General features: G+C 45.1%; 1 protein-coding gene across 1 annotated transcript; it reads left to right on the forward strand.

The window, feature by feature from the left end:
* Positions 1 to 10,527: 10,527 nt before the first annotated feature.
* On the forward strand, positions 10,528 to 32,459 carry C1QL4 (complement C1q like 4). Its single transcript, XM_055003322.1, has 2 exons — positions 10,528 to 11,175; positions 32,280 to 32,459. Exons 1-2 carry the CDS (start codon positions 10,618 to 10,620, stop codon positions 32,457 to 32,459), a joined length of 738 nt encoding a protein of 245 aa, XP_054859297.1. The 5' UTR covers positions 10,528 to 10,617.
* Positions 32,460 to 53,285: the final 20,826 nt, after the last annotated feature.

Genomic DNA, 53,285 nt, shown 5'->3' on the forward strand with positions numbered 1-53,285 from the left:
GATGGAGGAGGAGAGGAGTGTGCGTTGTGTGTGTGTGTGTGTGTGTGTGTGTGCATATGTTGCATGTTCACTATTCAAAAAGGCTTTTTACTCAAATGGGAGGGCTGTATTGTAGGGAAGATGATTCGCTAATGAATTAGGGACCACAGACTTCATCGCTATATTGCCTTACATATTATCTGCTGTTTTAAATAGGTACTCCTATACAGTGCTCCATGTGGTCTAATGCTAGAATTGATTATGTTCTGCTTAAGTATTTTTTCTACTCTGTACTGGATTCTTGCTAATACTATGTCTTTTAAACTTGTATCTATTTACCCTATGGCATTGTTTATGGAAATGTCCTTGATACTATATTGAAACGTACTTGATACTGATTGTACTAATCTCATACTAGGTAATCTGCCTTGAGTCTTAGTGAGAGAAGCGGACTATAAATGACATAAATCAATCAATCAATAAAATAAAATGCTGCACAGTGGAAGTTCCAGAAAATTGTTTATAACTCAGCAGGTAAAGCCATCAATTCATGGTCCAAGTACATAAGAAAGGGCCAGCCCTAGCTATTTCTGTACTGAAAATGAAGTGTAATCCGCCCTGAGCCTGCTAGTCGGGGAGGGTGGAATAGAAATCTAAAGTAAAATAAATAAATAAATAAATAAATACATACATACATACATACATACATACATACATACATACATAGAACCCACCACTGTTGTTTTTTAAGTGACACCTAGAAACACAGGTTGGATACAAGAGAACAGAATTTGAAATGTATTGTTGGAAGTGACTGCTTCATAGTACTGCAGAGCTGACCCTCCCATAAGCAACAGCCAATGTACATTTAGGAGAAGCCCTAATGGAGCTTTCATTCATGCAATGCCAGAACCGCTAACACTGAGTGACACCAGTGTTGCAGCTTAAACTGGCAACAGCCACAGTCTCCAGCTGGTGCAAAATGGAATTGTGGATGAGGGCATTTCTTTTAAAAAGGAACAGAGCTATAGTTTTGATAAAATTTTAGGTGGTTTAATTGCAACGTTTATGGTATGTATTACCCTGTTTTTAATGCACTGTTCTCTTATATGTGTGATCCAGTAACTTTTTACATTGTTTATTGTACATTTATGCTGTTTTGATTCCTTTTTTTAAAAAAATGTAATCCATCTTGAACATCAGACTACAAATAAATACGTATATCAAAATGGCATAGTGGTATTTTTGTGCAGCCAAAGATTTGGTGGCATGCCTTCACAAAGGCATTTTAACTGCCATGAGCAAACTTTCCCTGGCACAATTCAACATGCTTAATTTGGGATTGAGATATTTTGTCACAGGATTGCAACCAGCAGGACACAGGAGTCCCACCTGCTTGGATCCTGCCAAACTGTTACCAACTTGAAGCCCGTATGGTGTACCATCACAAATACACCTGACTATGGGCTCAGCGTTTAAGGTCTCATTTGTAACTGAAACCTAAAACTCATGATCCTAATAACATTCATTGCTTGCTATTTTGGCTGCTAATAAGCAACCTTGTAAAATATACAATTTGTCTAAAATCCTACTGGCTGAAATATCAAAATAATAAAATCATGAATTACAAATCACGAGTCATGAATTAAAGAACAACCTCTAGGAAAACTTGGCATTCTCATTGTCTATGGTGATGAGAACTCAAGAGTTGAACAGGGACTAACATAGGGGATATCATGAAGCAAGGAGAAGCAGGAAAGGCAAAAGAAACCTCTCATTCATAGACAGTTACTTTTACCACTAGCTCTTCAGCAAATAAATCATTATTTTGTTAATCTGCATGTCAGAATTTAACACAAAGTTGCCTGTTGTGGAGTTTGTGCTATTATTGCACCTAGTGGTGGTAACAACTGAAACCAAGCCAGACGAGTCATTCATCACACTTCAAAAGCCAAAAATCACACATGCATGTCCTGAAAACCACAGGGTGCCCCTCTGAACTGACCTGAGCTTGTGGTTGTGCGATTGCTGTACTGTATTTCCCGTTCATAGATCAACCCACTTTTGGAAGCTTTATAATGAAATAACTGTTTGGGAAAGTGAAGCGTGACATCCCACTGCCACCCAGAAACTCAAGGCCAATTCTCACAACCAAACTGACATGACTTTAATTTATATTTTATTCAAGTTTTTTTTTTAAAAATTAACAAACAAACAAGTGATAACAACAATCACTAAACACTTTCAACGTCACTGAATAGTAAATCCTATCTCCTTATCCAAAAATCTAAAGTATTTGGCCGCATATCTTAATATAGATAAATTACTCGATGCTTAATATTCTACATTTAACCATTTCCTTCAAAGGTAAGACAGCGTATAATAGTAGTTCATTTTTGAAGTTGTAGAATCCTTACAAGTTAAGTAGTCGAGAAATGGGAACTACTGCTCTAGAAGGTGTGACTTGTAATTTTGATTTTTTTTGTTGGGCAATTTGTTCTGATAGTTATTCCATTATAAAGTAATCCCAGAGGCGGGCATGCCAATTTAAAATGTTGTTTTGAACGTAAATTGTTTTAAAACACTGTTTTAAATTGTTTGTTAGTGGTTTAATGTTTGTAACCTTGGGGACCCTGTTTTGGGTGGAACGGTAAAAATATTTTAAATAAATAAAAATAAATAAAAGCAGCTTGGAAGTGGACTTTGACTCACCCACCAGTAACACATCTGTTGTTTATTATTTCTGTGCTGCTTTTTTGTACCTTTTAAAATATTTATATTGTACTGTTCGATATTGTTGTTTTTAAATCGTTAAATGCAAGTTTTATTGTAATGTTTTATGGAATGTAATCTGCCCTGAGCCTGCCGGTGTAGGGAGGGCGGAATAGAAATCGAAACAAATAAATAAATAAAAATAAATAATGCCTAAAGAGAAGATTCCAGTGAGCATACTAAGAGTGATGCATGGAGTGAGAATTATTAAAGGAACCTGCCTTATACAAAGTCAGATCACCGGCTCTCCTAACCCTGCACTGTCTACTCCCATGGCCAGTGGCTCTCCAAGGACTCGGCCAGTAATCTTTCCCAGTCCCAAAATGACCCTTTGTAATTGAAACCTCCAACACAATAAAATCCAACATGAAATGCACCCTTCTTTCCTGGATCAACACTGAAGATAATAACCAGGTTCTTGGGTCTAACCAGCTAATCTCCTTTTCCTGGACAGATGTTCCTCATTCCCAGCCCTTCACATGGAATCACACCCCCATCTCTTTATCATGGACAGGAGGAGGCCTCGCTCTGTGGCCAGGGGCTAGATGTGCAGAGGGAGAAGGTGGGTTGTTTTTATTTATTTTAAGAGATGAATGTACGTGAACAGTGGAGAACTTAAACTCACCGCTTCAGGCAAGAAGTGGGAAAATTGGTGGGCCATCCAAATTGATGCAGGGCAGCAGGAGAGGAACTTGCAGCATGCCCGGTAGTAATGCCCTGGGCACCAGTCAACAGGCACCAGTGATACTGGCAAAAGGACCATCCCCACGGAACACACCTTCAAGATTTGCACTGGGCTAGGGAGACAGTGGCTGAATCCACATTACCTCAGCGCGTCCCGGTGTTGCACTAAATGTTCGCTAAACACCCGGAAGTATAGCGCCTTTCAAGCGCGATTTCTGAATCGCGAGGTAATGGGGATTCAGCCAGTTTTCGCATTTGGCAGCCTTATTGCTGGAAAACACTAGCCAGTGGGTTGCTTACGGGGGCAATATTAAGATTCGAATCCAGTATCATCTTAAAGACCAGAAAGATTTTCAGGGTATAAGCTTTCAAGAGTCAAAGCTCCCTTCGTCAGATACCAGCTTTGATACCTGAAAATCTTGTCGGTCTTTTAAGTTGGTACTGGACTCGGATCTTGTTTTTCTACTGAAAACCACCATGGCTAGCCACCTGAAAGACCATGGTGTAGAACATCCAAGGAGAATGGCATCCATCTGAGAAGTCCCTAAGAGCATCTCCCATCAGTAAATCAGAATATTAAGGAAATGGGCAGAACTGGGGAGAGTCCGGCCAAGCAAGAAGCTATGCAAAGACCTGACTTTATTCTCAGCTTGCATTTACTGCGCGCCCCATAAGCCAAGGCTGAGCCATGATGCAGTAAATCTGCAAGGGTTGGTAAAGCAATGGCTTATCTTGTTGCAGGCCAATTTGCCAAACCCTGCATGGCCTTCTCAACGTTCCCAACTGCTTGCCTAAATTGGACCCCACATCTCTGCTTTGCTGGTGGTACATTTGGGCCTGCAGTTCTTCATGCAGTGTGGCCTCCTACTCTGTAAAACAGGAGTTAAGACCCCTCTGCCACGTGCCTGACAACCACTGAGTGCTGGATGTAGAGAGAGAAGCTGGTAACGGCAGGGCTTTTTTTCAGCAGGAACGCAGTGGAACGGAGTTCTGGAACCTCTTGAAAATGGTCACATGGCTGGTAGCCCCGCCCCAATCTCCAGACAGAGGGGAGTTTAGATTGCCCTCCATGCCGCTGAGCGGCGCGGAGGGTAATCTAAACTCCCCTCTGTCTGGAGATCAGGAGGCAGGGCCACCAGCCATGTGAACATTTTCATCGAGGGCGATTTAAACTTTAAAAAACTCCCCTCTTGTTCCAGCTGACCCAAAGTGATGTCATTGTGCGGTCCTGGAAGTGTGTGCGGACTTTGTGCATGCGCATATGGTACCAGGGGCACTACCTCCCACCAAGAGTTGCCCCCTGTGCTGGCAACCCACTGAGTTCCACCACCTCTTTTCCCAGAAAAAAAGTCCTGGGTAATGGTAACCTATGTTTATTTCCTTTTGCAGAAAACAGAAACACTCTCGGAAAAGTCACCCCTCCTGCCTGGATCTTTGGTCAAACAAAAGGATCCCTGCACACTGCTGAGCTGGGATTTGGCCTTTCCGGGGGCGGGGGGGGGCGGCCTCTGGATGCCTGCCACGTCCCAGGGATCCGCAGGCTCTCCCTGCTAATTAACTTGGGGTCCAGAGGGCCTTTTCCTCCCTTCTCTTCCTTCCCTCTAATTAATCCGCTGTTGCTGTTGATTAGGATCAGCCTGCAGTCAGAATGTTCTCGGGTTGCAGCTCCAGGGTGGCCCCTGGGCTCTGAAGGCCACCCGTCTAACAGGCCGGCCAAACAGCTCGCTTGTCCCTTCACTGCTTTTCAAGCACAGCACGCCAGGAAGGAGGGGAAGAGCAATCTTCTTTAGCCAAGGTGGAGCTGAAGATCAGAGAATCGATCCTGTGACAATCCCCTAGAATATATTCTGCTCAGTTGTTGTGCGGAGGGGGAGGGGAGGGGGAAAGTGTAATTTGCTGCACAAACATTGCCGGCTGTTTTTTTTTTTTAAAGAATTGCATTGATCCCGGTGCATAAAGCACCCATAAATCCATCTAATATCCTGGCTTGATTGATTATTGCCCTTTGAAAGGACTCTGTCCAGGCCTGCAAATTTTAAAACGATACGGGTGAATTACACATACAATTGCAAAGGTGGGTGAGCTGGGTCTGTTCTCTGGGAGCAACGACAGGACAGCGGCAGACAAACAGGAGCAAGGAACACAAACATACGCGCACATAACAGAGGAGCATCAGTGCACCAGCCCTCAGAGACCCCGAGACGCATCAGTGCAAGAACAATACATCCAGAAGAAGGCTGACAAAAGATGTGTGCCATGTAAGTGCAACAGTCTCAGGCACAAACAGAAACACACACCAGCACAGACAGACAATATCACAGAGGCATGCCTGTAACATGCACTCATAGCAGGCAGAAATGCAAAACAACAATACATACAGAAACCTTTTTATGCCGTATTCCAGAAAATTTACCTACATATCCCTTTCCCTAAAAAGTGTGAAACAGATACACACAAAATAGTAAAGAGTCCAGTAGCACCTTTAAGACTAACCCACTTTATTGTAGCATAAGCTTTCCAGAACCACAGCTCTCTTCGTCCATGCATCTGATGAAGAGAGCTGTGGTTCTCGCAAGCTTATGCTACAATAAAGGGGGTTAGTCTTAAAGGTGCTGCTGGACTCTCTACTATTTTGTGACTACAGACTAACACGGCTAAGTCCTCTGGATCTAGATACACACAAGTGCATGCACAAAACATGCATAAGAAAGGAAAATTCATCTATACATATGGCCATACATAGGAAGATTTTTGCATTTAGATACACACATAAATCACAAAGACAAAATTTAAATGTGGCATGCACAACTGGACTGACAGAAGTCCAGCATTGATAAGCCAATGTTCACGTTAAAAAAACCAACATCCATGGGCTAAGAATTCCCTTCACACATACCGGCACATGCAAAGTGTCAGCCAGATACAACTGTGCACAGACAGAAATAAGAGCATGTATAGAGAGGGGCCCTATAAAACACAAGCATACGTGCAGAAATAAATGTGAGGAAAGCTTATCAGGAACCATTCAACCCCACCCCCCAAAAACCAACTTGCTAAGGTCTGAACAATAATTTGAGAAGGTTAGTGAGACAGAACAGAGTCTTCTATTCTTCAGTTGTCTTTTTTTTTAATTGCCCAGAAAATGCAGATTTTAATCCCTTCTGGAGGATATTCGGGCTCCTGGGAACTCGAAGGACAAAAGCTATATTTTGCATACAGGAACAGAGATTCAACAGAGATTCTAAAATTCACTAAAAATTCTAGAAGAGCAGCCATAAATCAGACAGGCCAGCTCTTCCGCTAAGAAGAACGCAGGAGAGTAAGTGACAGATGTTCGGGGCAGGGGCATGTTGCTATTGAGATGTATTGGACTGTCAGGGTGAAAACGCAGAAAAAAAGACTTTGAAAACGATTCAGTTTTGTCATACACATAAGGCCAACTCAGTGTTTAAAAGTTGTGCACTGTGATAAGCTAACCCCAATATTCACACCGTACAAGAATGTAAACACACACACACACACACACACACACAAAGACTAACAGAGCAGAAAACACACACTACACAGACACAAAGAGATTAATATCTATGGCTTGGGCACTGCCAACTTGTTGTGTTAGATAGCTTCGGCCGTACAGCACGCTTCCTCTTGTGCTAGCGCTTTCCATTGCACAAGGACTCGTGGAAAGGCACTGATCTTGCACAGACAGAAGTGCTGGCACAAGAGGAAGAGCGCTGTGTGGCTAAGCCCGCCTTGTGTATATGGAACTCGTTCACGGGTTCCAAGGCTATACCGCTTATAAAAGCATATATATCTACTCATACACAGGTAAAAGCTAATGAACACCACAGCAGTGAAACTCTCACCAACACTGGCTTAAATTTATACAATCTAAATTGTATAAATTTAACCACTTTTCACAGTTGCTGCTGGCAGCTACAAATCTGAAGAGGGTCTTTTTTTTCCCCGCACAGGGATAGAATATCCTCAGTGCCAAGATACAAAATCAGACATCGAGAGACACAAGGAAACCTGTTAATACACATGCAGTGTGGCACAACTTCAATACGCAGTGCGTTTGTGTAGGGCATCTTTTGGAGAGTTGGTATATACATCCAAGATCTCCTAGACATACAGTGTGTATTTTAGCACTGGCTTCATGCCAACCGACATGGTAAATGAGGGGCTTTGCCCTAAGCAGTATGGCTAATTCACGGTGCAACCTTCAACAGGGTTACAGCCTTCTAAGCCCACTGACTTCAATGGACTTAGAAGGATGCCATTCATCTTAGAATAGCACTGCCAGTCCACACTAGCTCAGTGGCAATGTTGTGCACATCTAGGAACACACAAAGAGCACAGAGATCTTTGCATCCCATTTGAAGAGGTACCGCTGTTAAAATCCCACAGGTGCGTCAACCCAGCTCCCCCAGGTTCTCATTCAAGCTACTTAAGTCTCTTCCAGATGCAGTTTAAGTAAGAGGCAAAGACTTATTTTTTTTTTTGAAAATGCATCGTAGAACCAAGTGACTCATGTTCTAGAAAAGCATGCTATGAAATTCTTATTGATAGCAAACCCACTCATGAGAACAACAAAGGATCCTAGATACATAGCAGCAGCCTGTACTGACCATCAAAATCAGAACAGAACGGAATATAAACTTCACTCTTTACAACACAATCCTATACATGTTTACTCAGATGTAAGATTCATTGACCCATTTTATTAAATTGGGCTTACTTCCAGGTGAGTGTTCTTAGGACTATAGCCTCATTCACACCACCCTCACCCCCTTATATTTGTACACTGCCTCTTAGTAAAAGTGGATTTATTTAATTAAGAAATCGGCACATGTCTACAAGTCAGACACACCGATTTTTTACAGAGATTCAAATATATCCTGGATTATATCCATGCAAAACTATGTATTCATATACAAGTATATATTTATTAGTATGCTCAGAAATATATGCAAATACAGCTCTTTTAAAATAGACACAGGAAATGTCAGTCACATACATCTATTGGTTTATGTCAGTCTCTGAATGCACAGATCTGGCACAAAAAAATGCCCGTTTTTCTATCTAATTAGTGTGTTGCTACCTGCATAAATGCCTAACAAAGATAATGCACTTTATTGGGGAGTGTACGGATACAAATATGAACGGATGGATGGACAAGGTAAGCGCGTGCAGTGTTAACACCAAGCTCTGCATAATACATCCATAACGGTATAATGATATAAGTGCTCATTACAGCTCCATGTAGAACAGTAAAATGGATTTGGCTTTTTCAGCCGTACATCTTTTAAACATCCCCTTGCTAGGGAAGCCAGATCCCAAATCTCTTCCAGGGAACTGAGCGATTCCTCAGCATGAACGGAAACCTATTGTGTTTTCTCTACACAGGTGAGCGTGCATCTGTATAGTAGTTACAGGTCACTCACACAGGTAAACGTTTACATTCTTGTGTAAACCTGTGCACTCCCCACATCCACATATCACACGTGCTATAGATAAAACATGCATGCAGATATATGCAAACTCATCATCACATTTTCATACGCATTACAAAACGCCATCTTCTCTCCTTTTACATTTGCATGCCTGAATTACTTCTTCCCCCCCCCCATACATGTTTTAATCCTACCCACAAACGTTTTACACACAGAGAGAGACACACATGCCCTCTTTCTCTTCCATATGCAACTGCCAGCTGCCTTCACCCTCTTCACTGGTTTCCAACCTCCAAGTCCTAGATATTGCGCCCCCCTTCACACACACACACACCCTGCTCTCAAAAGACTGAGTCATTAAAGCATACGGCACCTCTCTCTGTACAGAATGTGAGTGTGTGTGTGTGTGTGTGTGAGAGAGAGAGAGAGAGAGATGGGAGTTTGGGGAGAGTGGGGAATAATTGATTAATTAATGAATGTGATGGCTTGCAGCCCCTCTAGGAGATTCCTTCTGGATCTGTCAGCTGTTAATCAATCTCCGCCGAGAGAGGCAAAGGAGGCACAAAGGTAAAGCACTTAATTGCGTGGGGGAAACGATACAACCCCAGCATATAAAACACATCCTTAAACATGACTGGGGACAGCTGGGATGCAGGCAGAGTGAGCATAGCCCTAAAGAAGGAAGGGGTGTGAGAAGTGTGTGTGTGTGGGGGGGGTGTTGGCACAGAATGCATCTGTCATTCCAAAGCGATGCAAGTGCCCACACGCGGCACAAGGAAGGCGTGTGCCTCTCTGAGTCTCCTTCTCCCCCACCCCCCACCCCTTGCAGAAAGGTGGCCGTGATGTGTGTCCACATGGGTTCCCCACCCAGCAGCACCTGAGGATGGAGGCCTCCAGCCCCCCACACTCCTGACCCTCCGTCCCTGGCTCATGCAAATGCAGGCAGAAACTCAAGCGGCTGCTATGGATGGGATGAGACACTTCCAGGCTCCAGGCAGATGCTTCTCAGTGGCTGAGCCTCGCCTCCTTTGTGAAGCACCAGAGGTCGCTCTGGTTGGCTTAAAGCTACTTTTTGCATCTTGGGCAGCTCAGTCGGATCTCCTCGTCTTGAGTTTGTGGAAAGGGTTTTGCATGTGCTAGGGAGGGGTGGTGGATGAACTGGTTGTTGGGAAATCTCTCTCTCCCCCTCCGGTTTCCCGTTGATGGCCATATGATCTGGCACAAGGAGCCTGGAGCGGCCACGCCGTCACCAGCTGAGTTCTCAAGTGCAGAAGAGAAAGGAAGGCAAATATATATACACACTCACACACATGGGCACACACTTTCTTTCTGATCATCTCCACCCCTAACACATCTGCTGCTGCTGCTGCTGCTGCCGCCGCCGCCACTGCTGTTCTCCGGGAAGTGTGAGCCAGCCAAAAGAGCCTACCGTAAAGGCAGCAAGTATCTCGAGGAGGAAAGAGGTAACTCAGGGAAGACAGAAGGAGCGGAGCAGCCGAACAACTTGGGACAGAGTTTGCCAGCCAAATCAACAAGTGCTTTAAAATCAAAGGGCATCGCAGTGGAGCATCACTCAAAGGGCACCAACGCTGGGACCTCCATCCAGGTGGTCAACGCCTGAGAACCTTCCACCATTACCTCCAAAAGCGAAGACGACTTCTTAACCCTGGCCGCCTCCAGGCTGAGCCATAAAAAAAGGGTCATCGGAGCCGCCGTGGGGGTGGCCATGGTGTTGGTGCTCCTGGTGGCCATCCCCTTGCTGGTGCACAGCTCCAAAACCACCTCCCACTATGAGATGCTGGGCAGCTGCCGCATGGTCTGTGACCCTTACACACCACAAACCCACGGGGCGGCTTCGGCGGAGGCAAGCCAGGAGCTGGCCGTCATCTCACCCCCTCCTTATGCCTCTGGAGGAAAAGGAGACCAAGGAAGGAAGGGAAAGTCTGGAATCCGGGGGCCGCCGGGCCCTCCAGGCCCTCCTGGCCCCCCAGGCTCAGCAGGAGAACCGGGGAGGCCGGGTCCTCCGGGGCCACCTGGGCCAGGCCCTGGGGGCTACATGCCATCTTTCCCTAAGATCGCCTTTTATGCAGGACTGCGGAAGCCGCATGAAGGGTATGAGATCCTACGCTTTGACGACGTGGTGACCAACGTTGGGAACTACTACGAACCACTGAGTGGCAAGTTCACCTGCCCTCTTCCTGGCATCTACTTCTTCACCTACCATGTGCTTATGCGTGGGGGCGATGGCAGCAGCATGTGGGCAGACCTGATGAAGAACGGGCAGGTAAGGAGACGCCCCCTACCCTGTGAGGCCGCCCCTCTCCCCTCCCAGAGTCACCCTCTGCCCCTCTTTCCTTTTACAAGGGCAATCCCCTCCACCTGTAAACCGTGCACTGACTGCTCCCACCCAAAGCTTATTGTATCCTCCTATTTCACTGGAAACACAATGGTTGCTCCACCCATTTCGTCTACACGCCGTTCCCACTCCACCTATAGCCCCTCTAATTAGGGTTCCTCATTTCACATGCAATCTATTTTCACTTACCTTCTCCCCACTCCACCTGCTCAAACATTTGACCCACTCCAGCTAGTAGCCACACCCACCCCTTTAGCTCCTCCCTTGTTAATGTCCTGACTCCTCCCATTTGACCTCAGTGGCTCCTCCCATTCATCTTTAAAATCTTTCCAGCCCTCCACCCACCCACGAAGACACAGCATTGACAGTTCCTCAAAACTTAGTGAAAGCTCACGTTTATTTCAGTTACAGAAACTTCTCAATCACCAACTGGGAGCACAGTTCACCTCAGCTCTAGGGACTTATGTTAGTAATTTGCCAGAAAGAACAGGTTTTTCCTCCCTAGGGAAGATTGAAGAGGGGAGTAGAATTATAATTTCTCTAACTTTAGGGCAAGTTATAAATCAATTAGAAATTACATTCATTCCTGCAAATAATGTACTTTTACTGCTTCCTGAGGAGGCTTTTGATTCACCCAAAATTAGGCAACTGTGTCAATATTATAAAGCTCTTCATAGGTTATTTATCTGAGGAGCCAGGTAATACTGAAAATATCCTGGTCTTTATCAAACACTGTTCATTCTAATTTTAAGGGTTCTCTTTGAGAAGGAAAAAAATGAAGATAAGGTTTGACGAATGAGAAATGCATATGAAGCACTGTATTCCTTTGAGATTCATTTAACATTCCCTCTGTCATTAAAAAAAACGTCTCTGTGGATTTGCAGCCCTGTAAAGCTGTCAGTCAAGTTTAAAAATCTCCTTAAATCAGAAACTGCACTGAGATCTAACCTCCCTGCTCCTTCTCTCCATTTAATTTTTATCCTATAAAATATAAAGTAATAGGCAATCTAGTGGAAAAAAATTTGGTCATTCATAATTCTGTAAGGAAAATCAATGTAGATTTAAGGGAAAATCAGAACATACATATGCATATATTTAAGCTAGCTGGGGAAGGGTGGCATTTCTTTTAAAATGTTGCTTTTAAGAATTTAGTGTGAAACTTTACTTCGAGTATTATAACCAAACACATACTCTTTGCTTGCATACAGGGAAAGAAGAAACCAAAACTTTGCACAGACCTCACAGCCTGCAAACTTGCAGTCCCCTAAAGATTCTCAAGTTGAATAGGGTTTTCAAAAACGAAAGAGGAAGCGCATCTTATTTAATTCTTGAAAACTGTGTGAACTGGTCTTGTGAGCATTGCCTAAGAGTCAAAGATGTAAAACCATTTTCTTCTTTCAGTTAGAAGAATATTATAGAAATTTAACAATTTATTAGAACGAGATTATAGGATGCATAGAATGCATACAGAACAACTTTGGCTTACTACATTTGCTCACAGTTATAAACTGCATGCTACACAAAATATACATTTATATTTATCTGGAGCTTACATGTTTATTTAATCGTTTGTATAAATTACCTCCATACATCTCTGCATCTTAAAGAATACAGAAGATAAAGTATGTGTAGGCCTAAAATGCTACATATATATACAGATGTAAATACATTGTAATGATTTTCCAGTATGTATTTCTTAGTATTTTATCACTTTTCTTACTGAATGCATATGTGCATTATGTCTATGTTGTATTAAAACATATGGAGATGTTGCAGGGATAAAACATCATTATGTTTTAAACTATGCTATATTTCACTATCTAGATTTAATTTCATTTGAGGCCATAAATGTATCTATAAACATATAAATATAAAATTAGTTCTTGTATCCATACCTACATAATATATACTCGACAAAGTATCACTGATCACACAAATCTACACAATTTATATGTACATGTGTACCTGTTACAAAACTTTGTAACAGCTTTATTACCACTTTATATTCATATGATCAAAGTTTATGCACAAACATCAATGTATCAAAACATATAAATAAAGAGACGGCACTAAAGATACGTGTCAGGATTCCTAGTCCGAAAAGAAGAGTTATTTATAAAATGCTGACTGAATATCAAGTGCAGACCAGCCATTCAATATTTTCTCGCATGGTACATGATTTCTCTCTCTCTCTCTCTCTCTCTCTCACACACACACACACCCACACCCAACTAAGCATATCTATCCATCAAAATCCACCTTTTGTCTTTCGGCTTTCGCTAATTTCCAATAAGCTTCTATAACCTCTGCCTTATCTTTACATTTTTATAAGCAACCACTCTGAAGCTGCAGGTGGGTGGAAAGTTTTCAATAAACTCATCTCTTTTTATTTAGAAAAAGCGTACAGAAGGATCGCTTATTTTATTGAATGAGCTTTCATGGATCCCAGAGGCAGGAAGTAGGATATTACCGCCCCCCCAAAAGAACTTTTGTGTAACATTTTAAGTCTTTTTTAAAAAAATACTTCACCTAGGGCACCAACTTATCAAATATATGATGTTAAATGGAATGGTTTAGAGTCTCATCTTCAACTCTTTCAGTTTGTTAAAGATAAATACGTCATTGATCTGAAATTTAGAATGCAGCCCTGTTATCTCTCAACAAGCCACCCGAACTAATGAAAGCAACACCTCAAGAGAAGGCATCTGTCATCTCTTTTCCTCAAATCAATATACGTATGCATGTGCTAGCTGAGAGGTCTGACAAAATGCTTTGGTAGATGCTGAAATTAAAATAGTATATTTATATGATATATTATACAGAGAGAAAGAGAGTGAGAGAGTATTTTATGTCGAAAGGTGTTTTAAGAATCCAATATAATACTGCCGTACAAAACTGCTGATGAACTAGACTCAAAAGGGATTTCTTTCTAATGCCCTGTGCTTCCTAAGGCCATTTGGCAGAAATTAAATTAGTTTAACGGCATGTTTCTTTCACATTGCAATGACGACACTGTTTCCCATGTTATGGATTAAGGCTGTACAAAATGTGGGTTTGAAGCAGTATCGTTAGTATACCACAGTCAGGCGCCCCTTAAAACATGTGGGGTAAACTCTTAATCCGAAGCACATACGGTAGCCCCAATGACAGAGCGTAATGCAGAATTGCACCTGTTGGAACTCCGCCTGACTTGGGCCTGTCATCTCTGAGCACTTACGACAGGTATGATTAAATCATACCTTCTAACTAAAACAATGTTTGGGTCAGTTTCCTTAGAAAACTCACCAGAAGAATCTACTGAGGTTCTGGAATAAAGGATTCCAAAGTGGTATAGAACTTCTCTCCCCTCCCCCTTTTCATTGCTACACAAATATTAAGGTGTGTTCCAAAGCCTAATTGCCTTTCACTGTGTTAGTAGATCTCAGGTACTTTTTTAAAAAATTGGAACAGAGTCGATTTCATACAAGCCTTCAATAATTTCAACATTAATATCACAGTTCTGTCTCCCTCTCAAAAAAATATCAATTCATTACTAACAATATTTGGATATCAAAAGTGCTACCAAAGATAAGTTCTGACTTCTGCCTTGGTGTTATAAAACTGGCACCGCTCAATATGATTGATTTTCAACCAAATGACACCAAAATTGCACCAAGTTGACGGTGTCCCACCCACCCCCGGCCATCTAAGTGATACAGTAAAGCATCCAAGCACCTAAGATACATTTGGCATGATGTATGCTTCATGAGTGTCCTCTGAGCCCCACCAGCCCTCCAGCTAAGAATAAAAAATTTCCTTTCCTTAAATAGCCACTTAGGTTTTCAAGGGGAGCGGTGCTGAAAGTTGCAGTGAAAGGGTTAATGTACATGCATCTTTTTTTTTCCAAGAGAGACTTTAAAATAGATTCCGACACCTTCACAATTTGTGCTTGGCGAACAGGAACAATTGCCTGTTTATTAAATAATAAATAGCAGGAAGGATAGGAACTGACACGGCACGTGGTAATATTGGTTCAGTCAACTTTTCCCCTGAGACCCGTTTGCAGTCAATTTGTCAGCGAGGAGCTTTTTTTTATTTTAGTTTTAATACCAAAATGCCTCCTGTCAATTGAGATCAGGGGCGAGCAAGACCCATGTCTTTACCTTTATTCCCTGCGTAATAGAGACTTTCCCGCCCCCTTCCTTCCCTTAAATTTATGTAGTTTATTTTAGCAGGGAATTAAAACAGGGGGGAAAATCACTGTAGGTTTAATTTGCAACTGTGCTATAAATCCAGCAGCTCCACCGGGGAGGAATCGTATGTGAGGTTTCACTGGGGGTCAGTGCTGGTATAATTCAAAAATATACAGCGAGACCTCAAAATACACAGAGATTCGAGAACTGACCGTCTAGCATACTTTCACAGAAATGAAACTAAATAGAGCAAAATAGGGGCTGGACCATTTTTTTCTGAGTCCCTAACTTTATTCAGTTTTTACCTTCTAGCCTGAAGTTAACTAGGGTATAAATTGACGGACAGGACACCAGGATTTAGCCCCATAACCTTTTTTTGAATGACAGGTCTCAGTCCTGCAATGTAAAAAAAGATGGAAGAGGGCCTTTGAGCATATACAGAGTGCTTTTATCTCTCCCTACTCCACTAGCAAATTGTAATAGCCAGACTCTAACCAGTTTCAAAGGCCAACGAGGGTAATTCTATGATTCTATGGTTCTAGGGTAGCTGTAGTCAGGCTGGAGCTTTAGCACATTTCTTGTTAGAAATCATACCTTGAAGAGTCACCAACATTTGTTTCTAGTTGCACATTAATCTCACTTGCCCCGCTTCCCCCTTCTTAGACCTTTCCCAACCTTCCCAGTGACATTTCTCAGATATCTATGGCAGCTCACTATGAAAATGATGGGCAGAAATTAGATAGGAACGCTTCTGCCTGGAACTTGTATACGGAATTTGCATCACTTTGACTGGGGTTAAAAACAACACACTCAGGCACATTCGGGAAGGACGCAGACACAGCTGTGTTTTTTTTCCTTAGCACTGTTTGGTTGGGAGAAGTATGGCAGCACCCCCCCTCCTCCCCCATGTAGTAAACCCTGGAGCATTCCCAAGTAGATCAAACTGGCTCTTGCCTTTCTTGGCCAGTCGCTCTCAATATCCATCACTTTGTCAGACCCAAATCCCACACCACAGGGACATATTCGTAGCCTCCATCCCTGGGCTTTGTTGCATGTAGTGTGTCCCCCCCCTGCCCCCGCTCAGCCTCACTTTCAAATTCTATATCCACCTCTAGAATGCCTTGAATGTGAGATTTACCCGTTAATAAGATGGTTGTGGTTTAAATATCCTAAGACAGCTGTTAATGAAATAGCCAAGGACGGAAACTTTCCAGGAATTCCTATCATCTCCCAAGGTCTTTTCTCTAAACCCAGATAGATAGGAGCTGGTTCTGCTCCTCTGCACATGCTTTGATGCACTCTTCCTCGCTGTGGTTCAGAGGACAGATTGCAAGGCAAAGCCCAGCTCAAATTAAGCCCCTAGGTTTGCTTCCCAAGTCTGACAAAGTGGGCTGTAGCTCACAACAAACGTGTTAGTCTTTAAGGAACTACAAGGCACTTTGTTGTTCTTTTGGCTGTAGCTGATGAAAAGGAATTTCCCAAATCTAGAATTCCATCCAACTCCAAGGCAGGGTTTAATGGATCGGGGTTAAGAGAGCAAAACAGCCTTCCTTCCAGATGATCCGCCAGCCTCTGTGTAGTTGGGGAGGGAACGCAGCATTTGCGCTGCTGCAGAATTTGCTGGGATCCAACCCCACCCCCACCCCGCCCCCCCAGCAGGAAACAGGTGTCCACAATGACAGAATTAATTGGCCACTTCAGCAAAGGGGAGACGGGGATTAAACCGGCCACAGAGAATTAGCCCTTCACTGGCCTTCAGAGAAGGTCCCTGTCGGGGTCGTGTGTGTCGGTGGCTTGCACAGCTGTGTCAGTCATGTGAATAAACAGAAGGGAGTCAGCTGTCACTCAAAGCCTCGTTTGACCACTAGGAATTTATTTTTTTTCTTTAAAAGGGGGGGAGGGCAAAAAAATGAAATTGCATAAGCGCTAAATTTAGGAGTAGGGTTTTTTTTAAAAAAAAAAAAAACCTGAAAAATAACCACTACCACCCCTACAAATGCCTCAAAGACATTGACATTAAGAAAGCAAAAAATAAAATACAAAGGGACTCTAACTAGGGGACGGTCCCTCTTCATTTGCTGAGCTTCTGCGCCGTTCGGATTGCACAAGAAGAACACCAGCAGGTGAAACCGCCCCACAGCGGCCTCTGTGTCCCCCAAAACATCTTTCTCTGCTGACGTTCCATTTTGTCATACAGTTCTACAGGGCACAGGAGGTCAGCCAGAAATTCTATTATTGTTTATTTGCTTTACTTATATCCTGCCTTTCTCCCCAAGGGGGCCCAAAGCAGCTCACAGCATTCTCCACTCCTCCATTTTATCCCCATGAGGTAGGTTAGGCTGAGGGCACCTGACAGGCCCAAGGTCACCCAGCCAGCACGCTTCCATGGCAGAGCGGGGATTTGAACCTGGCTCCCCCAGATCCGAGTCCAACACTCAAACCACTGGACCACACTGGCTCGGTTTCTACTTTTATTCAAAGTACCTGTGGGATTCTCCACTTTTCATCTTCACAACAGCCCTGCGAGGGAGCAATTTGGCCAACTGACCATTCACTGAAAAGAGGAATTTCACCAAATCCTGGTCCTCCATGCCTGTGGCTCTACTCGCTGCCTCAGGTTGCTCAATCACATGGATTAACAGCTAGAATATCACCAGTGTTATAACTAGGATACTCCTGTGGTGGCTTCAATGCTGGTCAGACTCAAGAAGTGCTGGGCTCAAATTCCCACCAGACGAGGAAGCGCACTGGGAGACCAGTGAAAATTCGATCAAATTCAGCACTCCGACCACCACACCAGCATCCTAGCTCTAACCCTAGTGGTGTCCTACCATTACCTCACAGGGGCATTCCTTGCAGGGCTGTTGTGAGGATGAAATGGGATAAAAATTTTGTCTACAGGAAAGCTTTCTAAGAATCATAAAGAAACCACAAGCACTGCCATTACGACAACTACAGTGAGTCCCCATTCACATTCCATTGACAGTAAAGGAATTCCTTTGGCACGATCACAACCGACCTCATACTGACACCGATATTTTTTAAACATTATTGCTTGTGTGCTATTTCTGTAGCAGAGATCATCTTACTGAACACTGAAATTCACTCTTCAGAAACACCCCAAATAATATTTGGTTGTACCTACATGCGTACATTTCAGAAGGCAAAAACATGGGTATGATAAAAGCCACAAAGATTTTTAAAAAGAATGCGGGCACTTATGCTTATACCATTATAATGACACATTTCTCAGCAGTTTCAGCTTTAAAGTTTCATCTTTAAACTTATGAGAAAGAGTACAGGACTCCTGTGCTCCATATACTTGTTTACTGATCCTGTTTTAATGCAGGAATTCAAACATCCTGGCTGCCCATTTTGAGCACTAAACACTAAATCACATTGTCCATCAGGAAACGGATACCAAAACCTGCTCGTATGCTGTGTATTTTTTATTTTTCTATCTCCAGTTCCCCAAAACGTCTCATTTTAATTGAAATCTGCCCCCAGGAGCGCTCCAAAGTCCACATCCTTCCATCAGAGTGTGAGCAAAAAAACGCTAGAGGAATTACGGTCAGTTCATCAACAGACAGCAATTCCTTTCGACTTCTCTCCAGAGTCATTTTGAAAACACATATACATTCCCGGGCTCTGTGCTGCTCTCAGACACACTGTCATAAAAACCCTCATTGCATGCAGCCTGCCAGCTCAGGCTGTGATCCTGTCAGCTTATCCAAACTTAGCTGCCTCACTTGTTGGACAGGAAGCCACCAAGGAAAACCAGTGGATCAGCAGGGGGTGCTCTCCCCTACCGGCAACAAAGGGCCTTAGCCATTCCAGGCCAACTCAGGGTCCGGGGACTCTTACTTGCGGTAGTCAGCTCCTAGTCGCACCCCACTCTAATGCTTTGTCACTGTTCGGAACTAGTCACCACACCCAATGGCAGACTCAGACACACCTCAGTGTCTGAGGAGCCAGTCAAACACGGCATGTTCTTAGCCAATAACTACAACCACCACAGGGTGGACAGGTCAGTGCCACACTCAGAGTGGTGACCAAAGTCGGTGTTATTATTATTATCCCCTCAATACAGCTGGGGAGCTCGGGCTCAGAGGAGGGGCCACTTGCTGAGTTCACGGCAGTCGCGGGAGCCAAACTAGCAGAGTGCTACAGCAGCTATTCTTAGGCTAGTTCAAACATGGAAGGGGACGCGCCAACACATGTCCTGGCCAAAACCAACTAACTGAGTGATGCCACTCTATGAGATTTTGTTGGTACCACTTTTAAATCACCAAGAGACAATGCCCATCAAAACAAGGGGCGGGACCACAAGGACTTGTGGGAGGGACGAGAAAGCCCACCTCCCCTCCCCCACTTGCTGCCAATTCCACTTTCCGCCTCTCTCCACCCCAGCTGCTGCGCACACTCCTTCCCCTCCCACTCCAGATCGTCACACAAGTGGGCCCCCCCAGGAGGTTGGCAACTCTAAAAGACAGCTGATCTTGCTATCTCAGTGAAAAACTAAATTTTCAAATGCTTCCATTCCCCCATTTTAGAAAAATGACAATGTCCCATAACTTTCTTCAGCTGTCTCGGAGCCCGCCGCTACCCAGGAATACAGATTAGGGCATGCTCATATAGTTGGTTAGGTGCTAAGCTATATCATGTATCAGAAACGACATCGCACAGAGCTACTGTGGTGCAGAGGTTAGTGTCAGACAAGGATCTAGGAGTCTCAGGTTTGAATTCCCACTTGCTGGGGAACCTTGGGCCAGTCACAAGCTCTCAGCTTAACCTACTTCACTGGGTTGCTGCGAGGATAAACTGGGGGAGAGGAGAGAGATGAAAGCCTCTTTGGGCCCTCAGAGCCAAACTACAAGTGACGCCTTACACAGGTTGGACACTTGTCAGCTTCCCTCAAGTTTTGATGGGAAATGTAGGCGCCCTGGTTTTACAGCTTGGCTCTCCATTACAGCTGCAAGACCAGGATGCCTACATTTCCCATCAAAACTTAAGGGAAGCCGACTAGTGTCCAACCTGTGTAAGACGTCACTTGTAGTTTGGCTCTCAGAGCCATTTTGGTTCAGGAAAACAGTGTGTAGGGGAGGTGAGGCTGGAACCTCTTCTCCTGGTGCCGGGGAGGTGAGGCTCTTCTCCTGGTGCCGCAGTCCTGATCCAAATTCAGCCCTAAGGCATTGGGGTCAGGGGGATGCTGGGCTGCCTCATGGCCAAATGTGTCATGTACTTGGCCTCAGCCTTCTGAACTTAAGGAACTCAGGAGGGCAACTTCCATCTGGAAATGTATCAGCCAATAGCTGATCAATTCAAATGTCTCTTTAGCCCCAAACAGAACACATCTGTCCCAACATCAGATAATGTGTTTTGCTAAACTGAAATGTGGATGTCAGATATTCCAGGGAGGAAAACACGTGCTTTGTTGTTCTACATGTCTATGTTATTGTGTGCGTCGATAGATACCCCATATTACAGGAGGTCACGTGAATCCACCTAAAAATTTGTGCACATTTCTAGTTCTTGGCTTTGTGTTGAAGATTTTTTTAAAAAATCGAATCAACTCTCCCCAAAATCAAAACTTTTCCATCCTTTTTTACTTTGGAAGATTCAGTCACCATCGGGGCAGTTTTGGGCTATCAGGACTCTGGACAGAAGCGCCAGTGCTTTTATGTTACCTTTTTATTTCAACTCACTAAAGAGTCTGGAGAAATAAATAAAGAGATGAGGGGCATTTTTAGTCAATTTCACAAAAGACTACAGGCAGAGAGCAAATTCCCCAAGCAGAATTTGAACCAGCAGCTCTGGGACTGAGCAGATTCCTCATTAAGTCTTGTCCACTGCCCAGTGGTTCTCGCCCCAAGTTTATGGCTCCAGAATAAGCTCCACATGGCAAGTTTATCCCCCTCTTTGTTGATACAAGCAGTGTTTCATCTCCCCTGTTGACAGCTTGATCCATGTAAGAGCGCACTCTATTGTCAGAGATTTGTTTGGAGAGGTCTGCTGCAGGCCTCTTTTGATCTGTCTATCGAAGGAATTTATTACCTGGACACTGTCACTGTAGACCCGTACCCCCTATCACTGACACACATCTGTCCTCAACACACACGTACTCGGAGGAAGGCTGCACGACACACGTCTCTCCCTGTGAACTGTGGCACTCAGAGCCAAAACACACATTAAGAAATACCTGGGTTCAGCACGTGTTCTCTTACCTCAAGGTTTGCCCGATCTGTAGGAGTCCTGGAAGCTTAAAGTTTAGCATTTACAGAGCAGCAGAAAGGGGAAGGGAAATACAAGCGCCTGTATTTTAAGCTTTAAGCTTCCAGGACGCCTTTAAGCTTCTAGGACGCCTACAGATCCTTTAAGCTTCCAGGACTTTAAGCTTCCAGGACACCTACAGATCTTTAAGCTTCCAGGACACCTACAGATCCCGGCAAACTTTGAGGTAAGAGAACACGTGCTGAACCCGGGTATTTCTTAACGTGTGTTTTGGCTCTCAGGAGGAGCAGAGAAGGCTGGCCCAAAGCGACCCCAGGCATCCCTAGCACCGCAAGAAGTTTAACCCCAAACAAGAGGCTAAGCCTGCAATCCTGTGCATGTTTACACTAGAGCAAGTCCTACCCGGTTACTTTCAAGCAAGCACACACAGGACCAAGCTGCCTGAACATTCACAGACTGTTCTCCAAGCCGTAACGGTAGGACCCGTCTAGGAAACACATCCAACATGGCTCTTTGTATCTCGGAGGATTAGAATTACCACCGATTTGGACAACAGTAGCTTTGCTGACCCTGCTAGTTCATGTGGACTAGCACCTGTAAAAATGGAGGAACAGCAGCACCTTGAACGTGCAAATTACCCCAAAACTTTACCTCTGAGAGCCCACCTAATTGACAATGCATCTGGAACATACAATGCTGCCTTATATTGAATCACACCATTGTTTTGTGTTGCAAGCAGATAGTAATTCTCCGATTCTGTTTCATCTCTCTTATCTTGGGGATATATGTTAGGATCTTCATTAAGAGAGTCAGTAGCCCGGTTTTCCTGAGAGTAAAGAGAGCAACCACTGACTCTCCTCCTCCGGGTCATGTAACGGACTAAATCTATTAGATGTTTTCACATTATTTAGAAACTCTGAATCAAGCTTGCTCATGTTGCTAATTACAGGATTAATCTCTCCGCTTGAAGCCAGCTGGGTGACCTTGCGTCAGTCACAGCTCTCTCAGAGCTCTCTCAGCCCCACCCACCTCACAGGGTGTTTTGTTGTGGGGATAATAGTAACATACTTTGTAAACCGCTCTGAGTGGGTGTTAAGTCATCCTGAAGGGCGGTATATAAATCGAATGTTGTTGTTGTCTTCAAAGGGGTATTCTCTCTTGCAATTCATATTAGCAATAAAACTGGATAATAAGACTCAGCTAGCTAAGCACTCAGCTAAACCAAACCCAGGCACTCAATGAACATCCCCCTATGTCCTAGACAGATATTAGATAAAAGCCCTCTTCTTCTTTCTGCCCTGGGTCCTTCCCTCAACTTATAAGGATAGCCAGACCTAGCCAGACCCCCCCCTCCAAGGAAACAGAAAAAGCAGAATTAGAACAGAGGCAAATGGTGCCACTTGTCAATCAACTTGCCACTCCCGTACTCAAACAGGGAGGGGAGTGAGAAGGTAAACGGGAAATAACCCAACTGCTGAACAAGCCACGAACAAGGGTAGTCCAATTAGAATAGTAAAATGATACGGATACGGCTAAATAAACAACTCCCCAGTTCAGGGCTCAGCTTGCAAGTCAGTTTGCAAGCATTACGTCTTAATTAGGAAATTGGAGCCCTAAGAGTTCACTTTACTAGCTAGAGAGTTACTGTCTTTGGAATGCCACTCTCTCAACAAGTCAGGTCTTACGAAACTTACAGCTAATCTCACCTTTGGCTTTGGTGTATTAAGGTTAGACTGGCTGTAGCTTTGCAGGGTCTCAGGTCTTCCATATCGCCTAGTATGCGATCCTAGAGGTGCCAGGAATTGAAATTGGAACCTTCTGCATATAAACAACAGGCTCTACCACTGAGCCACGGCTTCACTTCTGAAGAGGAAAAACGGAGGCAGGAGAAAGCGATGGCTTGGCTGGAAGACAGGGATTGTCTTCCTCCACGTTATGCGGCTTGGCTTAGTTGCTTGAGCCAGCTGGAGCGTTTGGCACTGCAAGACTTTCCACGGAGCTGCTCCCGGGCGCTCGATGCACGCTGCAGCATAGATAATATGGGCTGCTGAGGAGGAGAGCAGGGAAGTATCTCCCTGCCTCAATGGAGGGGGGGGTTAGGCCAAATTAATTTTGGGACCCCTCCTGCTTGAGGCACGGCCCCATTCTCACTGCCCAGCCTGACAACCCGTTGGGATGAGCAGAAATGGGTGGTCCATTCTTGCCCGTTGTGAGCAAAATCAGAGCCTGTGTCATGGTTGCTTTAATAGTTCCCTAGCAGAAAAAGAAGTTTCTTTGATTTCTAAATGACCACAACCTCATTTTCCAAAGGAATCCATAGTATATCAGAGACAGGGGCTTTGAGGGCCAATGGTGGGAACAGGCAGGTAAGGTGACGAGAACACTGTTATAACTGGGTACTTCGGGGAGTAAAACTTCGTGTTCTTTTCTGCATCACGGTGGATGAAGATGAGTTGCTTTGAGTGGATATTGTTTACATTTTTTTAATTTTTTCATATCATACTGAATGCTCCTGCTAAAAAAAAATTAAGCTGATTTAACAATAATGTCACCTAGCAGAATGCCCTTACTATCAAACACCCTGAGAAAAAAATAATGGGAAGAAATATCTGATGATTTAAATACAGAATTATGATCATGTGTTATTCTGTCAAAGGATGTAGACATGTATTACAGTATCTAACTCACATTACCATCCTAAAGAGTTACACCCTTCTAAATCCATTGAAAGATTGGCTTAGAAGGGGGTCATATTCAACTTAAGAGAACTTTTGGGAAATGAGCCCCATTGAATAAAATGGATTTACTTCTGGGTAGACTTACTTAGGACTACACTGACTGTTATGCAACTTTAGACTGCACTGACTTTGACAGGAGAGCGTTCAGCACCAGTTTTTCTCAAAATGAGTTAAACATGCTTAGCTTGACTCTTACTTTTCATCTCATGAAAAAAAAAACGGCTTTGCAAAGTCTAGGAATTTAGTAAGTGATCTTACGGGCATACAAAGAAATCCAAAACAGAAATCTTTTAACCCATTAATTTCAGTTACTTACTTGATACTGCAGTCCCCAAATGCCTGTGGGTTTTATGTCCAACCGTTTTCATTACGCTCCTAGACAGCATAAAGGCTCAGCAAGTTTTAGTTATTGCAGCAACAAATGGCTTTACATCCTTGACCTGGAAATATATGGATTACGGAACAGGATAATTGATTTAAATCAATGGTTTTAAAAGCTGTCTCCTTTTTCTCGGAGATTTCCATTACCTTGATTTAAATCAATCAACCCTGCCCTTGATCATAGATGCAAATGTTTGCATTTGGTAGCAAATCAACAACATTTCCGAGCAGCAGTGAGTGAGAGAGAGAGGGAGAGAGAGTGCTATGAACTATATAGAGATATATAAAGATAGATATAGAACCCAAACCACCTCGCCCCCCCATTCCAGAGCCACCTGATAAATCTCCAACAAACAATTCTTGTAGCGCCTGGATTCCACTTTCTGCCCTTCAAAGATGACAGATCTATTTCAGTGTCTGTCTAGTCCATTTTGTTTCCAAATCAGCCCAAGGTTATCATATTTTTGGATTAGAAAGACCCATAAAAAGGTTGAAAGAAAAACACAATCACAGCATCCTCCCCCCAGGCTTCTGAAAATGCTTTTGGATAAGTTGATAACGGTGTTGGTGCATACATTTTTTTATACTTAAAAATAAGCACAAGTGTATACGTATATTTTTGGCATATATAGACAACAGGTGTACATTTTGAGGATACATGTACACAGGTGACCAGCACAGAAAGCCGATGGCCTGGAAATAGGAGGCATACATGAATAGGTACAAAATCTTCCTCCTGGTTTGTACAGACAAGTGTACTTTAGGGTGCTTGCACCCTTGTGTATTTGGGCATGTATTTGTGTGCACATCAGTCTGCATGCACGCTTGAGTACGAGCAGGTTGGTAAACTGAATTTTGCTTTGTCGCAGGTTTGCAAAAAAGGGCTAAGCAGCATAAGCTCCATTACTGAAGTAATTAATAATGCAAATGTAGTTAATGTATGTTGTGTTAATTCTGTTTAATTTAATTACATTTCATGTCATGAAACAGCCAAGGGGAGGGAATCACTGATCCAGTGCAGCGTTTCCCAAGCTACGAAATCCATTAGGTTTAATTCAAGATTTTCTTCTTGACATTTTCTTTCCACATTTCATAAAGCTTTTGTTGGGAGGGAGAAAAGGCATCCAAGCCCAGATCATTCTTTGCAATTATTTAGCATAGTGAGAGATCCAGAGGAGTTAGCCGTGTTAGTCTGTAGAAGCAAAATAGAAAAGAGTCCAGTAGCACCTTCAAGACTGAGCAACTTTACTGTAGCATAAGCTTTCGAAAATCACAGCTCTCTTCGTCTAGATGCAGGGAGGGTATCAGCATAGCGAGGTTTACATTTTATGAGAAACCAGGGGTGTGTTGTTGTTGTTGTTGTTTAAAAGATGCTGCTCTTTAAAATTGAACCCTGGTTGTAAGCCAACAAGAAGGTGGAGGTTTGCGGCCCAGAAAAGGAGACATACAAGTTTTCAAGAGAGATGCCATCTTGGTTTTGTGCAGTAAAGGATTTGGAGATCTTCAACGGAAACAAGCTAACTGCAGCTTCATTATCTACACTTGGGTGTTTTCCACATGGTCACTTTACAATGTGGCAGTGGAGAACGCCAATCCAACTCATTAAAAAAGTATCTTGTAGTCTGGACTTGAGTCCCCACCATGGAACTTGCAAGGCACATCTGTTCATGGTTGACAGGGGGAGAACATGAAGAGAGCATAACGTATGGTGGTGGTGGAGCGTGCCCTCAAGTCAGAGTTGATTTATGGCGACCCCTGGTGGGGCTTTCATGGCAAGAGACTAGCAGAGGTGGTTTGCCATTGCCTGCCTCTGCAAGTTTGGTCTTCACTGGAGGTCTCCCATCCAATTACTAATCAAGGCCAACTCTGCTTAGCTTCTAAGATCTGGTGAGATCAGGCTCACCTGGGCTATCCAGGTCAAGGTATCATTCATAACATATAGTCAGGAAAAATCAAGAGATGTTGCCCATCTCAAAGAGGGAGTCTGTCAAAGCTGGAGCTCGCATGCTAGCACAACACTCAAAACCAGTGTCTCAGGAGCCACACCTGTGGCTCTTCTGAACACATCTGTTCTTGGATGTGGCACCCACACTACATTTGAGGAAAGTGGGAAAGGCGATTGCTTGGTGTGGCTTGTGGTTGGCAGGGTGTTCCCACCTTGGAACAGCCACCACTCGAGTGTCTTACAGGACAGGAAAGCTACAATCCTCCCTGAGCGGCAGGCCTTATGCCAAGGAGGGGGGTAAAAGGACCCCCCTTCTAACTATTCCCCACTTTTTCCCATGCCCTCATTCCAGCACCCAGATGGCTGGGACAGCAAACTGGCCACAGAGGAGTACAACCACTACCACAGCAGCCATCCAGGAAAAGAACGTGCTAGCCATGGTGGGGCAGTGGCGATTCTCTCGATGGTCAGCTTGCTCTCCTCAGGGTACCTTGGCAACCTTTCTCTCCCCAGAGCTGCTTTGCCTCAATGCTGAGGAGACAGCAAGAAGAGAGCAAAGCCCCCCCCCTCACTCCGGACATGTAAAGGCTAGCTAAGGTTCATCAGTAGTGGGGAAAGACAACTGCACATGCTCAGAGGTACTCTGGACATTTAAAAGGTTATATTCCCAGTTATGGATTGAATATTAATAGTTATATCCTATATGGTGTGTTTGGTGGGTTGGCATAATAACAACAACAGCAACAGCATTCGATTTATATACCACCCTTCAGGACAACTTAACGCCCACTCAGAGCGGTTTACAAAGTATGTTATTATTATCCCCACAACAAAACACCCTGTGAGGTGGGTGGGGCTGAGAGAGCTCTGAAAGAGCTGTGACTGACTCAAGGTCACCCAGCTGGCTTCAAGTGGAGGTGTGAGGAATCAAACTCAGCTCTCCAGATTAGAGTCCCACGCTCATAACCACTACACCAAACTGGCTCTGCATAAAGGGCATACAGTCATGATGGGGGCCTTTTGGCTTTCCTCAAGTTACAGAGTGAGTGCCGCTGCTCTAAACCAAAAACACACCACTCTGCCATTCACTGATAATCCTTATTTCTAGATAGCGACAATAGTTCCGGAGGGGGCGGCTTCTTTCACAGCCCTCTGCCGCCTCTGGCATCTCCCCTTCTGGAGCCTTTGTCCTGCTGAGGCTCCGTTGATTCAGAGTTTTAAGCAACAAGGGCGGTGGGGCAAAGGCTCCGGTACTCTAGAGGGGGCAGAGGGCTGTGTGAGAATCCATCCCCTCCGGAGTGATCTCCGCCAGTTCTGTCTGTTAAAACTACACTTCCCAGCTAACATTGTGTCTCCCGACCCTTGATGAACATACGCACCCAGGCATCTGGTGTAGAGAGACTCTGACGGAGGCAGTACTAGTCTTGAAGCAACACTACTCCGGTAACACAGAAATCCGTTGTCTGCTAACCAGATGCAAAGCTGGCTTACAGACAGGATTCCAACGGATCAAACCCATTTGGGCTGCTACTCTTCTGCAAGCCTGTGTCATTCAAAGCACATTCCAGAGCAGCTTTTTAAAAAGAGCCGCTTAAATACCCATCAAGGTCCGCAGTCACCTCCAACCACCAGTCCACCGGATAGCTCAAAGGGAGACTGTTGCGTAACACCTAAAAAACATGTTCCAAATCAAGTAGGAACAGAAATCTTTAGTGTTTGTCAGCAGACCATAATCCACTTCCCATGAAACCAATACCTTTGCCTCCCAAGAGTCAGTTTGGTTCAGTCCCCAAATGTCTTCAGGAAATCCTTCTTAGTAGTTTATTTCTACAGGGTTTTTTTTGGGGGGGGGGGTGATGGTGTTCTTTAACAATGATTCTGCCAAAGACGTAGAAACAGTCACCCAAGCCACAAGGACAGACATGTTGCTAAGCCATTCAATGAAGTCACAGTGCTGTAGGAATGAGTTCCTTGGTTTAATCACCTAGTCACCGAAGGGGAAAAGAGTCTCTCATGAATTTTGTGTGGTCTTTTATTTTATATTTGGTACATTTTATTCCTGCCCTCCTTCCAAAGAGCTCAGGGGGGCATACATCAGTCTCTCCCTTCTGTTTCAGGCTCACAACAACCCTGTAAGGTAGGTTAGGCTACGAGACAATAACTGCCCTAGAGACATCTAGCCAGCTTCACGGCAGTGTGGGGATTTGAACCCGTGTCTTCTAGATTCTAGTCTGACCCTTTTGCCTGAGGAGTGGCGGGAGAGCTAATTAATTCAAAATAATGTTTTACAAAGAGATGAAGCTGCTTTCACCCCCTCATTAAAAATAAAGCAAATAACGTCAATGTCATTCATTGACAAAGGTGCTCCAGAGTGGGCTGGACTTCCTGTGGTTAAAGATCAGGCCTCGCTTGGTTGGGGATGGTGGAGGCAGAAAGGGCGAATTATTCATCCGTTGAATTCCTGGCTGCTAACCCCATGGAGTGAGGCTCTTGTGTCTCCTTGTTCTACTGCTAAATTTCCTGATCCAGAAAGCACAAGTGTTTCTTTTATCGCTCCAGGTCAGCGACAGTATTGAGGGATGCTGCGTCCCCTTTACTGTGGGCCTGCAGTCCGCCTTTCCTTTGCCCTTCTTGCTTTTTCTGCATGCAGAACTCCAGTTATCCCCCTGCCCTCCAAGAGGAAACAGAGCTAAGTGTGAATAGCGAGAGGCAACCCCACGGGCACACATCACCACCACCGCCCTGCTCTGGGATAGAACAAGCTGGCAGTAACACACCCACAATTATTTCATAGGAGCTCAATGACCATGAATTTTAGAAAAACACAGGAAGCCTGATGCTAGCATGGAACTTAAGGGTTGTTGTGGAGGACGAGATGCAGAAGAGACACCTGTTGAACCTGAGCATCACCTTTAGTTCTTGTTGGGATTTGCAGCAAGGAAGCAGTTTTCACCTGCATTCATTGCAAGGTTCTCTTCTCGGTGCAAATTTGTATAGACTTTGATCAAGCGTCCTTTTAATTGCCTTCTCACCAAGACAAACAATCCTGGCCATTTTCATCTCTCTTCATTCTTTATTTATAAATCGGAATGATTTTTAGAGTCCAGGGAGCGGGCTCACGAGAACATGTGCGTTCAGCTCAGAAAAGTCTCTGCCGGATGAAGGCTTCATTACTTTTGCTACTACCTTTTCGAAAAAAGTTAATCAATGCATTAATGCAGCAAGGAATCTTATGGGGAAATAACTGCAAGAAAGAAGTTCAGTGCAACAGAGTTACAACCTTCAAAGTCAACTGAAATCAATGGGCTTAAAAGGGTATAACTCGGTTTAAGATTAGAGATGGGCACGAACCGAAATACGAACCAAAGTTTGTGACGAACTGGGTCGGTTCGTGGTTCGCGAACTGGCAGTTTGTCAGAGCCCATTTCTGACGAACTGCCACGAACTTTAGGCTGGTTCGCTTTGTTCATTTTTTGGTTTGTCACTGCAGACAGCCTGGGCACTGATCAATCCGTTTCCTAGGCAACGGGATGGACTTCCTGCAGACCTTCTGCTAGCCTGGAAGTGATCTTCTGCTGACTCCGAAGTGACAATTTGCTGACCTGGATGTGATGTTTTCATGAACCAAATGAACCAGTTCGTGAACCGGGGCAGGTTCGTGAAAGTTCGTGGTTCGTGAAATGCAACAAACAACGAACCGCATGGTTTGTTTTTCCCCCGGTTCGTGCCCATCTCTACTTAAGATGACACTGCAAGTATGGCACAAACTCCCATCACTAATGGGCAACTGTGCCGTTACTAAACTTTTAATTTATTTATACCCCACATTTCCTCACCAATGGGGACCCGAAGCAGCTTGCAATTTCATTCTCCTTTCCTGTCAGGTAGATTAAGGAGAGAGAGAGAGAGAGAGAGCATGATGTGACCAACCCAAAGTCCTCCAGCAAGCTTCCATCCATTTACTATATTTACAGTCAATCTTTCTCACTTTCTCAGATATGAGGGTCCATTCCCATGAAAGGCTTTATATGTGATAGCCAGAACCTTGGATTGAACCTGGTAGCTGATGGGCTGCCAAGGAAGTGACTGCAGAGACAGGCTCTGCCCAGCTCCCATTTATAACTGAGCTGCACCATTCTGTACCAGTGTTGAACTATTACAGTAGGTTAGACTTGATGTTCCCACGACATGGATCCAGATAGCCAGATCAGCCAAGTTGAGGAAGGGGCCATCTTCCAGGTTAGATAAAGTTGGAATAAAGCATGTTTGGCAGCAGCATTAACTTGCTTCTCCAGCAGTAATGCTAGATCCAGTACAACCCCTAGCCGCTTAACCCAGTTACCAAGGGTCAGCAAGCTTCCATGGCAGACTGGGAATTTAAACTTGGGTCTCCCAAATCCTAGTCCAACCACTACACCATGCCTGATCATAAACCTGAAACAGATTTCAAAACAACATTTCTTCTGCAAGGCACTGCTTGATAGTTTGCCACCTCTAACAGCCCCCACCCAGATCCCATCCAGCCAGATCCCATGGAATGCTTACTTGGAAGTAATCCCAATTCTGTCCAACTGGATTTACTCCCTGGTACACATGACTGCAGCCTGAGAATGTTTTTACAGGTGAGACTTAAAGCAGTTTTGTGTAAGTCAGTTTGTAAGGCAAACAGAAAACCTACAGTGGTCAGAATGAACGGTTAACCTTGCCAGCCAAAATTATACCCTCACTGACCTGCAGGTGACTGTAGCAAAACTATCTCAGGTTGAATCCAGGGACTATATTTACTGAAAGCCTTTGCACAGATGGACAAGGGCTCGAAAATAATAGTGAGTTGAGATGTACTGGCAGGTAACCCCGGCTCTGTCTGTGAGCCTTGGCTTCCTGTTGTCGATCTTCAGTTATTCTCTGCTTCTTTTTGTTCAGTAGCTATTCGCTTTGTCTAGCACCGTGTGCACTGCACCATTCAAGAGCGGAATCTGTGCACCTGAAACAGAATTCAGCATCTTGAGAATTTCAGTTTTAATTTTGTGTCTAGCCCATATGGCGAAGGATATGCTTGAAAAGACAGGAGAGCTGCCTCATAAGCTATCAGCTACAACTGCCCTTAAAAAAAATCACTGGGAAGAGCCAATCACAGGTCCCCTAGCATCTCATCAGTTCCGATCCAGAGGCGACAGTAAAACAAAATAAATGTGTGCCCATCCGCCACAGGAAAGGAAGCCTCTATCAAACCACGTTCAGTTCTCTTAAAGGGCATTGTCTGCTTGATATATTGGATGTCTGGATAGCAATCAAGTGTGAGGCTCTGGGCCTCGTGTAGATCTTTTACCTTGCCCACGGCTAGCTGCAGTATGCAAATACATGCAGCTGGAGAGCTCTGACTGTAGTTGATTTAGGTTGCAAAACTTTGGATGCCATTTTAGGGGGATTACGCCTCTGATTTCTTCTGGAACAGAATAAGCAAAGCATTGCCCATTGACAGCTCAAAGGCCTACTACAGGCTGCGGAGGGGTCTCCCTTCAGCCCTTCCCTTATGACCTGCTAACGTCGTTTTTTTCCTCCCAGGTTCGTGCCAGCGCCATCGCACAAGATGCTGACCAGAACTACGATTACGCTAGCAACAGTGTCATCCTACACCTGGACGTGGGTGACGAAGTCTTCATCAAACTGGACGGCGGGAAAGTTCACGGGGGCAACACCAACAAGTACAGCACCTTCTCTGGATTCATCATCTACCCAGATTGAGCCCTCCTGGCTCCTGCCCTCCCCCCCCCCTTTGCCTACCCAAACCCTTCCCCCTCTGGGTCAGCTCAATCTTCTTCTTGGCTTTACCATCTCCCTGACCGCAGGGGATCCCTTCTGCACGTTCCAATCAACACAAGGATGGAACAGACAGTTTGGAGAGGGGAGACTCTACCCTCCCCCTTGGGTCAATATGCTGTTTAGAGGGTGGGCAAAATAAGGGATTTCGGGTGCATGGGGAACTGGGGTGGTAGATACAGGGTAACACAGTATCGTCCTGGGAGGGGCCCTGGTCCGTCGCAGCCATGTCCCCCAGAGAGGTGAAATCCAGGTTGCAATATCCCTATTTTGAAGGAAAGGTTGATTAATGCAAGGAGGGGGTCCAAATCCACTGATGGTGGGCTGTAGGGTTTATTTCTATCTCGTTCCCTCCCTAAATAATGTTAAGGAGAAAAGACTTAGAAAGTGAACCGTTTCATTAGCTCCCTTCTGCAGGAAAAGAAAGGATGCCTCTTGTATATATTCCACAGACCGAATGATCAGTTGCCTGTGGTAGAGTCGTTCCTTTGTAGGCTATTTACCCTATTAAAAAAGCCAACAGAAAGGTCTGTTGGGAGGGTGGGGTGAAGGCAGTAAGAGCAGGCTCTAGTCACCGTACTCCTGTTTCCCCCTAGAAGGTTGGGCTTCCCCCCCAAAATGTCATTTGGGAAACACGCTGGACTCTGATGGTGTGTATAATGTGGGAAGGGATTCAAATAAAAATCGTGTGTGTGTGTGTGATGGGATTCCACAGTGTGAGTCCACAGCATTTCAGCAATGAGAGAGAACTGTTCTTTTGAATGACGCTCCGTGCCCCACTATATCGAGATAACCCCTGATGTACACATGTGGGCTTTCAACCCCAGATTCTTCCAGCCATACTGAGCCAAGTATTACTGGGACTGCCCCCTCTATGACGATCCGTTTTTCAGCTGCATGAATATATATAAGTATCCACGTCATAGAGACTTTAAGCCGGGACAGAAAAAGACTCAGTCTATGGGTGCCATTAAGCCTTTGTATGTAAATATCTAATTGTGGCTGCCCTGGGGACAGTGGAAACAGCACCACACCATATTGCAACTCTTGTCACACAGACACCCTTCCAGCAAGGGCAGCCCCCCCCCCCCCAGTTCACAGCTTCCATTTTGGAGTCAAGCACGGCTGCTGAGATAGCTGGTGGGATCCAGGTGTATGGCAACAGACCACCACAGCTACCCCAATTCACACAGCAGTAACACCAACAGAATTTGCACCATCAAAACCACGTTTGCCTCATTCATGTCCCACGACTGCCATGTACATATCAAAATAGTACACCATCCAAAAATATATAGTCAAAATCTTGTTATATTTTTCCAGTACATTTCAATGTTGCACTAACCTCACAAGCACATTACAAGCTGATGCGGGACGGGCGGAATATAAATTGAATTAAATAAATAAATAAATAAACAATTCCCAGTTTCCCCCAAGCCCTTGAACCAGGCTCTAAGACTGTTTCTGCATGTACTTAGAGGTGCAGTTAACCCACAGAACTAGGGTTGCCAGCCTCCAGGTAGTGGCTGGAGATCTCACGGAATTACAACTGGTCTCCAGGCCACAGAGATCAGTTCACCTGGAGAAAATGGCTACTTTGTGGGGGGTGGACTCTATGGAATTATGCCATGCCGAGGTCTTTTCCCTCCCCAAACCCCTCTTTCTCCAGGTTTCTCCAGGTTTTACCCCTCAGATCTCCAGGAATTTCCCAACTTGGAGCTGGCAACCCTACACAGAACTGTGGTAGCTTTTTTTCAAGTATGCACACGTTATCATTTGCCAGCTGCGTACATAGTGGTTTTTTGCTGAGTTTTCCATGGACTTACTGGGACTACACTTGCTCCGATTTGTTGTTGTTGTTGTTGTTGTTGTTGTTGTTGTTGTTGTTGTTGTTGTTGTTGTTGTTGTTGTGTTTTTCTGGCTTTTTTAAAAAAAAATTGCACTTTCTGGCATATGAATGCTTAAAACATTTCTGAAGCAACCTCTCACTTCTCACTCGAGCTCCACCCAGTTCTTCTCCCAAAACTCCTGCCCCTCCTCCTCTACATTTTTGTCCAGTTGCAGACGCTTGCAATAGGAGCTGCAATTCTTTCCCTTTTTGAATTTTTCTAATTTTTCATTCCGCATTCTAGCACAACAGCACGTGTGCAAAAAGAAATTTCAGAGGAGGAAGGGCACCTCTCGTTGATGGCAATGAAAGCGCCCAACCTCCCTTCTGAAATAGCTTTTTGGGGGGTACGTATGGAGGTTTTCCTACGACCTAAGAACAAAAGGGAAGCACGTGTGGGTACTGCATGCAGAAGTTGAGTTGTTGGAGTGATTCAGCAAAACACAGATCTAAAGCAGGAAAAAGGTGGGAACAGCGGGCTGTGTGGAAACCACCGTAGTGCAGTATTTAAACACGACAAGCACTTCAGAATGTGCCGATACAACTTCAGGCACCGCCTCAAACATGCCCATGAGACTTCAGCCATATGGATTAAGATTTACATTAACACCAAGAAAAGTGAACACTGCCATAGGTTCTCTCAAAGTACATCCAACACACATGCTCATATGCGCATTGGGAAACCCTCAACTTGCACATCCACTGATATAACATGGGTTAGATCCAGTGCTAAATTTCCACTTGTGCTACAGCTCTCGAAAAATATTACAGCAGCTGTGTACAGCTTACTGTACACCCACTTGCTTTTCCATCTGTGCAAGTTCTTGTGCGCTCAAGTTCTGGACACTATAATATATAAGGCAAAAAGCATTCGGTGTTGCACCAGATCTTGCACAAGCAGAATTTCATGAAGTCTGTTGATGTTTCCATGTTGCGGAATCCAAGCCTTTGTCTTTCAATTAAAACAGGGTCCAGAATCATAAACTTGGAGTGGCGGTGGGGAGCAGGACAGGGGACAGACTGGATCCCACTGCAGCTTTGCCCAGCAACAGTCATTCCACCTACCTATATCTATGCGCATATCTGTATTTTTTGCTGCTCATTTTGCAGATGAACTGAGGTGGACACACATGCATTTTCACGTTCTGTGTACATATATTTGCAGAACTACGCATAATTCAGGACTTTTAGATCAAGCTAAGGTTCAAGTGTAGCTCCCGGGCAATATTTGGCAACCCTAGTAGAGCTGCCTATGCTGCCACCAGTATGGATGGGACATGTGCAAAGGTGGTTGGAAAGAACAACTTCCTCAGAGCCGGAATAAGTTCTGAGGCACCAGCCTTGCTCTGGGCTGAATGCGTGCTTCAAGTTCCCCGGTGCCAACACCAAAATTTCTCTATTGGCACTCTGGGAGTTTTACAGCCCAGACAATACATGAAGATGTGCTTGCTTATTTATTTATTTAAAATATTTATATTCCACCTTTCTACCCAAAGTAGGGTCCCCAATGTGGCAAATAACACTGCCAGCTTGCAGCGATGCTCACAAGTATTTGCACAGATGTGCACAGGTTTGCAGTGGTGTGTGTGAATGTGAAAGGATATATATCTGGGGTGAAATATCAGATGGGACAATGTGAGATGAAAATCACACACAAGCGCACACCACTGACCCATTACGACAAGTACACAGTGAAATATGCATGGCAGTGTACATTATTTATAGCGATTAAAAGCATATGCTATATGCACACACACGTACACAAGCGTGCTTGCACTTATGCACAAACATACCACGTGCAATTAATCTGTGCATTTATATGATGGCTATTCACGTTTCCCTCTCCATTATTTCACCCTGTCCTGCTCCTCCCCTCCCATCCGCCTCCTTCATTCCTTCCCTTTCGAGACAAGAGAGAGAACCCCTCCGTTGTGGATGGCTGCAGCCTGGGCCCCGCTGCAGCCTGGCTAGTTTGCACAGTCCCCTCTGCATGCCTGCCCTTGTGCTCGCAGTTTCAAATCCACTGAGGAGATGGACAGTGCCTACCATATCTTACAGACAGAAACCTGCCAGAGAGGCCCCAGGGCGGGGCTGTAGACTCAGCAACCGGATGGCCTTGCTGCCAGGAATGCAAACTCCACTGGGACCACTTGACTCTGTGTCTTTAAATGATCAGAATCTGTGTTTTATCAGTTAATAAAGATATTCTGGTTTTTGACTCACACCTTGTGTCTTGCTGGCATCAATGAACACAGCAGGAAATGCATACCAACATCGTATTTACCAAGCATCAGTGCCATACACAATCCCAGAATGCACTTGCACGTATGAATACGCGCGCACACACACTTTTGGTACACAGTTGTTTTCCCACACTGCAGGATACTCTTTTAGGAGAAACCTTCTTCCTTGGCTTATTTACATTGCCCCAGACCTCTGTAGCAGGCTCAGGTGTCCTTGGGTATATTCCACACACACAAGCTCAGAAAAAGCACCACATTCTATATTCAGCTTCCTGAAATCTCAGCTTTCACATTAGAAAGTTAAGCTTCTAGCCCTTCAAACTATGCAACAAGATAAAAGGACTTTTACCCATCTTGATATATATCAAGATGGGAGGCTGTGTTAGTCTGTCTGTAGCAGTAGAAAAGAGCAAGAGTCAAGTAGCACCACCAAGACTAACACAATTTGTGGTAGGGTGTGAGCTTTCAGGAGCCACAGCTCCCTTCTTCAGATACAGCTAGAACGTGAGTCCGTCTGTCCTCATATCTTGGAGAGTGAAGTGATTGCAAAAGCCGAATGTTAATAGCCAGTGAATGACAATGGCAGGTGTGATTGAATAGGGTGGGGTATGCAGAGGGGTGGTGGGTGTGGAGTAATCAGCATTGATAATGAGAGAAGAAGCCTATGTCTTGATTCAGTCCAGGTGGATGCATTGTCTTGAGCTTCGTTATCAGTTGCAGTTCAGCAGTCCCTCTTTCTAATCTCCCTTCGAAATTCTTCTGCAGGATAACTGCTACTTTCAGGTCAGCAACTGAATGTTCAGGAAGGTTAAAATGTCTCCCCACCGGTTTTTGAATGCTGTGGTTTCTGATGTCAGACTTACGTCCATTAATTCTTTGCTGAAGGGACTGGCCAGTTTGTCCAATGTAGAGGGTAGAAGGGCATTCCTGACACATAATCCTAGGCAGATCATGAGAGGGAGAGCAGGAAGGGTTACATCCGTGCTTAGTTCTCGTGGCCCCTTCTTATATGCCCAGGGCAAGGCCTATCGGCACCTTGGGGTCAGGTAGCAATTTTCCACAGCCCAGTTTGGCTAGGGATCCTGATGAAGTTTTGACATCTTCTGGGCATGGAGTAAGGGATCACTGGGTGTTGTGGGGGGGGGGGGGGAGAGGTATTTGGAATTTCCTGCATTTTGCAGGGGGCTGGACTAGAGGACCCTAGAGGTACCTTTCTACCCTGTGATTCTACGATGGCATAAATCACATCTCTTGTAAACACATTGTGCATTACGTGAGAACTGCACACCACACTCTTTAGGGGGTGTTGTTTGCGTTGGCTAACTGATCACACAATCACGCCCATTTGAGTGGTCCCCTTTCCTTCCTTCTATGTCAACCATTTGTGGAACAAACAGCTGGTTTGGGACAGTACCTTCCCATGCAAGTTACAATGAAAAACAGGAGTTTAAAAAAAACTATATATATATTTTAAAAAATCTGTGGACTCAACCTCGCAACTTGAAAAAACAGTTAAGCAAACAGACCTGCCATGGGAGAATAGGCAGAAAACATTATTTTTGGCCCACTGCCCCATGTTTAAAAGAAAACAACTCCCTGGGAAACTAGCTCAGGACTGATCATTTTTATTTTATGTACAAAGGATATTTTTCACACAGGCACTCAAAAGCATAATCCGATCCCCTGTAGCTGAAAGCGATACAGTTCATTCTACCACCTCATTGAGCCACAAGTACAGACCAGGGGAGCTTTTCTGCTGGTGAAAAAAAGAGTCTCCTTTTACCATTAACAAGTCTACGCTAGGGACCATTGGACCTACATGGACACAAACCTTATGGAGGAGAATTAGAGGAGATGACTGGAAACAGCGGGAGGGATCCAATGCTACAGTTGCCAACCTCCAGCTGGTGCCTGAACTTCTCCTGGAATTACAACTGATCTCCAGACTATGGCGCTCAGTTCCACTGGAGGAAACAGATGCTTTGGAGAGCAAACTCTATTGCAAACCCCCCCCCCCTCCCACTGAGGTCCTGCCCCTTCCCCAACCCCGCCTTCCTCAGGCTCCGCCCCCCAAATCTCTTAAGAATTTCCCCAACCCTAATCTCATAGCAGGTTTCCTTGCATGTACATATGGTAGCCCACAGAACAGAGGGAATAAAAACGGAATAGAAAGGAAAGGAAACAGAACATAGGGAGTAGAAACTCCTCAAACATGCAAAGTTCCAGATTCCAGTCATGCTAGCCTGGCGTTTTCATTACAGTCCTGTAGTTTCTTAAAGAATAACAAATATATCGTGTCATAAGCTTTCCAGGGCCAGAACCCACTTCATCAGCCATACAAGAGCGTCATCTAAATGGATACATGTACATCATTCAAGGGGATGTGTATGCAAGTGTAGCTGAAAGGTGGGAAACCCTAACCCAGACTCTTCCAAAAATGGCCTCCCAGCTCCTATCACAACATCTCCTCACTCCACATGGACAGCTACCCTGGTCCAAACCCCTTTATAACAGACGTCATCTCCCTGAGCTCTCTTCCTTATGTCATTCCTCCTTCCCACAGATACCCCAGGGGTGTCTCAGCTGGTAAAAAGAGTTACTGCGTGAAGATTAAAAAGCACACACCATCATTCAGACTAGGTGGCACAACATACGCTCTCAAGTCCGTCCTATATCATGCTCCCACGCTGTCATCAGCAGGTATATATCATGTTCACCGCAAGTCTAGGTACAACACATCAGTGAGCCGCTGCAAGCAACATTCACCTCCACAGGCAACATCCGTGCAACGCAAACATCCCTGATGTTAACTCTCATATGGCCACCTCTGCCTGGTAATGCATGTCCTTCCATGTATGCAGTACGTCAGCACTTGCACACGCATACAACATGGCAGCGCGGCAGAGCTATGTCTGCTCCTTTCCCTTTAAGTGTGGCTTCATATGTAGGGATAGCAATGTGAGGAAGGGCATGTGTCCAATGGATGTTTCTCTTCCCTGGACACATCTGCCTGGAGTCCTCCCTCCTCCCTATACTCGGTAGCTTCTGCTACCAATGGCTCCTTGGTGCTATGCGCTGGCCCCTGTCACCATACTGACAGCTGATGAGAGGCGCTTTTGCCGTAATGAGCTCCCCAGCCTTCCTGAGGTGGGAAGCTGGGGATTTGAGCTTCCTGGACGATCAGACTGGGTAAGCAGCTAGGAGAAGGAGACAAGGGCCAGAGAATCACATGGTGCCCCTTGGGAGGAATAATTCAGCGGAACTCATCAATGAAGGGAGGGAGGAAGAGGCTCTGCAGAGAACTCCCCCCCTGTCCTGCCCCATCTCTCTACATCTCCCTCTCTCGCTTCCATCTCAGGGTCAAGGTCTGCATGAAGGAAGAACTGACAACATGATGCAGGGGTTCAAGCACATCTGGACATCAACGCAATGGAAAGTGCAAACAGGGTGGGTTATGGAGAGCTGTGAAAGCACAGAGCTCCGTGCATCTTGAGCCAGTGTAACAGCATCCCAACATCTGTGAGCGTGTGTGCCCAAAGCATAACATTCTGATGTGGACATCCTACGGTGTGCACTGAGGACACTTAGCCTGCCACAACCAGAGGGGCTGGACTAAAGAATCTCTTACTGATAAGAGAGTTTCAAGAGTTCCCATGGTTAGGATTTAGGCAAACTCGTTACACTAATCCATAATGGGGGAGGAGGATCCAAAACTGTGGGAAAAGATTCTGCTGTTTTGAAAAATCAAAAAGAGTCCAGTAGCACCTTTAAGACTAACCAATTTTATTATAGCATAAGCTTTCGAGAATCAAGTTCTCTTCGTCAGATGCCTGATCAAAACTGGGCAGATACAGAAGAGGAGGGGGAAAGAGAGAGAAAAAAGGGAGGGGGCATAAATCACAAGAAGGCAGAATGCAATTAGCATGGAGGCTATCAAAACATTCCTTTGCTTGGAAATGTAAACATTTCCTTTTGGTGTGCAGTCAGTTTGTAGCAGTGAAGGTATCCAATTCCTATGTAGTATAAGCCTTCGATGACCACAGCTCTCCCTGCCAGCTGCATCTGACAAAGAGAACTGTGGTCCCCGAAAGCCCACACCAGGCGTCACTGGGCTCCCCCAGATCACGCCTCTGTAAAGAGAATCTGTTACCTGTGGTAATGTGATAACCATTCATAGTCTCTATTCAGTCCCCGCTTGACAGAGTCAAATTTGCATATGAATTCCAATTCAGCAGCCTCCCGTTGGATTTTGTTTTTGAAAGGTTTCTGTTGAACCACAGCGACCTTTAAGTCTTTGGTGGAATGTCCTGGTAGATTGAAGTGTTCTCCCACTGGTTTCTGGACGTTTCCATTTCTAATGTCAGATTTGTGTCCATTTATTCTTTTGCGTAGAGGTTGGCTGGTTTGTCCAATGTACAGAGCAGAGGGACATTGTTGGCACATGAGGGCATATATCAGGTTGGAGGATGAGCAGCTGTAAGAGCCAGAGACAGTGTAGTTGATGCCATTGGGTCCTGTAATTGTATTCCCTGGGTAGATATAGGGGCAGAGCTGGCATCTGGGTCTGTTGCAGGGCTTGGTACCTGTGCTGGTGACTCTGCTGGCCGATTCATGATTGTAAGTGAGAAGTCGTTTAAGATTGGGGGGCTGTCTGTAGGCAAGGAAAGGTCTTCCACCCAGGGCTTCTGAGAGAGAGGTATCATTTTCCAGGATGGGTTGTAGCTCACTGATGATACGTTGGATCGGTTTGAGCTGGGAGCTATAGGTGACAACCAGTGGTGTTCTGTTGTTAGTTCCTTTAGGTTTGTCCTGGAGCAGACTGTTTCTGGGTACTAGTCTGGCCCTGTTAATTTGTTTCTTCACTTCATTTGGTGGGTACTGTAGTCCCAAAAATGCTTGTTGTAAATCTCTTAAGTGTGAGTCTCGGTCGAGAGCATTGGAGCAGATACGGTTGTAACGTAAGGCTTGGCTGTAGACAATAGACCGAGTGGTATGTTTAGGGTGGAAGCTGGAGGCATGTAGATATGAGTATCGGTCTGTTGGTTTCCGGTATAAGGTGGTATTTATTCGTCCATTATGTAGTTGTACAGTGGTGTCCAGGAAGTGTACCTGTTGTGTAGAGTGGTCCAGGCTTAAGTTGATAGTAGGGTGAAAGTTATTGAAGTCCTGATGAAATCTCTCAAGGGCTTCCTTCCCATGGGTCCAAATGATGAAGATGTCATCCAGGAATCTTAAGTATAGTAGTGGTTCCAGTGGATGGGAGCTGAGGAAGCGTTGCTCTAAGTCCGCCATGAATATGTTAGCATATTGTGGTGCCATGCGTGTGCCCATGGCTGTGCCATTAACCTGTAGATATAAGTTGTCACCAAATTCGAAGTAATTGTGAGTGAGCACGAAGTGACAAAGTTCAGTGGCGAGGTTTGCTGTGGTTTTGTCCGGGATAATATTCCGTATGGCTTGCAATCCATCTGCATGTGGGATATTGGTGTACAAGGCCTCCACATCCATGGTTGCTAGGATGGTGTCATCTGGTAGGTTGTCAATGGATTGTATTTTCCTGAGGAAGTCAGTGGTGTCCCGTAAATAGCTGGGTGTGCTGGTGGCATAGGGCCTGAGGATAGAGGTAATTGACAAACAACAACACCTAAAGCAGAACCTCAGCCGTGGAGAAAGAGAGGCCATAAACAGCCTCCAAAATAATTCTGGCATCGTAATCAAGGAAGCTGACAAAGGCGGAGCAGTTGTCATCATGGATAAACAAAATTATATACAAGAAGCAGAAAGACAACTCTCCAACACAACATTCTATAAAATACTACCTTCTGACCCCACTGAACAATACAAAAGGGAACTCAATAAAATATTAAAAACACTCCCCATGGACATACAAGAATGCATCCATACAGACACACCCCAGGAACCACGACCAGGAAGATTCTACCTACTACCCAAAATCCACAAAGCGGGTAACCCAGGACGCCCAATTGTTGCAGGAAAATGCACCATCACAGTAGGAGTCTCGGGATACATGGACTCTATCCTCAGGCCCTATGCCACCAGCACACCCAGCTATTTACGGGACACCACTGACTTCCTCAGGAAAATACAATCCATTGACAACCTACCAGATGACACCATCCTAGCAACCATGGATGTGGAGGCCTTGTACACCAATATCCCACATGCAGATGGATTGCAAGCCATACGGAATATTATCCCGGACAAAACCACAGCAAACCTCGCCACTGAACTTTGTCACTTCGTGCTCACTCACAATTACTTCGAATTTGGTGACAACTTATATCTACAGGTTAATGGCACAGCCATGGGCACACGCATGGCACCACAATATGCTAACATATTCATGGCGGACTTAGAGCAACGCTTCCTCAGCTCCCATCCACTGGAACCACTACTATACTTAAGATTCCTGGATGACATCTTCATCATTTGGACCCATGGGAAGGAAGCCCTTGAGAGATTTCATCAGGACTTCAATAACTTTCACCCTACTATCAACTTAAGCCTGGACCACTCTACACAACAGGTACACTTCCTGGACACCACTGTACAACTACATAATGGACGAATAAATACCACCTTATACCGGAAACCAACAGACCGATACTCATATCTACATGCCTCCAGCTTCCACCCTAAACATACCACTCGGTCTATTGTCTACAGCCAAGCCTTACGTTACAACCGTATCTGCTCCAATGCTCTCGACCGAGAATCACACTTAAGAGATTTACAACAAGCATTTTTGGGACTACAGTACCCACCAAATGAAGTGAAGAAACAAATTAACAGGGCCAGACTAGTACCCAGAAACAGTCTGCTCCAGGACAAACCTAAAGGAACTAACAACAGAACACCACTGGTTGTCACCTATAGCTCCCAGCTCAAACCGATCCAACGTATCATCAGTGAGCTACAACCCATCCTGGAAAATGATACCTCTCTCTCAGAAGCCCTGGGTGGAAGACCTTTCCTTGCCTACAGACAGCCCCCCAATCTTAAACGACTTCTCACTTACAATCATGAATCGGCCAGCAGAGTCACCAGCACAGGTACCAAGCCCTGCAACAGACCCAGATGCCAGCTCTGCCCCTATATCTACCCAGGGAATACAATTACAGGACCCAATGGCATCAACTACACTGTCTCTGGCTCTTACAGCTGCTCATCCTCCAACCTGATATATGCCCTCATGTGCCAACAATGTCCCTCTGCTCTGTACATTGGACAAACCAGCCAACCTCTACGCAAAAGAATAAATGGACACAAATCTGACATTAGAAATGGAAACGTCCAGAAACCAGTGGGAGAACACTTCAATCTACCAGGACATTCCACCAAAGACTTAAAGGTCGCTGTGGTTCAACAGAAACCTTTCAAAAACAAAATCCAACGGGAGGCTGCTGAATTGGAATTCATATGCAAATTTGACTCTGTCAAGCGGGGACTGAATAGAGACTATGAATGGTTATCACATTACCACAGGTAACAGATTCTCTTTACAGAGGCGTGATCTGGGGGAGCCCAGTGACGCCTGGTGTGGGCTTTCGGGGACCACAGTTCTCTTTGTCAGATGCAGCTGGCAGGGAGAGCTGTGGTCATCGAAGGCTTATACTACATAGGAATTGGATACCTTCACTGCTACAAACTGACTGCACACCAAAAGGAAATGTTTACATTTCCAAGCAAAGGAATGTTTTGATAGCCTCCATGCTAATTGCATTCTGCCTTCTTGTGATTTATGCCCCCTCCCTTTTTTCTCTCTCTTTCCCCCTCCTCTTCTGTATCTGCCCAGTTTTGATCAGGCATCTGACGAAGAGAACTTGATTCTCGAAAGCTTATGCTATAATAAAATTGGTTAGTCTTAAAGGTGCTACTGGACTCTTTTTGATTTTGCTACTACAGACTAACACGGCTAACTCCTCTGGATCTATGCTGTTTTGAAAGTTACTCAGAGTAAATGTTCTTCATCAATCCGTAGCACCTTTGAATGTTCCCCTTCTGTTTTCTAGGCTTGCCAACTGTCCACAAAAAGTGGCCCTGCCACCCCCACCCCCTTTTGTCCAGTGGCCATGAAGACATTGGGACAGGGGCCAGTTAGCAGTGTCTCCTGCCCTTTTTAAAACTGTACTCCTTAAGTAAACAATTAAGCTTTGGGTCTGGGCTCTGTATCTCGGTGCAGCAAAAAAATATTGGGTTCTACCTTCTAACTCCAACACCAGACCTGATCTAAGGGTGTAACCACATGCTACACCATTTTGAGGCCCACCCCACGTCATAAAAAACCAGATAAACAGAAATTTCTGAAACTTAATTAGGCACATATTGGAGTCAGGACTAGGGGCTAGTAAGGCGTCTGAAGAAGGGAGCTGTGACTCTCGAAAGCTTACACACTGAAAATCATGTTGGTGTCTAAGGTGTAGATGTAGAGTTTTAAAAGTTTTTAGTGATATTTAATATGTTGAATTGTTGTTATCCGCCCTGAGCCCGCTGATGCGGGGAGGGCGGAATATAAACGTATTAAATTAAATTAAATTAAGGTGCCGCTGGACGTCAGTCCTGCAGGACTACGGGTGTACCTCCAGAAAATTTTCATTGTCGTTTTGTATCTGGGGATGTTGAGTGAAATGTTTAATGAGATGGGGTAATTTTCCAAAATTTGTTTCATTTTTTCCCGTTCACATGATTTTTGTGGACGTTCTTTTCAACGGGGAAGGGGAATCAGAAAATTATAACCGAGGTATCTGAAGATTAAGAACTGGAAGACATTTTGCTGCGTTAGACTGAATGGCCCACCTAGACCAGCTTCCTGTTTCCAACCTCATGTCTCTACAAGCTCCCAACATGGGACATGCACGGGGCCCCCATTTGTTCCCAACATCCATACTCAGAGCGATCCACATGATGAAGGCTTCTTGCTGCATGACACATTCTGAGAGCAAGACGGCAGAGAAGAGGGCAGGCCACTGCTCCCACCCACAGAACTCCTGCACAGCGATTCTTCACCTCTCCATTAGCAGAGAGATCGTAACGATCCCATTTCACAGAATTTATGGGCGTCGCTTCCATGGCTGGGGCAAAAACTTCAGAAACGCCATTGAGGACCAAATTACATGTCACGTTGGGGAATGTGGATGGGACACACCTACACCTGTAATATGACCAGAAAAGCCATTCTGGGGACACCAGGGCTGTTTTCACACGTCGTTAAAATAGCACGATACTCACGGAAGGCTGCCAGCTTCCTTGCACGATTTTTGACACCATCCATTTACAAAACGCCACGTAAGCACCATCATTACTGCTTGCTATTTTAAAGACGTGCGAAAACAGTCCGCGATTAGGACAATGGTGTTGCGGAAAGTGGGCCAAATCCTACCCCTGTCAACCCATCCTTCGATTGCTTTTATTCTCTAAGGAGCAGGTAGGGAGACTGGTACCCATATTGTGTCCGTCTTTTCCCTATATTGGAGCTGAAAACAACTATGGGAAAATTTTCAACAGGGGAAGCAGCGCAGGGTGGGCAGGAGAGAAAAACATGAAAATTCTTTCCCCCCAGAACTGCAGCCTCAATTATGATCTTGTCCATCACCGCAGTTGCTTGGCAGGCAGGATCCCAAACAATACATGCCCTCCTTCGCACCCTGCACCTATCTACAAGCAGTGCCAGTGGGAGATGACCAGACATCCAATCCACACCTCTTCCATCTATCTGAAAATATTATTGCCAATCCCTTTAGTTTACTCCCTGTATTCTTTTTTTAATGCTGAGGACTGAACCTCAGGCCATTGGGTTACAAAAATATGCTGTTCTTCTATCACCCAATCTCTCCCAGCTGCCTCTTTCCAGCCTAAGAAGCTGCCATTTACAACCTGTAAGGGTTTTACAACACATTCACACACTGCACACCATACATGCTTTCAGCAAACAGCAAACACCAGATGAATAAAAATGGTTACCTTTTTTTTTTAACAGCATTTGCCAAGGTCACAGCTTAGAGTATCTTCTCTCTTAAACTGGATAAGTTCACACCACCATGTCTCCTATAAGGAGGAGTACATTATATTAGCAATAAAAACAGTCACTTAAGAGGTAAAATACAACTCTATTAGATGATCAATCTTGCTAGGCCTGCAAAAAAAAAAGAGAGAGGGAGAGACTCTTAAATGGGTCTCAAATTCACAATGGAGTTCAGTTCAGTGGTGTGCTGAATAAAGGTTAGCAGAGAGGCTGCCCAGAAACTTTATGGTGTTTTAAATCTAAGAGAACAGAAAAGAGATCTCTCATCATTGGCAGGGGAGGGGCAGGTAGAGAGGAGCATCTGGAATCCATTTTATCAGCTTCCATCCTGTAAAGCAGAGAGCGGTCCGTTCGTTTTTAGCAGGTTGAATAGCGTCAGGCACCAGTAATTCTTAATGAGTTCCAGTAATGTTCCCTCCACATCCAAACAGATTGAGCAGACAGTAAAAGGCCCAGAATCAGGACAAATTCAATACCTACCAGTGACCTGTACACCTGAACAGAAAACAGAACAGGTGCAGGGGGAATAGAGAGTTGCACTAATCCTGCTCCTTTTGTGAAACCTAAAGTTAGAATATGATTGAATTCTCGGTCTACATACAAGATTTCATTCAGACATGTTTCTCCCCAGAATTTGTTCTCTGCTGAGTTTGGATTACTTTCCCCTACAGCATGCTTAATTTTGCCAAACTTCAAATTTCATGTCATTTTGCACTTTTACTGTTACTGAACCTTTCTGTCATTTTTCAACACCCACTTTAAATGTCATTGTCCAAATCAAAAATTGGAAGCTGTTCACGTTTTGCTATCGTCCTGTTCACCTGAACCTCAAGCAAGAATTGGGTAACCGGAGCAGAGAGTTGTGTTACCATTTCCCCCATCATTTCCTCACAGCTTCATTGCATATCCCTTCCTTTTCTCCACTGTTTTGTTGTTGCACTGCAACTTTTTAATTTGCATGCTAGCAGTATACCACAACAACAAGATACCACACATGTGCTAAACGAACTGGCCACAGCCCATTCGAACATCAGAAACAAGCAACCCAGCCTCTCCTGGCTGGCCCTTGGCACATTCCTTCGCAGGCTTTTCCCCCCTTAAGGGATCATGTGGAAATAACCCTACCATACAATAAAGGAACATCCCCAAATTCACAACTCCCCACAACCTAACAATCTGCATCTGAGGAAAGGAGCACTCTGACTCTTGAGATGAAAACTCATGCTGAAATAAACGTCGTCCATCTTTCAAGTGCCACTGGATTTCTGTTCCATCCTGAGGCGCGACCGCCCCGGAGCTTGGCAAGGCTGCGCTGACCCTTCAGCCGTTGCGAAGGTGACCTGAACTTCCTCACCTTTTCCCAGGCTACGTTTTGATTTCCTCAGAAAGGGCCCCATTTCCTCACGCGGCAGAAAGCAGGTGGCTGCGTCCCCGTCTCTGCCTCGTGTGTGTTTGTTGCCCCTTTCATCTCTACCTGTTCCCAAATCAGTTTAAGCAGCTGCCAGCGAAGCCACTGTGAGCCCACAAGGGCCCCACCCACTCCCGGCCCATTTACGGAGAAGGCAGGCGGAGCGGAAGGGGAACAGAAAGTCCTTATTGCAATGAAGGGAGGAAGAGGTTCTTCCCGCCAAGAAAGTTACCTCAGGTTCCTCACGGGAAACAAAGCTGCTGCCCCTTTTATACTGAGGGCAGCCTAGTCCATGCATGGCAGTCCAAGCTAACTGGCCTATTTCAAGGGTGCGGCATGAAGTCCAAGGCACGAGTGTGTCCAAAGCGTTAAAACAAGTTCAGTTGCGCTCCTGTCCTGTGGCTCCGCCTGTGATCAGTCTCTTCCTTCAGGAGCACCAGGCCAGACTAGGCCCCACGCCAGGTATGTGCCATCAGTCCCCCCCTTGGGCCCAAGGCCTCGCCTACGGTGGGCCGCTTGGGCCACCTTGATTTCGATAATGTTGTTGAAGCATGACAGATCTTTGTTCTATAGTTTCCGATTTAAAGCTCTTAACCTGCACTAACTAGTGGCAATGTTTGGCCAGAAACACATCATGAGGGAAAGTATGGAAACCCCAAGTACCGAGGCTGACTTAAGGGAGTTCCCAAGATTTGGCCCCCATGATCCAAAGAGGGTCTGCCCCCATGACTCATAAGGAGGTACATAAGCTATCTGCGCTATGTGAGCAGCCCTATCAAAGGTTGCCTGGCGATTATCTGGAATCCGGGCACAGCATGGGGTATTAATTAAGGCACAAGGGCCCCCCTTTGAAGCCGAAATTAGGTCCGGAGCCATATGATTCTGCAGGGCCACCTGTCGGATGAGCCCCTGTTTGGTGGCAAGGTCTCTCAGGGCACTAGCAGTTTCATTGGCTACTATTTCGACCACTGCTTGTGAATGCCAAACAGCCTCATTAAGTCCTCAAAATAGCCCAAACCTTGTAAGAGGTAAATATTGCTTCATGTACTGCTGAGCTGTTTCTACATCTCTATAATTCCAGATGTGTGGTCTGGTGCCCAAAGAGTAACAAATAAGGGTGGCAAAACAAGGGCTAAATAACATCTCCCTGTTCCATTTGTTAGTAATGCAGAGTAAGCCCTCTGCCCACACACCCAGTAGTGACCAGCTAGCACTTGTAGAGGATCTAATGAGGATTTGCCCCTATCCATTGAGCTGAATAATACCCTGTTCCAAAGGTACCGGGCCCCACTGCAGATATATTAGGATGTTTGTAATAGCATTTCCAGGGTTCACACCATACATCTGATGAATCTGTGTCATTCACGGTCCCATCCTCATGGGACCACCAGGGCTCGGATAGGTTGGTTATGGGGTTCCATATAACACCCTTACGCCATAGTTTTGATCCATTTTCATACACATCATATCTCCTCCAGAAAAATATGGTCAATGCACATAACAAGATGCAGGTGGTTGAGTGAACAGCTCTGAATTTGCAGTCAATCAGTGGCCTGATTGCAAAGGGAAAGCAGGGTTAAGTCTGTTGTGGAAAATAAAAGAGAAGTCCGGTTGCACCTTAAACACTACTACCAATTACGGAACAACCTTGATAAACTGAGTGCATCCCCCCCCCCACATACACACACACCCTTCTCACACACCAACCAGCAGTCTGGGCAATGACAAGCACTTCTGCACAGGAGCAAGAGCCATAGCTCACCCAGCAATCCATACCTAATTTAACACAATTGCTGTGGGAGTCGGCCCCTCGTTGCAATTGGAAAGGCTCAGACATTGTCTCACCAACTCAGCCTTGTTTTGGAATTCTTAGGAGCTCATAGTCGACACGCTAACATGGGTGGAGGGGGAGCGCGTGTGCAGCTGGCCCTGCTCCACATCTATGCATGATGCGTTGCCCCTGATGGGCGCAGAGCCTGTGTGCATAAAAACTGTATGTGCATAGGCTCTGTCAGTGTAAACAGGAATATTTGCTCCAGGCTAAAGGGATGTAGTTTACACACACACACACCTTTTTCATGCATAGACACTGTCCCCATGTGGAGTGAATCTGGGGAAGGGGACGACACACCATTGTGCTCACTCTCATTCTCACACATTGTCCACAGATTAGTTGTGCATCCAGGGCTAGCAATCATCAAAAGCATTGCACAGTTTGCTCTGCAGGTTTTTGTCATCTACTATATTGTTCAAAGAGAAGCACATGAGAGGAACATGCAAGTTGTATGTGGAACTCACACCTCTTGCCAGCACACGAGTTTATCATGACTGCTTAAGTTTTTGGTCACCAGAAAGTTTTTGGTTGCCTTGTGACTCCAGGGGCAGGTGGGGGGGGGGGGCAGATGGGAGAAGCACCAGCATCCATGTCTACTGACTTGGTTACAACCAATGAGAGACAGCTTTGTGGCACAGCTCAAGATATGCATGTGGATACTGGGAATGTGCACAGAGACAGGATCAGACAAACCTTGGTTTCCAGTTTGATGTTTGCAAACCTGTAGAACTTGGCCAGATCTGCCTGCTTGGGTAGGACCAGCCTGGCTGCCATTTAAAAAAAAAGTAGAATAATTTGGTGGGTGGGTCTGGCCAGGATTGGTGGGGCACAGAGCAGCTCTGGTCAGGCAAGAGCATTACTGTGCACTATTGACACCATGCCTGGGCTCCAGAGTGAGTCTCTTTCTTGACATCAGAAGCATAAAAAGCAGAAGAATCAGGCGTATCCACTTGTTAGTTTTTCTTTTAACATCTTAAGAGGCTCGGTGGCATTTTCAGGAACGAGCCACTGTGACATCAACTGGGGCCAACTTGGGAGATCTGAAGGGGATACAAGAAAGCGATCCTTGCCCATTTTTCCTAGGTCCCTCTGCTCAAATGGGCCAGGGCTTCAGGAACCTGGAAAACACCATTGACTCTTAAAAGATACCTTGGAAATCTAGCTTGTCTTTAAGGTGCTACTGGACCCTGATATTGCTCAGCAGAACAAAAGACATTCAGCGCAGTCCTAAGAAGAATGGCTCCGGTCTAAGCCCCGGTTTAGACTGGAGTAACTCTTCTTGGGCTTGTACTGATTGGTGTGTGATGATGGGGGGGGGGCTGCCTCTGGCCACCCTCAGTTTTCTTAAAAACTAATCCTGTCACGGAGGCTCCTGTTTTTAAATTTTTTTAAAACTCTGTTTTAAGTCACATTCTCCACTGGATGATGGAACTGCAATGTTCTCCTGACGTTCCTTACTGTTCCAGGGCATCGTGTGCGGAAACCATCCTCTGCCTACGGCAAACTGGAATACCATATCCCCCTCTTCACCCAGCCACTCACATCCTTGGGTTGGTGCAAAATTGAATATGGGAGGAAGAGTTTACAGAGGAGTCCTGCAGCCCAGAGAGGGAGAAGTTATCATGGTAAGTTAGAGAACAGCTAGAGAAATGCAGAGATTGTTATTTTATTTTACTTCATTTATACCCCACCTTTCTCCCAAGGTGGATTCAAAGCAACTTAAAACATTCTCTGCTCCTCCTAATTATCCACACCACAACTCTGCGAGGTAGGTTAGCCTTTGTGTGTGCAACTGGCCCAAGGTCAACCAGCAAGCTTCCATGGCAGAGCAGGGAACGGGAACTGGACGGCCCAGACCCTAGTCTCCCTAACCCTTATAGCACACACTTAATTCTTCTTTGGGGTGTTCCTCCTGTGACTGAACCCCTAACATATCACATCCTATGCTGACCCCCACAGAGAAAATCTGGTCTAGACAAAGCATAGGTGAAGGACCAGTCCGCACTTTGTGTGTACTGAACAATCACATTTGATTCCCCTCCCAACAAGAGTCTAGTGGTGCTCTATACACTAACAAGATATTATTCTAGCATAAGCTTTCATAGACTAGAACCCACCCTGTCAAATGCTACAATAAACATGTTACTCTTTAAAATGCTGCTACCCTCCTGTTTGGTTTTGCTGCTACCTCTCCGGAATCAAAGTAATGGTGTCCAGGCAAGAATGAATGCATCTTCCGAGGAGGAACCGGGAGGGGTGGGGGAAACCAATTCCAGAAGATCAGATCTTTCCTCCCAGCATGTTTCCATCTGACATGTCGCTATTTTTCAATGCATTTGCTTGTCCTGCCCCACTGATAGTTCTTCCAGCAAGACTGAAACAGCACTCCTCCTCACCATAGAAAGTGATTGAACAGGTGCCTGAGAGGAGGGCCTGCTTAAGTCTTGGCTGCCATCTGGTGGTCTTTGGCTGTTATAACCCCTTTTAAAAAATCACAAAACTTTTCTTCATCTGGCACCGAATGGTGTCTGGCTATCAGCTACAAAATAGCCGCTTCCATGGATTTCCACTTTTTTCATGCCCATCACTGCCTAAATCAATCTGCTTATTTCCGCTTTATCAAAACGTTCTGTGCACACTGTGAATACGTTTTAACATGCAGGTCACCTGGCATTTCCATGGACAGTGGGAAAGATGTTGTATTAACATTTCACTTAACGTCTTGTTAATTCATGACTGGCATGGAATGTGAAAAGGATGGTATGCGTTTGCCTGCCATTTACTAAAAGCCACAGAGGGAAAAGTTCCCCGTCTTCCCTGCCCACATTGTAGACATGGCTATTTAAGTATCTGGCTCCTTCTGTAGGCTGCCTATAGTCCAGATTGTACAAGTCTAGCATGTATAGTAATTTCCATCCCTCTTCCCCTTTCAAAGGGATAGAGAAGGATAGGACAATAGACTCAGCCAGGGCCAGCCCAAGGGTTTTTGGTACCCTAGGATAGGATGGGAAAGCCGTTCCTCCATGTCTCTTTCGACATAATTGAAAGATGTTGCCAACCCTCCTTGATCTCCCCCCCCCATGACATCATTGCTGGCTTGCAGGAGGCTGGACGGATGGGCCAGCCCGTTATGCAGGTGTCCAGCATTTTGACTCCGTTTCTCCCAGACAATCCAACGAAAAACAGACTGTCCAGGGGGGAAACGGACACCTGACAACCTTTGCAGTTTCAGCTTGGCACTTATTCCCTTTTATTCCGAGGAACTGCTGCTCATATCCAGAGATATTCATAGAAAAGAAGAGAGATACTCTGGATCAAAAGAAAAGAGGAGGAAAT

Source organism: Eublepharis macularius, chromosome 19, assembly GCF_028583425.1.
Source record: "Eublepharis macularius isolate TG4126 chromosome 19, MPM_Emac_v1.0, whole genome shotgun sequence".
In the NCBI taxonomy this organism is placed as follows: Eukaryota; Metazoa; Chordata; class Lepidosauria; order Squamata; family Eublepharidae; genus Eublepharis; species Eublepharis macularius.

What these genes read in the sequence shown, in the direction of transcription:
- C1QL4 (XM_055003322.1), top strand. Translation starts at nt 10,618, where the DNA reads ATGGTGTTGGTGCTCCTGGTGGCCATCCCCTTGCTGGTGCACAGCTCC. An exon ending in ACCTGATGAAGAACGGGCAG is followed by an intron (nt 11,176 to 32,279) that starts GTAAGGAGACGC and finishes TTTTCCTCCCAG; the next exon opens with GTTCGTGCCAGCGCCATCGC.